Raw genomic sequence first — 68,950 nt, forward strand, 5'->3', positions numbered from 1 at the left:
CTATCACACTGAAAGTTATGAAGTTGCAGGTTTTATAAGATGAGAGGGGTGGAGGGGTGATTGTTCAAAATCTGTGATTGTATTACTGGTTGGAATTTTTAGTAACCACTAAAGATACATTGTTTCCCAGGAATTAAAAGTAATGGCATATTGATATAAAGACACAAAAAAATAAAGATTTTTATGATTATTTTTGTCATGTATTGTTAAATAGGTGTTACGATATGTAGAATTAGCTAGCAAGGTGAAGAAGTACTTTTTCATTTCATTGTGTCTTTAAATACTACAATACACATTTGCAACTTGTGATAATCATTATCCCTAACACAATGAAACAGGATGAAAGATGCCCAGTCGATAACCCCAGTGACACGCCCCCACACACACACACTGAACCCTGCAGCATCTACATTAGGTGGTTAATAAATTCTGCTATTTATGTGATGATCCTGTAGATCTATGATGATTTAGCCTGATGTCCTCTACAGTAACCGTCCGTGGGTTGGTACATCATTCTTTTTAACATCTGAATTGGGCGTCTGTATTGATGCTCGCTCTGGATTAATGCACAAAGTATTGCTACATCACATCCTCTGCTTCATCTTTCAGATAGGCGCCTTTGGTTGGATTTCCGCCCCATAGCTTTTCCCCGCTTGTTGAATAAAATAAGTGGCCTCACGGAAGAGCGAACTCTCTGAATGGAGCTAACTATATTAGACTGCTTTCATCTGAGCATTACTTGTTTGTGAACATTACTCCTTTATTGCAGAGTCTATCTTAGTCTAACCACTGATGGATTGTTACGGTCTTTCAATCCTGTCTGGCTGCCGCTGTTCAGCCAACACAGCCAATGTCCCAGCCTCCTTGCATCCTCCCACCTCTCCTCCCCCCTTCTCTCGCTCTCTCCCGTTCCCTTCCTCTTTCTGTACTCTCTCTCGTTGTGAAAGCATCTGCTGCATCCACCAACCTAAGCCAGTGGACATAACCCACACTGGCATGGTGACAAGGCATGAATACAAATGAAGAGAAACCTGGGCCTGCTGAAGGAAGACGCATCGTACAAACACAATGCACAGTTGGAAGGGATAGAGATGTATTACATTATGTGTCCCTAGTGATGTCTGTGCTATTCTAGCCACGCCTTCAGGCATGCACACTTCAAAATATCAAACTGGCAATATGTTAAACTCCAGGGCAACGTATGGTGCTGGGCCTACGGCCCAGGCAAAAAAAGAGAGAATTTACTGTAGGATGATAGGAAGGAAGGGAGGGAGTTTCTGTCTTCATCATAACACAGATGATATTATCACAATCACAATCTGTACAATAAACGTACAGGAATTTGACATGTAGTAACGTAAGAACATGCAGGTACACAGACAACAGGACCTCACAGTAAGGGACATTGCATGATGTATTAGACAATAAACTATTGCATAAACTACCATTCATCAGAGAAGGCAGGAATAAAGTGGAGACAGAAAAAGCAAGATTGAGGTACAGTTTACAGTTAGAAAGTTTACCCTGAATGTTACTCTCATTACCTAATTACAAATCCTAAACCATAATCTATCTATGAGCCACCTGATACTGTTGTTTACACTGTCTCCAAGTAGCTTCTTATACAAAAAGAGAAACAGATACTCCCTACACACACACACAAAAATAACAAAAATTGGGTAAGCGTTTACATGTCGGGTCTGTTCTGCATTACAGAGTGGGGGACAAACTGAGACAAAATCTTTCGATCCAATACAACTAGCTATGTTTTACGTTAAAATGTCCTCTGTGATTTGTCTACTGACTGTATGACATTTCTCCACATCAGTATCAAATAAATTCCAATTAATACTTTCCTTTACAGATGTATCTAACCCTAAACCTAACCCTAACTGTAATCTACAAGAGACAATACTGCATGTGGATTGAAGCAGAGAAACAAATATCAGCACCCTGGCAGAACTGTCCGGCCCTACCAAAGAAAAAGAATGAGTAACAACACTTTATGTGCATCTAAACTACTTTAAATAAATATTTGTTGAACATTCATACAGAGAGCTGAGCCATGACCCAGCACTGACCCCTGATGTAAAAAACTGCAGACAAAACCTCCAAGAGCCCTTTATTGGTAAACCAAATGGCAGCCACAGATTGTGGACAAACTGTGTAGGGAAGCCCAGGCCAGGGCTGCGGCAGATGGTCAGAGTGAATAGGTGACTGTTGTCAGTGTGCGCTCCGTTCAGGAAAGCACATTCAGCGCAATGACACAGAGAGAGAAAGAGAGAGTCAGAAAAGAACCCGAAGCTTCTGTTGTACCACAATAGACACATATAAACCCACACGCACAATGGATGGAGACACTTAACGCGCTCCGACACACACACACACGCGACGAGCCAGCAACATATCTGCAGCAGGACAGGGAAGCACAGTGCCAGCAGGAAAAGACAAGGAGGGAGAGAGGAGGCTGAATGTGCTGTTAACAGACAACAATGCCCTTGGACCTGCGCACACTTAAGTTTCTCAACTGACAGTAGTTTTCTTTTTTTTCTTTTTTCCAGCCCTCCCTCTCACCTGCTCTCTCCCTTACCCTGCTAACACAAACATCCCCCCCCCATCTAGTGCCCCTTTTGCCTTTCTCTCAGTCCTGCTAGCTCTCTGCAATTAAGCAAATGGGTCATTAATTAATCGCCACAGGCAACAGGACACACGAGGAGTTAACCAGACTGGATGGATGGACTGCTGGGATAAAGCACTACACACACACACACACACACACACACACACACACACACACACACACACACACACACAGACATGTAAATACAGTACACCACACCGCAAATCAACACAAATGCATGCGCATACATGCACCCATACAAACGCACACTATTGACTGATTATTCTGAAAAGCGAGCCTCCATAAAGATCTGTATGAATAAATTCAATGGCGTGAGTTGATGAAAAGCAGTTTGATCATTGATTCCTGTCGTCAGACTGTGCTGAGTGGCAGTTTCTTCCAGGAGGAAACTTTGGTTGAAACCTTGCCTCGGGCCATCAACATTCAGCGTGAGACGAGAGGATAGTTTTACCGTCTGATGGTGTACAGCTCAATCCTTGAGACAGAGGAATGCTGACAAATCATTTCCATGAAGTAAATACAAATAGGCCTATTGACGGGAGAACCACACAGGACTCTAATATTCTGGATTATACTGAGCAAATTGGTTTGATAAGTACAGGGCCGGTCCCAGACAGGTGCAGACGCAGTGCTGAGGCATCATTTTGGCAGACGGGGGGCTGTTGAGACAGAGGCTGATTGTGAATGCAGACATGTTTCTCAGACCTTTTCTGCTTTAAAGGTGTGTTTCTCTTGAAGCCAATATCTATTTCTTTCCGTCTGTCTCCCCCATTCTCTCTCCGACTCTTCCTCCCTGTCTCTCCGTGTGTGTGTGTGTGTGTGTGTGTGTGTGTGTGTGTGTGCGTGCAATAGATGTGTTTGGGTGGGCATGGGGGTATTACATGCATGAATGTTTGATCTAACATGACTACTGTCAAGTGGGAATCTGAAAGGGCAGAAGGGAATGACAAGTCTCTCTAGCACCACAAAGCATGAAATGCCACAAAGAGAGAGGTGTCAATGATCAGAAACAAATCTAAGACACACTCTGACCTACTAATATCCCCCCACCCCACCCGACCCCACCCCACACACACACACACACACACACACACACTTACATAAAGACATACACGGCAGACACAGCGTCACTTTGTTTAGTAGGGCTGTTTATAGCAGCTTGTGTGAAACAGTGTTAGGTATCAAAGAGGATCTAACCCATATATCACTGTGGGTGACAGACTGATGACGAACCTGTAGAACATCACAAGTGGCCCGTCCATAAAATCATGAATGAACTGGCTTCCGATGATCCCTCATCTAGTCAAAATAATGCAATATTAATATCTCTCCAGTAGATGGCAGACTTTAAATCATTAAGACACGGCGCACAGTAGCAGCTACAACACACTGAACCAGACTCAGCACTTTGTACAAACGATGAGTTTAAAATTGGAAAGAGTGACACAAAGAAAAACATGAAAGGCCCATTTCCTTTCTGTGGCGTGGACGGCTGAACCATCGCCTGGGACAGAGATAAGCCCGTGACATCACTTCCTTCCCCTGCTATTAAGCTGTGGATGAGTTGCAGAGGGGGGGAGGAGGAGATGTTTCTGCCTCTGACATCCTCTCTATCCCTTCCTCTCTGTTCCTGCCCCCCCCCCCCCCCCCCCCCCCACACACACACACACACACACACACACACACACACACACACACACACACCCCTCCATCCTCCCTCCTTTGCTGTCTGTCAGCAGGAAAAGGGGGCAGCGGGGGGTGAGCTGGCCAGGGAATCGACGGACAGGACAAGACAGCGCGGTAGCGACAATGACACAGGATGAGAGATGTTTTGTCCCTCCTTAGTGGCCGGTGTATTTAGGTGCACTCAGCACTATCTGATCTGCCAACAACAGGAAGCAAGGGCCTGAGGTAGACAACAGAGGGGCTCAAGAGGATTGGGCTGACAACAGCTAGCAGCCTGACTGTCACACACCTGGATGTGTTAAAGACCTAAACATACACACAGCACCTAAGTGGACTTTATCCCTTTAGGTAAGACTAGCAGCGCAACATTCAATGGCATTCACGGAAACTACAATTGTGAACAAAGAGAAGTGAGAGCCTCGCTAGAAATTTGTCATTGTTGCTCAGCTCTAATTAGATACGACTACAAACGAAACTCTGCTATTTGTCCAATAGACTTGTGACTAGTTTGCACAACATTTCCACTTCATCGCAGAGCCTCCGAAGCGATCAAGATGTGGGGCGGGGGATAATATATTTACCAAGGCATCTGATCTAATATTCTGTGTAGGCAGCAACAGAAGAAAGAAATGTTTTATGAGCTACTTATTGACCAAATGGATTCATTTGTTTCTCCCGCTGCACTTTGTAATCAAATCCCCCCCCCTTCATTAGGATAATTACTCAGAGAGTCTGGGACAAGAGAGCCTGAGACAAGACCGACTATTGTAATTTAATTAGAAAGGCTTTCTCTGAGCTGAAACTGCACACACAAGCACAGAGTATACACACACATGCACACACACACATATATATACATGTATATATATATATATATATATATATATATACATGTATATATATGCACACCACACAAGCACAGCCTAAGTGATGCTGAGGTCTCCATAAAGATTTACAGGGGGCCGAAGATGAAGAAGACCAGTAGAACTCTTCAACTGGCCTATTAAAGTAAACGGCCGGAGAAGTGCTCAGTTTCATTATGGTACAATTTATTACTCTGTACTTTCCACTCAAGCAATAAATTGACCCAGTACATGAAGGCCAGAAAGAGAGGAAGGGACTGGCTTGTAAGCAATTTTACCCTTTCTGGGATTCAGAATGCAAATTCACTGCGGTTAGTAATTTTCTCCAGCAGGTGGTGTTGCAGTGCTATCACATAACATTCACTGGGACAAAGTGAGAAGTGGCATTGAGCGCCATCATAAAGCATGGATCATGAAGCAAGGCCCTCCTGCTTTATAACCACAAACTTACTTCTTCTGTTTTCTATTCAGTCTCCAGCCAAGGTTTTCCCTGCGCCGTAGAAACCATGCGGTACTACAATGTGACCGGACTGTATAAGAGCAGCCAAGCTCACAGGCCACTAGTTATTTCCACTGAGTTTGATTCCTATCTGGAACTGAAGGTCAAGCCTGGTATTAGAGTACAGCCACCGACTAGTATGCCATTAAATGAAAACCTTCTGACTCAATTTTGTCTTTAACAACTGCAATAAATCAGAGGAGCGCCACCACTGAGGCTGCCTCTAACCCAGGCCTTGCCAGTTGTTCCCAGGCTGGCCAGTTAGTTCCGTATTGATTCTCTGTCTCGCTGTGATACCACTATAACCATCTGACCTCTGAATACTGAGCTCACAACGCTGGCCTCAAATCCAGTACACATCGCCCTAGGAGGGGAGAGGGAACACCATGGGAGAAAATAGGCAGCTTAATTGGAACACGCCTGGCCCTCGTCTCAGATAGCCTTTCAATCTTTAATATTTTTTTTTTCTTTTTAGCACCCTGCCATAAAGAGGAATTTTAATGTGGGTCACAAGTCTCACTACCTCGGCCGGTAGCCCGAGGACTGATAGGTTTATCACAGCACCTTGAAACCGAGGAAAAGTCAAGCCTGTGTATGTGTGAGTGTGTGTGGGCCAGGTAGAGGTGCAGGGGCAAATGTAAAAAAGTGAAAAAAATATACTAGGGATATTCCTTACCAGTTGCGTAAGGTACGAGGAAGTAAAGGAACTAATTCATGCCATGTACCTTACCTGACTGACATGGAATATCCCTAGCATATTTTTTAGGTCTTGTATCCACCAACCACAGAGCAGCTGTTTCACCTCCATTACCTCAGATCCAAGAAGCGCTCCTTTCTTGTTCTTTTTTCAAGATAAAAAAGTTCAAGCAGGGTGGCAGGAGAAAGGTGTAGAGGCCAAATCAGGTAGATTGACAGAGCCTGAGCTATAGGTGGAGACAAGGGTGGAAGTAACTAATTATTACATTTACTCGTGTTACTGTAATTGAGTAATTTTACTTTTACTACTACTAGTACACTTTTGCTGAAGTATTGTACTTTTGTAGCTACATTTTAAATCACATCCATTACATATCCATTATTACGAGTACAGATTTTGTGGCTCTCCATAAGCATCAGAAACTGGACTAACATAAACTGGCCAGTTATGGAGCCATTCACAGTGAGAAGGGTAACCTGGCTTTACTTTTTTTTGTGATCGAATTTTTATTTTGTTTCTTTATGGTGTGACGATAATAAATCATATACACATACATGCATGTGTCACATTCATATGTGTCCACACATCTCCATAACACATTGTTGCGGGCAGTGTAATTCAAGAGAAAAAAAAGAAAGAAACCTAACATTTTATCCCACCCTCCCCTCCCCTCCCCACCCCTCCCCACCCTAGCTTACGCCCTTCCCCTTCCCTGGCTGGCTTCGGATAACTTCCTATGCATGCCCATGTAATACCTAGGCATATAGCATAGGAGAAAATAATAAAAAATAAATAAATAAAAATAAAAAATGAAAAAATAAATAAATACCTAAATAAATAATCTAATCAAATAATAATGATAATTATAATACTAATAATAGGACTACTTCTAATAAATAAAAACCTGGCTTTACTTTGTGCACTTTCAAATTTTCGAATTAAAAGAACCTAGTTTGAACTCTGTCCTCTCGTCCTTTCAGAACTGCATGGGAAAAATCACATCTTCAAAAAAGTAGCTCAGTATTTTTTTCTCCGAGTACATTATAAAAGAGCCGCTTCTTACTTTTACTTAAGTAGATTTTTACACCAGTACTTTTACTCCTACTGAAGTAAAATCTCAGCAAAGTAACAATACTTCTGCTTGAGTATGACACTCTAGAACTCTTTCCACCAGTGAATAGAGGCTTGGGAGGGGGGAGCTCTACGGTCCAGGGCTCAGAAAGCGAACCGAGTCAGTCTGCTGTGCTGCTTCCTGCTAATAAGTTGCCTGGTTTTTATTAGCTCCATCCTGGGGGAGTGGGGGTCATCTGTCCTCTCCATTGCCGCACAGCTGCATATCCCTTCCCCGGCTTGGGCCTGGCCCTACTACAGCATGCGAATGCTGGTGATTATCCAGCTCAGGCTCAAGGTGTGAGAGGATCGGCTCCCTCCTGTGCAGAGGTAATTACAGTCTCACTCATCTCCGGCAGTCACTGGGAACTTTAGGCACCATTACTCTTACTGTGAGACCCTACTTAGCCATGCACTTAGGCTTACTCGATGTACAAATGTATACTCATGATCACACACACACACAAATATACGCAAACACCATTCATACGAGTACGCATGCACGTTTGGTCGTCCTCATTTTGAGGGATTTATTGTATTCTAATAAGCATCAATGTGATTTAATACAGCAAGTGATATTCATTTTTATGGAGCAATTCAAGACTCCTGGAATCTGTAAATACAGTGGAGAAAATGATTCAGTATAGAAAAATATATTAAGTACCATAATCGACACATTGCCACCAGCAAACAAAGAACTGAAACAATTCTTTAGCTTCATCATTTACCAAGAGAGACAAGTTAAACTGCAAAAAATGTTTTACTAAGTTTGTACATGTGAGAGTTCAGAGGTAGACCTTATAAATTTAACATTTCAAATAATTCAAGGGAAAAGACTGGAAGACTTGTTCAAGAATAACAATTTGTGGAAGGAATCAATCCATTACCTTTTCATAACCAGATAGAATTTCAGGATTGATAAATCAATCTCAATATCATATTGATATTCAAAAACCAAAACACATAAAGATAATTTGCCCCCTATATAACAGCCAAGGTATCTTTTTGTAGATATATCAGGCACAGTATGGAATTTATTGCACTATTACTAGGATTTTCCATTGCTCATAGCTGTAGGCCTACCAATGGACCACGAATGACACTGACCAATCACTCTTCATATTTAGGGAAAACATGTTTCTATGGATCATGTTTATAAAGAAGCTCAGCCCTTAGATGATGTAATTCAGTCCTCCCATTGCAATGTGTGCTATGCCACATTTCCAGTTGAGCGTGTGTTCATATGGGTGTGTTCATAAGTCCAACCTGACACAAAAAAATTCCACTGGAACAGGCAGAAATTCAAACTGTTAAATTATTGTCAGTCACAAACTTACAGTAATAAATTCTGCTCAGAATTTAAAAGGCTGTGGCAAATTGTGAGGGAGAGTGATTTTCCCTGTGAAGAATGGAAGCTAGCTTGCTAACAAGCTTAGATGTTTAGTTTGGTAACATTTGGCTACAAATTCAAACATTCAAATGCTCTGCTGCTCTCCTTTCCTAACTCCCTGCTCCGTGTGCACTCAGACTCATCTGACAGGGTGGCATCCTGAAAGCATGCAAATGAGAATTATGGCAGTGACACCAATTCACCACTATTCCATTTTAGTGCCAGAATGTATTCTGGCCCTCTGAGGTCCAATTTATGAACACACCCAATAATAGGACACTTGCACCACGAGACAGAATGAAAATGTAATGAAATCCAAGCAAGAAACTATATACACAAGGTGCATTAGCAATTTAAATCCTTGGAATGCTTTTTAAATTATATTTTAACATGCCTGCATTGCAAGGTGGACATGGTTTCTCCTTTTGGGACAGTGTAATTTGACTCCATTGTGCCAGGCAGCTTAAATCTATCACAGAAAAATAAGTGAATCTATTTAAAACAGGGAATTCGACTCTGCTCTGGCTGATCGTCGTCGTTGCCGCTGCTCTTGTTCATCCTCTAGCAACCTGTGAGTCTTCCTCAAAGGCCCTGTTGTCATAGCGATGCTGGTGTGTCTCTGGGTCAGGGGTTGGTGGGTCAGTCAGTGGAACCTCATACAGGGGCTCGCCTCCAGACACTGTGATCACAGTGACCTCTGTTGGTGACAACGACAAATTGCTCTCTTTCTCCTCCCCCTCAACCCCCAAGGCCTTCAGGATGTCACATTTACACATGGGGCAGGTCCTCTTCTCCAGCAGCCAGGGCTCGATGCAGACCTTGTGGAAGATGTGTCCGCATGTCAGCACTGTCACCGCCTCGCCTGCCTTGTAGCCGTCGATACACACAGCGCAAGTGTAAGAGTCAGACCCCGTTTCCTCATCCTCTTTCTTCATCGTGCGCACTTGTAGCCGACCGATCGCCTTCTTAGCCTCAGACTTCAGCTTTCTCTCGTCGCGCCTCTGCATTCGCAGGTTGTGGAGACGATGGGCAGAGATAAACACGAAGTAGGCAATGGATGCTGCCGTCACAATGAAGAAGGCGATGGACAGGAAGTAGAGCCAGTAGGTGTCCATCCAGGGCCCGTGGGGGCTACCTACCTCAATAACCATCTTAACCTCTATTCCACTCTTTACCAAGTTGACGATTTCCATGCCTTGGATGTTGCCAATCATGATAGCCACGATACCAGTGGCATCAGAGTGTGCCATGTGAGTGGTGACGTTCCCGCTGCCATCCCCATTATATATCACCACACCAGCTGCGCCTTGCCGCTTGGCAGCATTGATCTTCTCGCTGAAGGTACAGTTGCCCCTTTTGATCAGTGCGATCCAGGGTGGGGTGCTGGAGCTGCGGTTGTAGACAGGGTCCTGGACGCAGCCCTTAGGGTCCAAGCTGGGCAGCGCAACAACGCCTGAGGCTCCCTCCAGGGGAGAGTTGCGGCCATACAATCCGCACTCACAATATCGGTTCACAGTCTCATTCTGGCTGTTTAAGTAACTTATATCCACCAAGGCCGTCCAGAATACAATCGCTGTCGAACGGGGAACAAGTCCTGACAAATACACCAGGAACAACAGATAGTGCTCTGTCTTCTTACCCATGGTAACGCTCTTCTCTTCAAAACAACAACATGAAGCGGTCTATTACAGCTTCTTTAGTCTGTGGGAGTAGTCCTTTGTTAGTTCCAGTTCCTGGTTGTTCGACTCACAGTGATCTGAATGCAGGTAGAGTTTCACCTAACCTGCTGTCAACGTAATCTGATATGAGCTTTCGGTAACCTAACACGGGCTCTGCGTCAGCCACTCACCTCTCGTTATCTTCCTGAACCTTGAACACTGAGCACTCCTCTCAGAGGGCAGGGTGCTGGCATGTAACAAGTTGAAGTACACAAAACACACAGACATGTGCTGATGTCGAGAGCCAAGGAACAGCATACAATAAGAAAAAGCCGATAAGCAGATGATAAGGTAAATTTCATGGGCATAGGTCAAAAAGACAAAGAGCAGTTCTTGTGGAACTAATAAAAGCTGTTGACTTTTCCATGTGTCATGATGAGAAGAGAAACTCAACCAGTTTTTCTAGTTGGACTTGTTTCTCCTTCCTCCTGTGACCGAGATCAGTGTTGTGAAAACCAGTATGTCATTCAAGAACTGTGTTAGTAGTCTACCTTGTTGACTATTCATTCGCTCTACAAAACCCAAAACTTAATACTTGGTGTGCAGAATGCATTCTGCTTCTACCACACACACACATACAAACACACACACACACACACACAGACACATTTTAAATGCTTTCCTTGAATCCACCAATCAGAGTAAATCACATAGGATTCAAATCGTTTTAAAGAACTGTTTCTTCCACACAGCTGACAACTTCTTGCACACAAGTGAAAGTGCACACACACACACACTTACACACACACGAGAGAGAGAGAGAGAGAGAGAGAGAGAGAGAGAATGACAACTGAGATCGATAAGTTTCTTGCCAAGTTCCCATTGTACCTTGCTGGACAAGTCTCCAAGACACACACGCACACACACACACACACACACACACACACACACACACACACACACACACACACACACACACACACACACACACAAACAAACACACTATGCACGCCTCTTTATGAATATGGTGTTATATAATTAATCTTGATGGTGCATGATTCTGTAAATAGCTAGAGGGTGTGATATTTACTCTCGGTCTACAGTTACTGATAATAGGGAACATGGTGGAGCCACAGTCCTTAAATTCCATTGAAATAGCCTACAATATAATTTATTAACCAACGCATCCAAGTAAATCCAAAGTAAACCACAATGTGAAACCTATTAATAACATCAACTTCAAGGTTTCCTCGTCATCCTAAGTCACTAGTTTTGAAATTAGGGCGCACAGTTCCATCATAAAGATATCATGTAAGCCTTCCTGTTTTGATCCATGCGCAAACACTGGCATCTACTGGTTGGTTAAGGCTCTGGTCAAAACACTGTGTCGCTTTGCTGCACTAAAACTAACATATAACAGGGTTATGAACATTCTATATCCATCTTGAAAATGAGTGCTACCTGAAATTCATTGCTAAATATTACATGAATGGATGATTTCATCCTCAACAAATGTGCAAATGCAAAGATCTGAAGTAGGTGAAGAATTTCAGTAGCATTTCATAATGAGTTGTAGCATACTTACCAGGAATCAGTTACTGTAAGACAGGGTGTCATATAGCTCAAAATTACATGTCTTACATGTAATTTTATAATGCAAACACCGTCCTTACTGTGCACAAGTCAAGTAACTACAAACCATATCTAATGATGATTTAACTCCCACACATAAAAACACAATGAAATAAAAAAAAACAACAACTACAACGTCCAGGTACAGCTACACACAGCCAAGTCAAACTACAAACTTCACAATTTCAGCCAAAATGGCGTTTAACTATATTACACTATAGTAAATAGGCTTAATGTAAAAAGACCATACAATTTCACCACATAGGGGCGCCATATGCCCAAGTCTGTCTCTTGGTTGGCAATAAAACTATACAGTATGTAGCCTATTGATTCCCAACGCCAACACTTGCAAAGTATGTGCAGCCTACTTTTTGTTTCATCTTGCCGACTATAATGCAAAACTTGCCAAGTGGACTTTTTGTAAGTCCACTAGCAGTTTGTAAGCAATGACAGTTGGATCATTTAGCAAACTTCTGTAAATCTAATTCAATAGGTTGCATTCATATTACCTGTTCTAGGGTCAGCCGTGACGAAAAAGATCTTTAGTAATCCTTTAATAGCCTACATTTTACAGGTAGGCCTACAGTATATATCACAGCAAAATTTTAACACAGGAATATTAGTGGAATAGTATACCATACGCAATAAAAAATACCATGAAGGCCTACGATATAAGGTCATAATGAGTCTACTATTGAGTACACAATCGTCCCTGTACGATATTTTAGTGATTTTTTTGTTAGTGAAGAAAGCCAACTAAGTTGCTGGAGCGAAGAGCAAGGCCTATGAAGGAATACGATATAAAAACAATCTTACCATTTTCCTCCAGGTCTGTTTTGCTGTCAGAACGGACAGGTTTATTTCTCTTGAGCGCATGTTTTGATGATGTGCAGAGAGCGCACACGCTTTTCTCCCTGGTCCGTTGCAAGGAAGATGGGGAACAACTTTTGGGGCATGTCCCAACTAGTCCCATACCCCCCTCCACCCCTCCTTCTGCTGTAATACCTGTAGCCTGTAGTATCCTTCCAAACGTTATTATAGGATTGCTATAGGCCTTTTTGTATCTCTCACACTATCCATAGTATTCCCATGATGTCACACGCATTTCCTACCTATATGGCGCTTTACAATACACACAGCTCATGTTTGTCATTTGATTCTAATCACCTGTTAATTTATTACAATCACCTGTTATTTTCCTACCAAGATGGCCTGTGGTGATGTAACAGAATCCTATGAATAGGCATATGTCATTTCGCAGGTTGCACTTCACCTACATGGAAGGCAGGGCTACAGGTTTTATGTGAAAAATATATTTCTACATAATGTAGGCTATCTATAAGCCTGTGACCATCCTCTTTACCCCTCTAACACATATTTTTTCCCATACAGGGAAAGGCTTTTCCAAAAGCATTTGAGTACGCCAAATGCTAAAAATATGTTTGGCTTAGTTAAAACTGACGGGGACCCATTTACCTCAGGGCTGTACTGCTCCATTTTTAACAATCCCCCCATCCTCTTTTTTTTATGAGTCCGTGTGTTTGAAGCCATTATAATGCACCCAGTGGCATAGTGGTAAATAAAGCGGTAGGTGAACTGTATGACCTCTACCAGTTGGTGAAGGTATCACAGCCACAGTAGTATAAAAAAACATCAATTAGCCTATATTTCAGAAAAGCAGTAATTTAAGCTCGTAAAAGACCCCATCCATTGGGGGTCTATAGTTTGATAGCATATGCTTACTAAGATACATACAGATTTATGTCATAAATATATGTGTCACTAGAAAAAGGTGTGTAAACTGTGGGTGAAAAACCTTCAGGTGGGCCAGGTGTCTTCAGGTCCTCATCCACACGTTTCAAATACCGTTTATCACATAATTCAAACAAGTGCAGTAGAGTTCAATATGACAAAGGTTTACTTGAAAAATCAAAGCAGATACAAGTAAGCCGAGCTGGATCATGGTGCAACTGACTTGGTTTCTTCAATGCATCATTTTTATACTCTTTTTCACGCTCCACCTTTTGTGGGTCTTAGCGGCAGGTTACCTCCTATCATCCTTCTCCTAAACGTTTCCTTCATCTCAATACACCATTGTTTTCACCTGTCCACTACTTCCCCCTTTTCCATAATTAATGGTGTCAACGCATCCTCCCTATATATGCTTTACTAATTGGGGATACGCACACAGTCATTTCAATGAGTCAATATAAGTTTCACTATGAACACTAACATCCTCATATGCTTGTTTCACTATGAACACTAACATCCTCATATACTGGGTATCATACATTCATGCAGTTCTTCAGGTGAGTCAAAATCTCCCACAAAACTCTATTCCACAAATAAAAAGGTGGTTGAACTGTGTTTCTGAGGGTTTATCCTGCACTACATCCCTGAACGCACCTCAGGCTGGAGTCTGTTCAAGCCGACTGGAATGATTGCAACTCGTGATCCCCCATTCTTGGTGGCGCAGACCTTAAAAGATGCCTTCTCCCCCCAATAAGCTCCCTTTTGCAGCTTGTAGTCGTAGTGTAGTGGTAGATGCAGCATTTACTAGGAGCGTAAAACCCACACTCAATGCTTGGCAGGCTTGTTACAGTATAGAAACAGTCTCATGACTCCTTGGAACAACTCCTAATTTCAACATTTTAACTCAAATGGCCATGAATGAGGTTGCAGTTCTGCGCACAAAGAAGAGAAAAGATTTTATACCTTATTTTCTAGGGTTGGTATTAACTTTGTATTGTACAGTTCATCTTGTATCATTCACTGCAAAGGCAACACAGGAAACCCACTCTGCCAGGGTGCGTCGGGCTCTTGGTAAGATAACATTAATGTCTGTGTGGTGCTCAACAGTGAGTTTCTAGTGACTTTATCTTACTTACTATGGTATTTTTTGATCCCATACAATATTGCTGCAGGATTTTCGTAGTATATTTTTTTTACCTATAATATCTTATTTTAATGCCTTGCTTTGATATTGTATATAGCATCCTTGTGTGTAAATCATTCTAAAAATATAGGATTGCTAACTGTGTGTGTGATAGTCTCCTCAACAGTGAGTTTCTAGTGAATTTATCTTACTTTATGGTATTTTTTAATCCCATACAATATTACTACAGGGCTTTTGTAGTATATTTTTTACCTAGGCAGTATCTTATTTTAATGCATCGCTTTGATATTGTATATAGCATCCTTGTTTGTATTATCATTCTAAAAAATAGGAATGCTATAGCTCATTTTTCTGTGGATGTTATTCTGTTACAAAGTGTGAGTAATCAATTGTGCCTCAGCAACTGTGACAGTGTTTGCTCTGCTAATCCTCATGTCTTATTGGCGTGAAACACCGTGTAATTACCATAAAGAGTTCAAACAATATTGATGTTGTACTTCAGCAACAGGCCGCTTATTTGGGCTGACAGACTTCGCCACTTATCAGCTGTGCTCCTGCTGTTTCAGAGAATGAGACGGAGTGCATCTCACCGCAGTCCTCCGAGTTTCCTGAAGGCTTCTTCACCGTGCAGGAGAGGAAGGATGGAGGGCTGGTCATCTATTTCATGATCATTTTCTACATGCTTTTGGCTGTTTCAATAGTTTGTGATGATTACTTTCTGCCGTCCCTGGAAGTTATCAGTGAGCGTAAGTAGCCTAAAATATGAAACAGCTATCGGCATTGTGTGTGTGGGTTTGGGTGTGGGTGTATGTGTATGTGTATGTGTTGTGGCATCATTGTGCAAACCTATGTATCCTTGCATACCCCTAATGAAAAATCACAGCTTAGCATAGCATTTCTATAATATTCCTATGGAGATTTATATTGTGTGTGTGGTTCTCCCTAGTGAGTTTATAGTGACCTTATTGTGCTTTATGATGTTTTTATTTCTTATGGCACCACTATAATATTCCTATAATATTATACCAGGAACTTATAGTTTCGATGTGATATTTGTATAGTTTGTATAGTATCCTTCTAACAAATACTATAGGATTACTATAGCTTTTTTCACAAGGGACGTTATATTGAGATGTGGAAAGGTTATGCTACTCAATTACAGTTTTGAATCAATGATACTTTATGTTGAGTATTTTTATTTGAGGTTACTCAATATTTTAAAAGAATTTCCTACTTTTTATTCAGCTACATTTATCAAAGATTTACCACCAACCCCTTTGGCTTAACCCCTTAACCCATAAGGGTTATGCTTTGTAGACAGAACTCCAGAATACTTAAATATGAGGACATTATATTGATTGTGTACTGTTGAATTTCCATGCATAAGCACATTTAGTTGTAAATAATTAATAGTTTTAATATGATAGCATTTTTAATTTCAGGGTAACTTTCTCTCATGTGTTTCTGCTTTTATTTAAGGAGAGGATGTGTGTAATGTCACTGGTTATACTTATGTCATACTCAACTAATATACTTCTGTAGTGACTTTTTGTTGGTTCTTGTGTTTCTTGTGCCCCCCCCCCCCCCCCCCCCCCCCCCCCCAGGTCTGGGACTCTCTCAGGATGTAGCCGGAGCTACGTTTATGGCGGCCGGGAGCTCTGCACCTGAACTGGTCACAGCCTTTCTGGGTAATCATGCATTAGTATATTCATTACAATGAGCAATGATGATGAACTATGATGGTGGCAGCATCATCATCATCATCTCTGTCACTGCCTCCATCCTTCAACCAGAAGAGACTGACACCTTTAATTTCATGAAGTTTTTCCTCTCAGCACCTTGTTAGTGTTTGCTTGTGTGTTTTTTCCTCATCATCCTCATCATCCTCCTCACATTGTCACTGTTGCTGCCATCAGAGCTCAGATGCGTTGTGTGTGTGTGTTAGGTGTGTTTGTGACAAAGGGAGACATTGGGGTCAGCACCATAGTGGGATCAGCAGTCTACAACCTCCTAGGAATCTGTGCTGCATGTGGACTCCTGACCTCCGCGGTACGTACTGACACACACACACACACTATTCTGAGAAAGATTACCCAACTAACAACTGCCCACACATAACAACGGCCACTTTAGTAGGTCAAAGCGGAAGGCTCATTGTGTACATTGCACTCTTTGAGCTGTAAGCCATAAAACTGTTTTTTTTTCTGTGTTTCCTCTATCAGGCGACCCGCCTCACCTGCTGGCCTCTGTTCAGGGACTGCCTGGCATATGGCATCAGTGTTGCCGCTGTTATTGCCATTATCGCTGATAACAGAGTGTACTGGTGAGTGTGTGTGTGTGTGTGTATTTGTGGGCACTGACCGCACATGGGGATATGCTTACATGACCTCTTTCCTCAACACTACTTCTGAGCCAGCTGTAAAAGACCAAGTCAGATGCAGCTGTGTATTGTGTGTCTTGACTGTGGGAACGGAACAAAAACTAGAACACTGTAAACAAAACACATACTGTACCTACAGTGTGACTCAGCGCAATATTTGGCTCATAAATCATATCTTAATTGCACAGACTAAATGCTTCCGCACCCACAGTGTTTATGGAATATTTCTGTATCCTCCTGATTCCTTTGGTCATAGCGCAATAACACACTCTATTATCTTCAACTAGAGTAAACCTCTTTATCTGTATTATGATAAAGATAAAAATATGTATGATAAAAATATATATGATAAAGAAAAATAATCAAAAGCAACTTGATATGTTATTTTTTGTCATTTTGAATTTAAAAGAATAACAAAAAATCAGACCAAATCACTTGTTGGGAACATTTACACAGGATGTGTGGTTCGCAGGTATGACGCTGCCTGCCTGCTGCTGGTGTACGGCGTCTACATCGTGGTTCTGTGTTTTGATCTCCGCATCAGTGAGTTTGTCCTGAGGAAGCTGAGCCCCTGCTGCACCTGTCTGGGTAAAGGCTCTGGGGAGCGGGCCGAGACGCAGCCTCTGATGGGCTGGAACGACGACACCAGTCTGAGGGTCCACAGCCGCTCCAGGACAGACAGCGGCATCTTCCAGGACGACTCGGGTTACTCCCACCTCTCTCTTAGCCTGCATGGCCTCAATGAGATTCCTGAAGGTAGACGGCAGCTCTCATACCTTAGTGGGTATGCAGCACTAGCAAGGGTGGAATGTAACTAATTACATTTACTCATGTTACTGTAATTGAGTAGCTTTTTTGTGTACTTTTCTGAGTATTTTTCTAAAGACAGTAGTTTTACTTTTACTTAAGTACAAGTACTGTAATTTTGTGGCTCTCCATAAGCAACAGAAACTGGACCATCGTAAATTGGTCCAGATTGTGGAGCCATTCACAGTGAAGGTCAGTCAGCAAAGAAGAGAAATCTGGCTTTACTGTGTTAGTGCACTTTATTTTGTAATTTCCATTTTTTCCAATTGATTGTTTGAACTCTGTCCTCTTGTCCTTTTAGAATTGCATGGGAAAGATCACATCTAACAATGTTCTCTTTTCTAAAAAGTAACTTTTACTCTGAGTCCATTTTACATTTGCTGCCAGTACTTTTACTTGTACTTAAGTAAAATGTCAGCAAAGTAACTACTTCTATTTGAGTAGGACATTCTAGTACTCTTTCCCCCACTGGACACTGCAGCTCTCCAGCATTTAGGACATGATGTAGTGTAATGTGTCCAGCTGGGGATTCTCTGCTTGCTTGTTTGGCCTTCATGACCCCTGATGATGTGATATGCCCCCACACATAACCTGCTTGTCTTGTCTGCCTGTCTGTGTCCTAGAGCATAAAAGTGTGTTTGCCGTGCCGGAGAGCGACCTGAAGCGGATCTTCTGGGTCCTCTCTCTGCCAGTCATCCTCCTGCTTTTCCTGACCATCCCTGACTGCAGGAGAAGGTTCTGGAAGCGGTGGTTCATGATAACCTTCCTCATGTCCGCTGTCTGGATCTCAGCGTTCACATACATTCTGGTGTGGATGGTCACCGTTGTTGGTAAAATCCTCATTTTAACTAAGCATCCTGATGTGTATTATTTTGATGAATTAATTTACATTAAGAAAATCAGAAAATGTGTACTTTATTTTTAGCACTGTTTCAACATTTAACTCAAAAACTGTATTATTACTGTTTTATCCCTAATTTAATTGTCTTTATGTGTAATTCAGCCTGTCACTCACCAGGTTATGGAACGTTTGTGTCTTATGAGTGTTTCAAACTTGTGAGAAAAATGAGCAGAATCACATGTTGGTCTGCTGGCTAATTCCTGAGATGCCATTGTCCTGGAGAGTTAGGCGTGTGTGTGTGTGTGTGTGTGTGTGTGTGTGGGGGGGGGGGGGGGTAGTGTAGCTCCAGTGGGCCATGTGCAGATATTAGCCTATCCAGCCAGTGCAGGATTAGGGCCCGCTTCACCCCCGAGGCAACACAGTCATGTGAGCTGTGAGTGTACATACAGAACAGCCCACAGGCACAGGTCCAAAGACAGATTTCCTCCCCATCCGCATCAGAGAAGGAAACTACAAAACTGACCTAAGATCAGACTGAAAGGGCAGCTTTATCATGTGACGGGTGGTAGACCTACTGCAGTATAATGAGATTATTATCCCGTAGTCGTCAGATAGGCTCACATGGAAAAACAAGGAGGGAGTTGGGAGTCTTATGAAAGGGCAGGCACGGGACAGAGCAGGTACAGCTAAGTCCCAGAGGCCTTTGGGAGAAAATGGTCAACAGCATCATTTGTGTTTGAGCATGTGTTCCCCTGCAGTCTTGGTCTGTAGTAACATCAGCAATGTCAGATTGAATCTTAAGAGAATTATTGGATAGGTGCAGCACAGAGAGGAGGGGAGGGCTTCATTTAAAGTCGTGGGTCAGTAGTTGAGTCCCAATGGTAGATAACTTACACGAAGGGTTTTTTTTCCCAACGGTAATTTGTTCATGACCCTATAACTATAGTCACGATCAGTTGCTCCCTGACTCTGGTGTTTCTGGATGAATCTGATTCTGTACTATATGTGTATACAGGAGAGACCCTTGGCATCCCTGATACAGTGATGGGACTGACTCTGCTGGCTGCTGGAACCAGTATACCTGACACCATAGCCAGTGTGATGGTGGCCAGAGAAGGTAACATCAATTTCATCATTTAATCAGCGGCAGTACAAAACAGCAAATCCTGGCTAGGGCAGTTGGTGACCAGCCAAACTGTAAACGATTGCCAAAATCAAATCAATCAAATTGATATTTTTTTACTGTTTGATCTGGTCTTTCATCTGACTGCAGTTTCATGAATGCTCAGTAAAGTGCCAACCAGAGATATCAACAAACGTTATTTGGGGATTTTTCGAACCGTTACCTATGTAGATTGGCTGAGCAACCTTCATCTTTATAAGCAACACTCTGATTCATCCTCACAACTACATTCACATCTGGTAGCTGCCCAGTACATTAGTCTTCTACCAGTGGGCACTGAGCCATTGGGGCCCCATCTGTCTTGTTCAAAGGCACCAATGCAATATCTATTGATTACTTATTCGCTTCCCCTTCTCAGATTTGGGATTTGAATTTAAATACGCAAAAACTTGACCAAGAGTTTGTAAACTTACTGTTGTCTGTTCATCAGGTAAAGCTGACATGGCCATGTCCAACATTGTGGGCTCCAATGTGTTTGACATGCTGTGTCTGGGCCTGCCTTGGTTCATTAAGACTGCCTTTGTGGACACCGACAACCCCGTCGAGGTCAACAGCACTGGACTGGTCTTCATCTCCTCCACCCTCCTCCTTTCCATCGTCTTCCTTTTCGTAGCTGTTCATGTGAATGGATGGAAGCTGGACTGGAAGTTGGGAATTGTTTCGCTCATCTGCTACATCCTCTTTGCCACTCTGTCCATCCTATATGAGCTGGGGGTTATTGGGAATAACCCCATTAGACTGTGCAGTGACTGAGATCTGAGCCTCCCGGGACCTGAGCCATATTTACTGAAAAGGACTAGAACAATAGTCCGTCCAAAAAAACGGTCAAACCAAAAGAATCTTCAAATGTCATTATATGGAAGCACGTTCAGCCACTCACATATTTAAAAGATACAGGAAGTGTGCTGGTCACATCTCTTAAAGAAGATGGTCTTTATTAGTAATATAATTTACTGTAAGTGGAAAAAAGTGCCAAAGATCATTCTCTTGTGTGAGACTGTCAAGATCCAGACCAGGACGTTTATCACAAAATGAAGACTCTCATCCAGTTTTGAAATGTCTTCTGTCTCACTCAAGGCCCCCTATATAATTCAGTGCTTTGAAATAAAAGAAAATGGCAGCATGTACATTTGAAGGAGCTGCGTAAGAAAATAGAAAACGGGCTTTGGCTGCTGAGTGTGAATGAACCCAGAACAACTGACCAATCAAACTCAGGAAATAAAGGTGCCAACTGAACTCACGTGGCCTTGTCTTTTATTCCAAGTGGGTGGGTGAGTGAAAACAAAAAAGGAGGCATCATCCAAGTAATTCTGATAAGCTTTTATGAGCAGGCCCTTATTGCCTGCAAGGAAGAAGGTGGAAGGAGCCATAAATAGCAACAAAAAAAAAAACACTAAAACTTTCCACTTGTCTTCTATTGCCTAACTGGTAAAAATAGAATTACTCAAGTTTTTATCAGTGTTGTTTACACCTGACCCTGCAAAGTTTAACTGGACATCATAGGTATTTTATCACTCAACAGCACTGAGATCTGTATCGATGCCAGTTGAATCAAATATGGCAACCCTTGACTTAAAATTACAATTGATCATGGAGGTAGGGAAATTCATATAGCTTTATGTGAAAAGGGTTAGAGACCATTACTTGATAATTCCCTGCTGCCTTCATGAGCAATAAGGAGTTTCACACTTCAAGAGGTCATTTTATGTAGTGCAATGAGAAGCTATCATGTTTAACAGAACTGCACCTCAGGTTCAGCTAAACACACACTGGGATGATGAGCAACTTGAAGACTTTGATCTCAGTAGAATTTACAACCACCAGGTTTAAAAATTAAAAAAGTTTATTTGTTCAATTAACTGCCCCACAAATTAAAAAGGGTTTACAAAACAAAGATGGAAAAAAAATCTTAATATATAAACAAAAGTTTGTGAAACAGTGGACATAATGGAGATATGGAATAACTGTGTTTTTAAAACAAAACAAAAGCTCATTGGCAAGAGGGTTGAATGTGGACGTGTGTTAGTGTGACTTCTACGAAAGCTCTAGGCGTTACGATCTATACGGACGTCCACCTCTCGGCCGTTGATCTTGGTTCCATTCATCATCCTACAGGCCTGCTCAGCACTCTCTGGAGAGTCGAACCTCACCGTCCCACAGCCCTTTGACTTCCCATTCTCCATCTTGATCTCTGCAAACATTACCTGGCCTGCAGTACACAGACAGGAATGAGTTAAGTGTTTGAAATGCTGACACCACAATGTTTCACAGTGCAGATAAATCCAAAACCTGATATTATATTGGGATTCTTGTTCGTATATGATCCATGTGTCAATGTCAGAGGGAAGTCTAAGTTAATGTTTGAGTTGTGCAAATGCATCAGCAATAAAGATTAGATTCATATTTAAGGACGTACCGCAGTGACTGAACTTCTCTTTCAGCTTTTGCCAAGTAAGATCATATGACAGCTGCAACACAAACAAAGAAACTGCATCAACATATTAAAATCTGAGGCTGGGAGGGATGAACACAGCATAGGATAAATAAGAGATGAGCACATCAATAAAGCATATACAAATTGATCATTAAAGCAGAAGGACTAGGAGGAGGAATGGGAAAATAATCTCACAACTTTCAAATCCTACTGTTAAGTACAGCACCAGGTAATTAATCTAAACAAACCAATCCTAGAATTAATTAGACATTTACAGTATCATTACCATTTACATTTAAATGTAATGCATTGCAAGAGCATGAGTTCTTGCCTATCAGGACCTCAATTAATGTGAGTCGAGAGCATCAACACAAAGAGAAAATATATGAATCAACTGAAATATATATTAAATCAGTTGGGGAAGTCTCAGAAGTGGCTCTGTAACTGATCCTACTTGACAGCCTCCTTTTCACTATACTAGCAGAACCATCTGCAATGTTCAGTTCTAGCCTAAACCACATATCTAACTACCTGCACTTACATTTCGCACAAAGATCTGACAGCCCCCCTTGGACCCAGAGCCTCTGTCGGACATGCCTCCACCCATGTGGGAACCTCCCCCTCCTCCATAGCCTCCAAAGCCACGGTTCATCTCCATTCCTGCCATGCCCATACGGTCAAAGCTGGAGCCCATACGGTCCATCGACATATTGCCCATTCCGCCACCTGCAATGGACACACACAAACAAACACACACTTATTAAGTGAGCATCTGAGACGAGGAACCCCTCTGCTGTGTTCTTAGACGGTGCAGTATATGGAGGATACAGCACTGTCCTAGCCCTGCATAGGCTGGCTACACAGCTATAAGGACAGGGATTTCAAGATCATACCAGCCTTTCAATTTCTCCTAATACCATCATAATTGCCTTGCATAATAAATTGATACGTTTTACCATTTCAGCACATTTACACATTGATACCTTAACATCAAGTTTCACAGTCTTGCGCTTAACCCCGCAACTCCCATTTCCTCCAATTAAGTTGAAAAGTGTCATTAAAGTGCATCTAAGCACTGTCAAAAGTCTCCGATTTGTCCCTGCCTTGGTATTCCATCAATGCAAAGCTTTAGTTGTCACGAAAGTCCAACATGGTCGGCTACACTGTTTGTACAGGGAGTGCAGACTTGGAACCACCTTCTACCCTCGAGCATCAAACAAGGTCCACAAGGAGTCAACAGGAATTTTGAGTCTTGTGAGTGTATTTTGCATGTGCACAACTGTACGTGTCCAAGTTCATTCAATGCAAGCTACGATTTTCTCAACCCTCAATGCATATTTATGTTCAGGCTTTTTGACTTAACAGAACAAAGCGCAGCACATTAACTTGTACGCCTGCCTCCCAGTCATGAATATTTACAATACAATTAGACTAAGGAAAGTCATTCTTATAGGCGCTATAATATTATGTAGACCAACCAGACCTAGGTCACGTATCCACCTACAACGCTCAACTCGGTAATCTAGCCTCTCACATTCTAATCATGCCTTCGGAAATAATAAAAAATGACTATCAGCATTATGGTCCATTTTCTCTATCGTCCAAATTTAGTTTTCTGAAAGTGTCCATGCAAATTTTCTACACAATAGTGCTCACATTACTGTCACAATGACAGATAACTTACTTTGGAGACACTGGGAGCTATGAGAAGTCTATTTCAATTAAAAGTTTCTGACAAAGCAAAGGATGGAACTAATCATTGCTAGTCACTGAAAATGGGCAAAATCTCAATGTTTTTCTTTAATAGAGCAAGGAGAACTGAGGGCAAGAACTCCAGCCTCCAGCATTATGCAAGACCAGCCTAAATAAGGACTATTTTAGTTATTCATACTATAGCTGTGGAATGACACTTATTTTGTTAAATTACACGTGTTATGAGATGAATGATTTAGGTGTGGCATGAGTACGGTTTGACGTGGTAGAGATTACACATGGAGAGGTAAACTGAAGCAGCAGGAGCAAAAAAAAAAAAATCATTTAAAAAGAGACAAAACACTACTTGGATACACATTTGTCCCATGCTTGTTGATTCATATAAGCAATACAAATATTTTTTAGATATTTTTAAATAATAGTAAATAATTGTGATGTGATACTTTGATAAATTCCTTGTTTGCCACCCCCCTCCACAGGGAAGTCCGAACATTCAGTGTTTTCGCTCAGCGACACCTCAGCAGGGCCAGTGCTTGCACACACAGGGGCCTGAACCCAGCTCCTCTAGCTGAAGGGCCGTCTCTCTAACTACGAGGCCACCCCGTCACCCAGCATCCATTTTATATTTCATTTAACCTGTCATGATAGTAGTCATTTCTTCTTTTACATGTCTGGCTGTATTAGCTGTCAGCAGAATGTAATATTGTAAGGATTATTAACTTTTGAATGCCAACTGCCATAGACTAGTAGCATTAGTGGTGTAACGGACTGTAGTTGATCCGTGATCCGTACGGATCCGCCCCCACGGTTCGGAACGCATATGAATCGCGGATTAATTGCAAAGTTTAACCATCATAGTGTGAAATAGTTTTACTGCCGCTGTTACTTTTTAAAGTAACAATTCCCTAAGTCTCGATGCAGAGTTGCAGTGAAAAGATACAGACAAGACAGATGCGTTCTGTTTTACTCTGAAGCCCAATGACTGAGTTAGGGAAGAAGAAAAAAGGAAGAGCGACTGATTTAAAAGCCGTCGCTTTCGCCTCCGTTGAGTGAAATCCCGTAGGCTGTGACTTGACTTCGGGCATTTTCAGTGGTGGAACTGGGAAACTGGGCATGCTTGTCATCATTGAAATAGATCGCAAGATTGTGATGTTTATTTCAACTTCGGCAACATGTTGCCTTCCCTTCACACACAGCTCCACTCGGAGAAGCTCCAGTCTCTTTGCCTGTCTGTGGCAGAGCCTTCAGTGTTGATAGGCTATTACTCGTGACGTGTAACCAATCAGAGAGTGCTGTGGGCGGGACATTGAGCGAGACTACAGAGTGGAGACTACAGACAGAGACAGGCGGCTGCATCAGAGCCAAAGTAGCACATTTTTAAATTAATTCAATTCTTCAGTACTACAATGTGTCTTCAATACGTCAATACTAAAAACACATACATAAGTAAATAAAATATATAAAATAAGAACAGCAAAAACAGTTATCACATTTATACATTCAAACATACATAATATAATAAAGTCCTGAAGTGCTACATTCGTTTTAAAGTGCTTGTTGGTTTGTGCTGCTACCTATCTACTTTTAAAGTGCATTTAACCCTAACCCTTTTTTTTTTTTTTTGCTGATCCGAAAAATGATCCGATCCGTGACTCAAAACCGTGATACGATCCGAACCGTGAGTTTTGTGATCCGTTGCACCCCTAAGTAGCATAGTTGGCTGTAGTTCACAAGTTCCCCCTTCTGTATCTATAAGTGAGGGGAATTGATGAGCTGAGATAGAGGATCCATGGAGAAAAGAAAATTAAGGATGGAATATCTGACGTACCTAATCCAGTCCCCATGTGTCCCGTGCGAGCACTGCCCATGCCTCCTCCAAAACTTCCACCTCCTCATAAGGGAGAGAATGCAAGCCGGCGCACATTAGATTATACCATAATATTATATTATTATTACAGTATCACAACAGCACGCAAACACAACAGTCAGCCCACAAACAGAACAGCACAAAGCTCAAAGCCAAACTAGAGAGAAGAGAGAGAAGAGAAGAGCTTGCATAGCCTCTGCTGTCTGGTGGTTCAGTATGGATGGAGTTCAGGGTTGCTTGAAGTCAGAATGTCACTGTACTTACCCATTCCTCCAAATGAGTCCCCAAATCCTCGATTCATCGGCATGTCACTGCGGCCAAAGTCCCGATCCATTCCGCCCATCCCTGACCGGTACATATCTAAACACACAGGAAAAAATGCAAGTAAACTTTACAAAACTCTGAAGTTTCTAAAGACACACAGAGGTGCATGTTTAGATTTATAATGTTAGAGGAAGTCACTAAATCACATCTCTGCACACTTGGAGCGAGCATACCCCCGTACCTCCCATCCTGCCAATGGGCGCCATGTCTCTCCCTCCGTAGCCACCCATGTTGCCCATGCTGTCCATGCCCCCGAAGCTCCCTCCACCGCTCATACCTATCAAAGGCAGCACAAAGTTTCACCAGCGCTCTCCCCTTCCCTCTACAGAAAGGAGAGGATAGTCCCACCAGTCCAATGATTCACACAGAGACAGCAATAAAAGGTGGTGAAGACCTTACCTCCTCCAAGTCTGTTCATTCCACCGTAACCTGGAACATCCATACCTAAGGCAAAGAACCAGCAAGTCAGTCAAACCGTGTCAATGGGTACGTATCTATGGATAGCTAACTTTTGGGAGCAGTGTCAGCCAGTTCCTAAAACCTAGCAGTTTGGTAAAGCCCAGAATTTTTGTTTTTAGCAACTCTACTTTTCTTATCTCTATAACCCACATTCAGACTGCTGCAGGGTCACTGGATGAGCCAAGTAAGTATGGCTGCCAAGAGCTGATGGTTTAATGGTTTACACATTAACTGAGTATGTTTGTTTGCTGGTGTATTAAGTATTAAGAGAATGCTGCTCAAAGTTGTTGATGTTGTTGATGAATGCTGTGTTGTGGTGTGAATGTGTTGACCATCTAGTTCTGTCTGATTCAATGATTGTTGTTTAGACTTCATCAAATGAAGAATGCAAAACTTTACAAAATTATACTAAACCTTCAATTAGCATTTACACATCTTGTCCTGTTCACAATGTCACTATCGAGGGCCGTCACAAACACTGGCATAGCCTATGTATGTTGTATGTGTAGTGTAGTGTGTGGGAGCGTTTCCCGCCTAAAGACAACTGAGAGTTGACTGACCTCCAGGCCCCATAGAGCCCATGCCTCCTCCTCCACTCAGACGGTTGGCATTAATAGGCTGCCCTCCTGGTCCTAGTCCCATCCCAATACCTCCTAGACCCCCTACACACAAAACAAACAATAAAAAAAAGGACAGTTTAATTGTAGCACTTATGCGTAAATGTATGAATACATTATGCATCAAGGAGAATATAGATAGCAACAGAGTTACAGATCCTCCATAGGAATCCACTAGAAAAAAAATTTTGTACTCTCTCAATAAATGTTTGTAACTTTTATGGTTACAAACATTTATAGTTTGTAAAGTTCTTAAGCAGGCTACTCTACTTCCTATTCCACTGCCATGGCAATAACCATTTATTTTCTCAGGCCTGTTCTGGAGGAAGACATTGTGTTTCAACAAGCCTGTGTGGAATCCTGTCCAAGTGGTGACCTGACATGCCATGATTTATTACAGTAAGAGCAAAAAGGTAATTGTGGGTATAGAATACAGCTTCATCGGTCAGCATTTAGAGGTATAACTATAACTAGTCATTTGGTATGAGCACGGCATCTTTACTGTTTGTCAGCATGATGTGGCAAGTTCTCCTAACCTGTAAACCTGTCAAACCTGATAGACATGAATTTGGTTTTAACAACTGACAGGGGGGACTACAGTTTACTTACTCGGTAACTGAGGTGCTTTTTCTGCTTGACGGAAATCATCAGGTGGAAGAGATTTCTCATCCTATAAAACAACACAACATAAATATAAAAACACATTTTAACATGCTCTGTACAACTTCAGTAGAGTGATAAGATAACCAACATACCATTTTAACATGCATTTGTCTGTCAAACAGCATCTGTCCATTGAACATGGCTGAGTCCAGAGTCAAGGAGAAGGTTGCTATAAAACTGGAAAGGATTGCTGTGTGCATGTGTGTGTTTCTGTTTTTGTACTGGATTCTGTAGGATACATATGGCCTGTACAGCCTCCAGTGGCTGCTCAAAAGTGACTGTTCCCATTCCTCTACTCTTGCCGTCCTTATCCTCCTTTACATCGGCCCGTTTCACCACACCTGCCATGCTAAACACCTCCTTTAACTTCTTCCAGCCCACCTTGAAATCCAGCTGCAAAACAACAATAGAACAACACAGCGATTTGTAATGATCATGTACAATCATTTTTAGCTAGATTTGGAGACTGTATTACTGTGTCCTCACATTGGCCACAAACACAGTGGTGCCCAGTCGTCCACCCTGCAGCGAGTTGATGACCTCAGGTGGGATGTTGGGGTTGTTGGCAATGGAGGGTGGCAGGTTCATCCCGCCTGGCCCTCCTTCCTGTCCTCGACCTCCCTGGTGTATTCCTCCCATGCGCTGCAGCACGCGCCGCGCGTGCTCCCCATCAGGGTCCTTGTGTAAGAAAAAAAGATTACAATTTATCTCTAATCCAAGATAATATAGCAAGAACATTTTCATTTCCATCTTGTCACTATGATACTACCAATATGATGCAGTCAAATATTTATCCAATTGCTCTAGGGCTGCACAAGTAATCCTAGATAATTGTATATTGCAATTTTCTGTTTCCACGATTAATAATTGAGTTATTCTGCAATATTAAATGTTTATTATATTATCAAGTTCTGGTATGGTACATTAAGCGCTTCCATAATGCGTGACCAGTCACAACCTTTGAATGCGCGTGCACCCAAATGTGACCAAAACGAAATTTTAGGTGGAGAAGCATGCAGCACCGGTGGGAAAGAAAGAGAGAAACCATCAGAGACCATCTTTGGAAAAACGCAGCAGCAAGAAACGTGGAAAAGAATGGATCGGCCCAGTGTCAGAGAGGAAAATTCTTCTCCCGAGTCTGAATGCGAAAACGTTATTTTAGTTCCTAAAAGGATCTTTGTCTGTTATTTGGAGATACTTTGGTTTTAAACAAGATGGCGACAAACAAGGCAAAGTTTGCTTTATATAATAAGCGTAAGACAGTAAGAGTGAAAATTTTACTTTCTAGCTGCTGCTATTTTGAGAAATACTACACTGAAAAAAGTTAAAAAGTGAAAATACAGTACTGTGCAAAAGTCTTAGGCATATGTTTAAGAAATCCATAAAGTGAAGATGCTAAAACTAATGAAATGAAAAGTTTCTGAATATCAAAAATTTACAATAAACAGCAGTCTACTGACACACTACTGCAGAAAACAAATAAACATCTAAGACTTCTAAGAAATTTATATAAAAAAATCTAGGGTGCCTAAGACTTTTGCACAGTACTGTATATGTTGGAAAAGTGCAATATAATAATTGTGTTTCCTGAAACCGAAACAAATAATCCTGATTGATAATCATGAAGCAAAAAATAATTGGGATTATTATTTTTTCCATAATTGCCCTAAATCGTTCCTACCTCCTTGATGTTGAGTGGCCTTCCGCTCAGGTCATGCTTGTTCATAGTTTCTATTGCCTTCTTCACAAACTCTTCATCTTTGAACTCCACCACACTGGAGAGGCAGAGACAACAGAGACATCACACAAGGCCATGCAAATTTGAGATAAAAAAAAAAAAAATCTAAATTAGAGAATATGATGCAGTTTCTTACCCACAACCCTAACCAAGGAGAATTATGGAGTTCAGGTAGCACATATATCCAGAGTGGAGGGAGTAAACAAAACACCGTTACAATCAAAACAAAGCACATGAACATTATAAACTTCATTTATCAACATGCTTCTAGTATTTTCTATACTGCATGTTGGCCAAATATTTGGTTGCCAGCTTGAGCCAGCAGGCTTTTGTTAGTGATCAAGTGTGTTTTAAACTTATGATTTAAAGCCCAATAAGTGCATATTCTTGTCATTATCCAAAGCACAACAGTGTTGCTAGTTTACAATTTTGGTCTTTAAAAAATAATAGTAGGGCTAGAAAAAGGTTTGGGATAACCCGTGTCATACAAACACACCTATGCACTGTGATTTAACTTAAACTTGGTTAAAACATTTGAATGGTGTGCACTGAAATGAAATATGAAGGTAGAAAATTAGAAATGCATTAGTAGATCCATATAATACCTAGTTTGGAATGTATCAGTTTTACCATGACAATAAAGCAAAACAGTGTATAATATGCCTATATGGCATGTTTTCTTTAAGTTAAATATTGAAAAATCTACAATATCTTACAGAAGTGTTTTGTTCCTTTGAAGAGAGAGTTGTGCCATATAAAAGAATTGTAATGTAAGATTTTGAGACAGTCAGGGTCAATAAATAAGACAAATCACGCAATCCACATTTCCCTTTAGAAAATGGCCAAACAGACAAACTTTGACACCAATTGAAATGACAACAACAAAAACAAAGGTGTACTCTTAGATGAGTTCGTTAGGCTACTTTTCCAGAATCAACGAGACATCTCCCTTTCAAATGAAAATCAATCATTAGCCATCTATCAGGCTCTAAACACAACCTATCTCCAGTTCAGTAACATATCGTAGACAGACCCAAAGGATCAGTACCTAAAAGAGCACTTGATGATAAAGAGACTGCTGAGGGCATTTAAAACCTCGTGCAGCAAGTTGACCACATCACTTACCCTTGACTTTCCTTCAGCATCCTTAAAGAGCTCCACGTATGTAACCTCACCAACTACATGAGACATACAAAGGAAAAATACCAAGAGAACAAAGGGATTTAAGTCACCAAGTCTTCACGTCGCCGTTGGCCTTGGCAATGCCGCTACAGATGGAGATGTCCAATTAATGATCAACAGTCAGCCCAGACCAACATCCCACCAGACAACACCATGCCTTTCTGGGCAGTGACTGAGACACCCACAGGCCAAGGCCAGAGAGAAACACAGCTACATTCAACCTGGGAAATTCAAAAGACTTCAATATTGATCAGTTGGTCAACAAGATTCCATTGATGTCAGTTGAGAGTTTTTAAACTGTCCTCTCACCTTTCGAAAGGCTTATTAAAAACCCATAGTTCAGAAGGTAGAGCATAACAATAGTTTCATTTATAGAATTAAGGTTCACCTTACAACAGATGCAACAAAATCATACAACAGTCAATACTACTACTGGTTTGAGGTTACATTTAGGAGCTGACAATACCATAAAACAAGTAACAAAATAACTAAGCTCATCTTCCTTTTCTCACAGACATATCAGTCCAAACTAAATTGGTGTCCAACCAAAAGAGTTAAGTAAAACTCCACTAAGCTAATATCGCACTATGCTGGTTCCCTACCATCTGCGCTAAGGGCATCCAGAGAAAGGTAAGAACATCTAATTGACTACTACTATAAGCAGGGTGATCCATCTGGTAACAAAGGAAGAGAGGTCAAGAACTTCTGATCAGCTGAAGAGACAGAGAGGGGGAAAGCATCGCCCTAACATCCTGAGAAATTACCTTTCTCGCGCATTAGATCTTTAATAGCCTGCCACTTCATATCATAGGGGATGTTGCTGATGAACACCCGGTTCCTGTGAGCACCCTTCTTGTCTCCCGCACCACCATGTTTGTCTTTGTAGGGATGGTAGCGGTTTCCTCTTCTGCTCCCAGAGGACTTCTCTTTAGGTTCAGGCTTTTCTTTGGGTGCCTGGGTTTCTTCAGCTTCTCTACAAAACGTATTAAGCAATAAGTCAGAGTAAAGCCTAACTCAAAACCACAACAACCGCAGTTATATTAACGGGCATTTCAAACTGTGATGGGGCAAAGACAATAGTCATTCATTCATTGGTTGATAGTGTAGCATAACGTAGCCATATGCAGTTAACGTTACCTCAGCACAACTCACGAATGTAAACATTACTGCAGACTGATGAGCTGAGCGGGCTTTAGCGGGGACGCTAATATTGACTGATTGTAGCGGTATCACCATGTGAGCTGAATCCGGCATATTTGACTAGCTACATGTTTAACTCGCTGGCTTTGGACTCGGTAATGTTAGCTAACGTTAGCTACCAAGCTAGCAAAACAAACTGAGATTCACACCCACTACAGGTGCGCTATTGCACTGTACCACCTAGCCTAAATGTGACATCATTTTTAGACTCTACACATAAAATAGCCTACGGGCGCCATGTTAACTAGGTAACATCTATTACACAAGGCACTGTAGGCCTAACCTTAACGTTACAATGCTTCTTCGCTAATATTAGCTAGCTTAGCTACACAGGACTCCATCTTAGCTAACGTTAGCTAACCGCTGCACAGACGGGATGGATCAATAAAACATTTTCAGTTACGTTTTCACGCCATTGGCGGTGTCTTGAGATGATTCCTCGCTTTCAACCGGGATGGGCACAGCGGTTTCCTCTTGCTTTGGGTCATCATCAAGAGTTATAACATCTGCCATGTTGAGGTTTGTTTGCCTCACACAACGCAAGATGCCCCTGTCGCTACGCAGGTCAAAATGCAGCGGCGATTTTTGCCTCCAACGCGAGACTTGGGATGTGTTGCTAGGCAGCCTATGCACAAAATACAGAGGGGGCCTTGGTCAATAGAATAGAATAGAGTATGGGAGGGAGGGGCGAAGAGGAGAGGAATGCAGAGATAAAGTGTGAATATTTTATGCCCACAAATCAAGAGATTGCACAGATTTCTCCGTGGTTGGCAAACATGGATTGAGGAGTCAGCAATTAAATTCCCTGCTGAGTATGCAGACCATGTGGGTGGGATGAGGTGTGCGTGTGCGTGTGCGTGCGTGAGCGGGAGGGGGGGGGGTGGACAGATAAAATGCAAAACTACAGCCATGGGAAGAAACAAAGGCCTTCTAATAGATATGGCACATACACCTGTGCTACATCACTCCAGTCCAGACCGAAACAAGGCCAAGCCCTGTGCAAGACCTAAAGCAGTTCTGATGCAAGTACAAGACCAAGGCCAGATCATGTCAATTACTTTCCAAGATCCATGAATGCTGTCTTTTAGAACTCCTATTTTAATGATATAGTTATACATTTGTTTTCTAATTGGAATGAGTGTAATTCAGTAATAATACCTATAGTATAGCACTGTATATATTCAAAGCAGCACACCAGCAGTGTCAGAAGAAAAATGTTTGCTGTATTGATTATCGTATAAAGCCAAGCCAATTCATCATTCCTGAAACTATTGATTGGTACACTATTACTCTAATGGGAGAGTAATTTCATTTTCTTGATACAATATATTCTGTAACATTTGTACAGAATCTGCACAGTAGGTCTAGTACTGTGGGACAGCAAGCAGCAAAAACATAGGCAATCTGAATTGGACTTCCACAGATAGTTGACAACCTAGATTAGCCTAGTGTGTACTCCTACAGAGATCTTTGTCCATCTCCTACACGTTCAAATTTTTGAGGTATGAGGCCAAGACCGTGATTTTTTTGTCCTGAGGCCAAGACTGGACAGAAGTGCAGCACTGACATTTAGACACCTACACACATTACATCTTGGAGCAGCCAAGAAAAACAATACAGTCTTGTAGTCTGCTATTGGGAAGCAAGCAGCTCCACCGGGGCAGTTGCTGAAGTGCCTTGCTTAAGGGCACATAAATGGTATTTGTTTGGAGAGGAGAGAGCGCCTCCCCTGTGTGACTTCCCCTCTGTAAACAGACTCTATAGCCTGTTTCAAAATTGTGCTTTTTTCATACGTCATCTTTCTATATATTTTGAGGAAAAATGCACAGTCATCACTGTCAGCCAAGCCAGTTTCTATCTCACTAATCCCTTTCACAACCAGTTCACACTACAGACACATGATGCAGACAGTGGTTTTATCTGTGTGTCAGTAATTAAGGCCTATCTACCAGGGCGCTTCTTTGATCCAGATGCTTGCTATATTATCTAAAAACATTTTGAATTTTGGTTGGTTAGGTCTCTGCATTCATTGAAAATAAGGAGAAATGTTAGCCATAAGCATACTAGAACGCAACAATTACAACAATTAGTGCAACATATGTGCAATCTGCATGTGTGTGTTTAATTTTGACCTCATTCAGAAACTGGCCTCACTGCTGAGTCAGGTGTGAAGGGGTGGATTGCAAACACACTGGATTGCTAACCATCAGATTGACCCACAATATAGCAGCAGAATTAACCTTGAACATACATGTATTACTCTATAAATGAAACACCAAGTCAGTAAACTGATAATACATTTCCTTTGCAAGTTAATTGTTTTAAGTAGTGTACATCCCACCTGCACAATCTATATAGTGTTGGATACCAAGAGTGCTGAAAAATGATAATGGCTTCACTAAAGAAGAATAAGTGCAAATGTTCTGCATTTTTGTCATTTTGGATCATATAGTGCATTTAGGAGCTGCAGGTAGAAATGTAAACTGGAAGGTGACTCCTAATGTCACAATATTTGAGTAGCAGAGAGAAAAAATTAAGGAATCCCGCCGCATTTGCAGATAAAACTGTAATAATGATGTCTCAGCACAGTCCGGGTAGAAACTGCAGGCTAGGTCTCTGTGGACCTGATTCCTCCTGGAGTCAATAGTTATTACAACAGACTTCTCTGTAATGGCTCCCTTGGAAACAGTCCAGGCTAAAATGTTATCCAATTTATCATGAGAAACATTAGGGTGTCTTTGCAAAAACTTAATGAAGACATTGCCATCCTCCTGTGGCTCAGACTGACAGAGGTTTAACAGAGGTTTTACTGGGTTGCTTTGTAGTCAACCCATAACTTATCATAATTTTCACCTAAAAAGTTGATTATATACCTCCTCTTAAACTTAACGGTATCCTGAACCTCCCTGGAGTCCTTATGCGTAACTCCAACCGCAATTAGAGATGCAAAAACAGAGGTTTTGTGGTCATCTTTGAAGAAATAGCAATTTTTGACTGGAGGCTTTACCAGACAGCTAGAAACCCTGTTACTGGACGGCCCCATTACTAGAATAAGACTCACATGTACTGTATGATGTGATGTGCCTGTTCACAAGCCAGTCTGTCCCATCACCATCACCATGGCACCATTATAGCATATTGTTAATTAAAGTGTTTATTATAGATAATAAAATCCTCTCAATGGGATTGAAATGTGCTATGCTTGTCTTTTAACAGTGGAAATTAAACTTACAATGGATCCTGTAAATTTAATTAACTTGTGGACCCCAGGAGGATTAGCAATTGCTGCAGTCAGTCTAATGGGGGAATCCTAATAGGTGGAATCCTAAGTATTTTAAATCCTTGGTATTTCACTGCATCTTTCTTTGTACTTTCTCCTACAGATTGTATTATCACACCATAAAACACGGTGTGGTGTTGAGTCCATTAGCATTAAAGGGGATACTGTAAGAACAGTCAGTTAATAGAGTCATCGTTTTACAGTTCTTAGTATCAGTATCAGTACTTCTGACCGGTTGTCTGACTGAGATAAAGTCTGGTAATCTTTACCCTAATGTCCTATGGACAGTATTTTAATGTCCTTTATGCAACAGGTTCAGAGCTTCTCAGCCGTTCCTGTGCCAGAGCCAAAAGAGCCGAAAGCACATCAGCATACTAACGGCTGCATAAAAGCTTGTTCTGAGTAGCGACAAATATCATGGAGGCAATCAAAAAAACGTAATTGCTGTAATTTAAGTCAATCAAGTTGTGTTCATTTTCATCAATATTCATAAGAAAAGACTGAAAAATCCTCAAGGACACTTGAGAGGGTTTACTCTGCAACAGCAAATTCACTCTTATGGATACATTATGCATCATACTATTCATACTAACTGGACACATCACTGATGACCATAGACTTTATTGTACTGTGAGCCCATAGTTTCACATTTTAATCTTGTCTGTTTGATTGAATTGAATGCAATTACAATTGTTATCTCCTAATCTATTTTGCCAGGATCGTCATTGAAATAAAATGTGTTTTTCTGTGCTTAAGAGTAGGAGCTACCTCCAATTTAAACTCCAATGCTTTGACAAATAGAGTGGGGGAGGTGCTATCCTACCTGACTCCAGCTAAACCTGCCCAACGATAACACCACATCTAAACTAGAAAATCCTACTGACCCAAGCAAAAACGCCAAAAAGGCAATGCAGTGGTTTAAAACTTTGACAGTAAATGCGAGGAATGTTATCAATCACCTCCTGTTGTTTTTTTAGACTGATCTTGTACTAGTTATGTAGCCAAAAAAGAAAAACAAAGCTTCCTTTACTTCCTAAACCATGAGTTATTGCTCTCATAAAGAGCGTTTCACCCGCTGAGTGCCGTCTTACCAAGAATGGCCATCTCCCTCATGGAATGATGGCCCACTTAGCATATCCTAAGATCCAAGTCACTGCACCAAATGTGACAAAAACTACATTTCTGATATGAATTTGCACTGCATAACTGACGTAACAGATGGCTAGAGGCTACACTGCTGCATTCTGGTATCAGTTGACCTGCTGTTTGTTTTCCTATATAATACTGTGTTTCATTCACTGAGGTCTGTTTAAGTGCCAGTCTCTTCTCCCTCATCATGTCCAGGGGGCTTGCAATCATAAGCCTTTGAGCAGAGGGGCTAATTCAATTTGACCAGAGCAAGCTGCACCAATTAAAAACACATCATCAAACCAAGCTTTGAGAATATTGCTTTGCTGTACCAAAAATACCTTTGCGGCAGCATTTACTGGTCAGGATCAGCGAGAGGCAGCATTTCTCCTGCTGGCTAAGCCATGGTATTCCTGTCACATTTTAGGGGAGTCATTTTGAGAAAAGCCAAATAAACCAGGGGAGGGGAGGAGAAGGAGAAGAAAAAGAAGAGGCAGATTGCTTGTTTATACTGCTGCATCCATCCTGGTGTTGCTGAGCGGGAATGTTGTGAATGACTGAGGCAGCAGACCAGCTGAGTGAGACTAACAAGTGGTTGCCATGCAGCAGGAGCAAGCGTGCGTGCTTCTGGAGGGAGAGATAGAGAAACAGAATGATAATGAGTAGGAGGCAGCAAGTAAGGGAGCATGAGGAGAGGAGCTGATTCTCTGAGAAGAGACACATATCACAGCCTGATCCCACCTCTATCTGTGCCGCTTCTCTTTCTCTCTGTTTCCCTCTGTGTCTCTAGGTTTTTGCTTTGATGAGAGGTTAGCCTCGTATATCCACTATGAGAACAATGGATGGATCGATGGATATGTGTTTGTGGGCTCAAATGAAGAGGAGTTGTTCACGAGAAACTGCAGCAACAGGTCTGTGAGGATGGAACGATAATGACGGTGAGACGCCTGCTTTTCTTTTCTTCCTTACACAGCCACACCACAGAACCTCTCAATGCAGTCTCTCTCTTTCAGCCTACCTCCCTCCCTCCCTCTCTCTCTCTCTCTCTCTCTCACACACACACACACACACACACACACACGCATGCTTGTGCAGAGTGTCTTTCTCTCTTACTCATCATTCTACTTCCTTCTCCTTTCTCTGTCTTTCCCCATTCTCTCGTTTTCAATCCCCTGTCCCTATATATACCCTCCCTCTCCCATCTAGCCCCCTCCCCTCCCTTGACTTGAGCCACCTGCTGCTTATGCTCATATGAAAGATTTGGGAGAAAGAAATAAGGAAGCTTTCTGGTTGTGTGACCACATCATTTCTGTCATTATGTTTTCTCAATCTCCACCGTTTTCTTGTCTAATGGAATTACACTGTCTGGCAGGCATCAGCTCACACGCAACAGGTAGAGAGCCTTTTCTTCTTAACCAAACATGCATAACGTCATAGCTTCTTGAGATGTGGTGTTTTGACATTGTGCCTTAAAACCTTTTCTCATGTTTAACTGTGGGCTATGCAGCGCAACTCACTGTAATTCTGATTCGATTAACAGGAATGTAGCCATGGTTTTGTGTAGTATTGTTGCACTGATGTCCTTTTGATGTTGTGACTGAGCCCGTTTTTATGCAGCCTTTCTCACTCTTCTGTTCATGTTTGCTTTTTGAAAATTTCTGTGGAATTCCCAGAGGGGACGAGTGAGAGAGAGAGAGAGAGAGAGAGAGAGAGAGAGAGAGATCGAAGTCTCGGGACATCTGTTTGATACCACATTCAAGAGCTATTTATAGATACCTGTAACCATTTATGTTTCATGGTCAGCTCATTTCACATCGTCTGTAATTCCTATATTTACACTATCATATTGGCACCCTTATTTCTTACAGCATACGCAGTGTACGAGCATTTAGGCTGAATATTGAAATTGGATGATTAAATGGAAGTGATTTCTTCTCTGCACAAAAACAAAGCACTAATCTCAAGCCATTATATAATCTCTTACCAGGTAGCATGCAGGCTTATAAGCGCCTGACCCTATCAGAGGAGAGATGAGGCGTCTAGATGTTGGTTTGCCATCATGTGTAGCGTCCACTACAACCACTCCCTTGCTGCCATGAGCGGGAACGACATGATGGCGCACTCTCTGACTCTGGAGCAGAAGACGGCGTTTGCCTTCGTGGGGATGCTGCTGGTGTTCCTGGGGCTGCTGATTGTCAGGTGTTTCAGGATCCTGCTGGACCCCTACAGCAGTATGCCTTCCTCCAACTGGGCTGATGGCATTGAGGGGCTGGAGAAAGGGACGTTTGAGTACGCCCTCACTTAACACAGGGGGAACACACACGCATAGATGTTCTTATATACATATACAGAAATCCATAAACACACACTCACACGCATGCACATGCAAACACACACAAGCCACAGCCCTGCACAGCTACTGCACCTGACACCCAGACATCATTAAAACCTCTCTCTGTGATGGACCGAACTAAGAGACTGAAGCTGTGTATGTTGTTCAATGTGTGTGCACTGTTAGCTCAGAGCCAGTGTAGAGTCTATCTACATACTGTATGTGGCTGGTGTTGTGTGTGTCTGACCGAGTGTGAGACAGATGCTGTGTCCTATTCTCTGCCCTTCTGCCAGTGGGTGTGCATTTCTACTCATCCATTTACATGGAAATGGCTGAAGCTCCCTTTAACCCATACCTAAAAGTTGAATGTCTCTAGATGATAAAGTAGGAAGAAGTGAACGCTTGGGGGATAGGGTGGGGAACTAGGGTGCAAGGGGATTATTCAGACATAGTTTGAAGTCTCAGGGACAAGATTCATTATGTGAACTCAGAACGGGAAACAGATTGGTTTCACCTCTGCACAGCGGAGCTGTTCTGCACAAGAATGTACATGGATGGAAACAGGGTATTATGTCAAACTAGTGCTTTGTGAACTAATCAAATCCAATCTGTTGGTGATCCAAAGGGATACTGCTGCTGTGTGTACAGATTGGTCCTTTCCACGGTGTCTTGTTTTTGTAGTCATGCAGTGAGAGCCAATTGAACAAACTGTGATTTACATATGGTGTTACTGTTTCCAAATGATGCAAAAACAACTCTCAGAGTTTGTACCGCTGCTGTCTGTGAATGATGGTATACTGTATGTTGCCAAAATTACACATTTGAGTTAAAAATTCCCATAAAACTTTTTACAGTATCTGTCTCAGAAGGCGTATGATAATATTGATTGATGGGCTGTCTAGTGTTCTGTCTGTGTCAAGATCGGCTGATGCGATCAAGCCGAAGAACTCTTTAAGAGAATATTGAAGGATTAGAAACCAGGAAGGACTGTCGTCTCAGCACTGCTAGTTTTCTAATGACAAGGAGAAACTGTCACTACCTGCCTGCAGAGGAAAAGGTCACACAGAAAATGAGGGTGGGATGTCTGTCAGCACCGCACGTGAACATCTCCCTCCTCCTATCCTCAGCCATCCTCACTCGTCCTCACCTGCTCCCTTCCCTCCAGACAGAGGAAGACAAGACCGTCCTAAACAGAGACTCTGTAACATTTCAGACTGGTCAAAGTCTTTAGCGTTCCTCTGCTAATTTCTACGGTCTATGGTTCCTCCTTAGTGCTGTGAATCTGCCTTACTGTGACCTTCTATGGGTTTATGTGCCTTCATCTAGAAACATTAGAGCACCTGTGTGTGAGTGTATGCGTGAGTGTGTGTGTGTGTGTGTGTGTGTGTGTGTGTGGCATATCATGATGACAGATTAGTGTGTATGTCTCCTGACCTGTTGCTTTCTCAGCTGGTGGTAGAAATTTCTCATTGATATAGATTTGATTCAATCATGTGAAATAAATAGATTTTCTTCACTTTAATCATTGCTGGTCAAATCTGTGCTTTCTGTGTCACTCGATTATTGCAATCTAAAGAGCATGCTGAATGATAAATGACTTAATGTGAAATCATTTGTAAGAAATGAGGAATGACCGAGCAGACGCTGCAGGGATGGTCTAGGGATGCCAATTTCAGCCAAAGCAAATAGCAGAGGCTCAAAATCATTCCTCTCAAGATGGAAATATCAAGCCATTTTTTTTTCTTCTCTGCTTCTAAACTCTGCCAGTCCTATCTATTTGTCCAACATCCCTGCGGCAACAGAGAGAGAGAGAGAGAGAGAGAGAGAAAGAGAGAGGGAGAGAAAGTGTGCTAGAGAGATACTTGAAGAAAGGGAGGTAAAGAAAAAGTGGGAAGAGTAAAACTGGGAGGGGTAGATTCTTACAGAGGGTTTGTAATGTGTGTGTGTGTGTGTGTGTGTGTGTGCGTGTGATTGAGTGAGAGAGAGAGAGAGAGAGAGAGAGAGCAGCTAGTGCAGTAGCAGACAGGGAGACAGCCGGTCAGAGAAAGACAGGCATACATTGACAGGCTGGTGATAAGACAGGTCTTTGTAGTAGCTCTGCATAGCCTGCCACTCACTGGCCACACTGCCTCTTCACCACCTACACCTCCCTCAACACACATAATTCCTCAGGAATGCAATTATTGCACCATTTCCCCCTCTTTATCTCCTTCTATGTCCGTCACCTATGTTGCATCCTTATCTCAGACCTATTTTCAGAGGGCAGCACACTCTGCTGGTCTCTGCTCTTCAACCTACAACCCCACTAACCTTAAAGGAAAAAACAACCCGACTTGTAAAAAGAGGTTGTCAATAAATCTAGCAAATTTTAACAGATGTATCTGGTTTCCATTGCGTTTTTATATTTCAGGATGCCAAGTCAGGTGGTGTGTCGGCTCATTCAAAGTTCAGTCCAATCCCATAAATCACTCTTCCCCTCTCTGACAATGCAGAGAAGATGTGGGAAGGAATCCGGGGGAAGCAGCTTTGCATCTAGTCTGAATTGGAGCTACAAATAAAACTGAGGGAATTCTCAGTGATCTCCTTCAATCTTTTTCATTCAATTTGGGCAACTGTTCATGTCTCCTTTCTTGCCTCATACATGAGTCATTTTTCTTATTTTAACATCTCAGAGGAAATAGCTACAGCACTCATAGACACACAATAGGCCTAAGCTCTGATTCGAACAAGAAAATGACCAGATATGTTATGAAGCCACTGTAATCTAATCACATCATATCATTGGCAAGAGGATTTATAGAGTAGGGTACCTCGGTGATACCTTAGGACCCTCATTATACAGTAAAGGGCCAATGCATCTTCTGTACTTTCTGTACTATGAACCTTAGCTATTACTGATTATCAATCATTCATTTTATTACCTGTGGTCTTCGGACTTCACAAGCTACGTCCTTGATTTGTTGTGATAAGACCAAAAGATACAATAGCCCTTCTATCAGCGAAGCTATCCAAACAGTCCTAGAAAATACTGTAATAATCATTCAGGAGCTGCTTTTTGTACAGTACTTTTCCAACAATAGCCTGGTACAGTTAGGTGGTTGAGGTGGTGGGTATACTAGCCTATATGTTGTGTTAGTTACTAAAGTGGGATGCCCTGTTTCCTGACTAAGCACCTTATCTCTTTTCTTTTTATCCTTATCTTTTTTCTTTTCATCTTTTTAATAATTATTTTGGACCCTTGTGTTTTTATTTATTCATCTTTCTTTTGCTCCATTGCTTGTGTCTATTACTGTTTTATGTAAAGCACTTTGTAAACTCTTTTGTTTGTAGATAAGTGCTATACAAATAAAGTTGATTTATTATTATTGTTATTGAGTAGACAGTATGCAGAATTCTGCTGTTAAGATAATGGCAAAGGTGACAGAACCATATTACCATATTGATTTCAAGGCTCTGCTATGCTTGGCTCCTAGCTATATTTGTTTTACTCCTTAGGAGCTGGAACACAACCTGCGATCTTCAGCCATCTGAAGTCCAGGCTAAAGACCAAAGGTGATCGGACCTTGGCTGTTCAGGCTCTTAGGCTTGGCCTCAACCATGATGAACACCTCTAAAAGCCAGTTAGGAAGGATTAGTCAATCATTAATGTTTTATAACAGTCACTAATGATTATAAAACACTTATGATTAATAATTTATTTGTAATTGATTTTAAATGAGGCCTTGCAATTAAACAAGCTCCTTGTTATCCCTGGATATCCTTTTGTTGACTATTCATAGATCCATATTTCCTTAAAACATAATAATAAAAATGAAAACATAACATATTGCATATTGTTACTAATAATTGTGGTATTAATAGGCATAAGAATGAATCAAAACAAAGTCATGCCTGCTAGGCAATGTTTTTTATTTAGTATGCATACAAGAGAAGATCTCACAGAAAGCATGATGATAAAGATCTCATGGTAAACATAAAGAAGAGACAACTACAGAAGGAAACAACACAAGATTTAAAAGTGGGTGAAATTTAGTGTGTTTTAAGAAGTCTTTTAAAAGATGACAGTACATTTGCATACTATGAATTTGCCATGCTTCATGCAGTGTGGTCCACAGTCTAGAGGCCTTGATGACAAAAGAGCGATCACCTTCAGTCTTGAGTCCAGACTGTGGGACAGTCAGCAGGTCCTGCCTGAGGATCTCTAGCTGCACTGTGGTTCACAGGAGATTAAGTGGTCTGCAGTGTAGCCAGGGAGCAGACCTAGCTGTGCTTTAAACTTAAAATCCTAAAATAATCTCTACAACTGACAGATAATGTGTGTTTGCTAAAACCGGGGATATATAGTATCACCAGTACCAGTTAAAATGTTGTCTGCTGCATTCTGATCGTGCTGGAGAGGTGAGACCGAGGCACGAGGAGAAAGAGTTGCAGTGCAGGAGCAATTACATCCCATGTGGAAAATTTTCCATATTCTCCATGACTGTCATTGTCATTCCTGAACAACATTGTAGCAACTTTGAACCACTCTCATTCAATGGGATAGAACCTGATCGGCATCGTGCCATCAATTACCTCAATTTAATCTGCAGTTAGAGACACGTGCAGAACTATTTCGCTCCGTCTGTAATATAACCAAGGTCAGATACAAAGTCATTAGGCTGCCTTTCACTCTGAGTGCATAAATCACTGCGGTATATCAGTAATAAGGAAGTTTACCTGTTAAGAGGTCTTTTAAAGGCACTTCAGAAGTCATGTGGCTGGAGAGAAGTGCCTCCAGCGTGTTCCCGTAAACCATGGTCTCATATTAACTCTCATTTTCTCCCTGAATATGTCCATGCCTACTGTACCACTCACTCCAACAACTCCCCCTCTCAGTACATTGTGGCCAAGAATATTACAAGAGATAACATTTGTTGAATCACTTGTGTAACTTTTATGGGGCCCAGTATTTGGTTAGTATACTATTGTGACACTACGATTTCCGTCATGGTGGCTTAGTGTTCTATTGATGATATGTCTGTTATGAAATTAGTTTTTACTGTCCTCCATAAGGATCGTCCCTTATTAACATATCTTTTTTCTGCCGCAGTCATAGCATATCATTAAGAGTCTGTAACCTTGAAACTTTTCCTGCATGGTCATTGTGAGTTTTCCACACTTCCATGTGGCTTTTTCCTGATGATTCATCCCAAGGGCCCGCAGCTCTGAGGAAATACTAACCGTAGCCCCATAAACTGCCACCACAGAACAACATGTGCTGTTGCCCTGCACTTCAGACAACAATATTAGTAATCAATTCTCCAGAGCTAAAGCAATGAACGCCTTTATCTCTCCTTTGGCGTTTATGACTTGGTTAATCGTTAAGCAATGCCTTTGTGTCCCCTAGGATGGAGCAAGGACATATCTGACACCCCTCGTTCAGGTTTCTGAGGGTTGATCCAGAGAGTTAGCCAATAGCTGCCTGCCAATATACAACCATGGGATGCAGGGTATAAAGGTAGGCCATCAGAGGCAAACTGAGCCTACACACAACAGGCTTAGAGTAGTAGAAGCGATTTCAACTATTGAGCTGCTGCATAGTAGATACACTAGTCTATATAGATATCAATAAATAAGGATAACCATACCACACAGAGTTCTGGTCTTTTAAAACATTGTTGGATGACTGAAGGTTAAAGACCCACAGTGCTGCTTTACCCTGTACTGACCGGATCTGAGAACCGCCTGCAGCTTTCCTGATGGAGAGATACAAGTCTAACGGAGGGGAGAATGTCAACGCAGCCTATGACAGGACCGGGGACGATCCCCCTTGCTATGACGAGACCTCCTTCTCTGGGACCAACAGCAACGGCCTGTCTAACGGGGAACACCGGGCGGTCCGGCCCTCAGTGGTCAGCGCCTTTGGTCATGACACTTTGGACCGAGTGCCCAACATTGACTTCTACCGCAACGCAGGCAGCGTGAGTGGTCACCGGGCCGTCCGACCGTCTCTCCAGGAGCTCCACGATGTGTTTCAGAAGGTGAGTGAGTGTGTGTGTGTGTGTGTGTGTGTGTGTGTGAGAGAGAGAGAGAGAGAGAGAGAGAGAGAGAGAGAGGGAGAACTGATGTTGAATGTGAGTAGACCAGAATGCTTCACTTCTGCAGGGTTGATAAATTTCCTGGTTGATGCAGATCCTTGTCACTCATGGCCACGTTCCCACATTTCTTGCTCTGCTCTCCCTGTAACACGCTGTCTGCATCCCTGTTCCTCTACTCTCACACCTGTGTGTCCTTCGCCTCACCTCCTGCAGAAAGCGGTTCACACCTGTTTTTCTCCCCGACTCTCAGATTCAGCTCATTGATTCTATAACAGCCGTCTTTGTTCTAACAGACTCGGCTGGCCTTGAGCTGTACAGTCACTTCACTGAGGTTAAAGACGAGATAGTCAAAAGTGTGTGAAATGAGGTGTTTTATAGCCGTCTAATCATTCATACATCCTTCACATGTTGTCATCACTTTCATCGACCGCAATTCAACCGTAATCACTTCACCTAAATACTTGTAAAACTAGAAAAGACACCGAAAAGAATTGCTAAAAATAAACAGTAATCAACGCACTTGACACACTTGAGAGTTTTAGTGCTTTTTTATTAGGCCTTTATATTGCTGTGTGTTGCAAAAGAGATGAGGTTATAGGTCATTTGTGTTTTATAGGTTGAACTAGACTAGACCCGACTGAACTAAAAACATATTATAGCGCTTCTGAACTGCAGTAGAAAATGAAGGAAACATTTTATCTCGCCACTTTAAGACACATAGCAACACATAGCAAACATATTTTTTAAGAAAGCATAAATGTATGGGGGCATCTACCACCCACTCATCAACATCTAAACAAAAACATCCCTAACAGCAGCAGTTTTTAAACTCTTGGCCAGGAACCAGTGACAGGTCATGGGCTGATTTAAATGGATCCCCAAATTATTCTGGGAAAATTGGTATCCAAAGCAAGTGGCTGTACATAGCCAAAGCCAAGCCTATATTGTCTAATTCCTGTAAAGTAAGCTAAATAAAATATGGTTTACTCATAGTTTAGTTGCCTAAAAACAGACTCAATTTTGTTTTAGCCTGTGTAATTTAAACTACTGAAAATGGCTATGGTACATTTAATGCATTAACATTTGGCTATCCACATTTGCAATGAATGAATGATCCTGACACCTTTATGAAACTAGTCTAAGATGTGCATGACTCAGTAGAATGATCTGCTCTAATCACAAACTCCAAGCAAGTGCCACTAAAAGGCCTTGGTTTATGGTAACTACAGTTTGTTGCCAAATCATTGATCGCTCTCTCTCTTTCAGTAAATGGAAACGAGATGCAACTGAGAGGTTGCACTAAATCAGACTAGAAGCACAGGCGTCAGCTGAGACTCATTTAACGGTCAATATTCATCTTCGTAAAAGTTAAAATTAGGTTTGTCTTGTTCTCTCCATTTTTCTCTTTCATCTCTCATAGAAAGTGTCGTCTTCAAGGACAGGCACACAGTAATGTCTCTGCAAACATTTTATCAATCTTCATCAGAATCAGACCACATGGGCTCCTCTCCATTCCCAAGTTCTCTCCTGTGCATTGCAGAGGAGGCGGGAGAAACACACACACACACCCCACATGCAAGGACACTCTGTATCTCCTCTTGTCAATTTGAGGACAGAAATCACTGACTTTGCTCTGACCCAAAAAACTCATCTCCATATAATAGCCATGCTCTGTTAACATTCTTTTCATACTTTCATGAAATGTATGTTAATGTATGCTAAATGGCAAATGGATACATCCTAATCAGTGTTTCCTCTATCAAGCCACATTTACATATTTTTGTTGCTTGTATTTGCCTCTCCTTCTTTCCAGCAGAATGGAGGAATTTCGGTGCCAGACACCGTGGAGGATGACGGGGAGGGGAGTGAAGGGACCCCCTCTGACGATCTGGAGTCTGCCGTCCCCATCGACACCAACAAAGGAGCAGTAAAGTTTGGCTGGATAAAGGGTGTCCTGGTGAGTTGGGTTAGGTCATGGTGGACTCCCCCTGCTTTATAGGAGCAGGGTCTCTCTGGGTAACTGTGGCCCGGCCAGAGGAGGCTCTGTATGGCCTGCATAACACAGCATGACCCAGTGGGACTTACAAGACCAGAGCCTGGGAGTACTTTCCATTTGCTTGACACAGTAACCCTGCTGGCTAATCATTTCTGCTGACACCTAGAAATGCTGTTTGGTCACTCTAAGTGCCCCTATTTGTCCCTTATTTGTCCCTTATGACAAACTATTCAGATAAGCTGGGTTGCCACTGTAGTCCAGAGTTACATCGCCATCTGGTATACAAAGATATGCATTTTATCAACATAACCCCTTTTTCTACCCCTCATTTGAAACAATGAGTCATGACCCTAACTAAAGACTTTAGACTTAAGACCGAGCTCTGTGTCTGTTGTTGTCTTCCACAGGTGAGATGCATGCTGAACATCTGGGGTGTCATGTTGTTCATCCGTCTGTCCTGGGTGTTCGGACAGGCTGGCTGGGGTGAGTGAGACAGGTGTTGGGTGGGTTGGGTGAGACAGGGACCTAACCCTAACCCTAAGGACATTTAATCTCCCCTCTCCATCAGCAAACCCATTGTGATTTCCCTAGCCAGACCACCTGGTCCAACGTGTTTGTTTTTATTATTTGGATCTCTTTTAGTTTAATGAAACCATACCCTCTGCACATCACACACATTAATGACATACAACACATCTGATAAATCCACTTATGTATACTCAAAGATCCAATATACAGTCACTATACATCACACCCACATACTATATGCCTAACAATATATTGTAAGCTTCCTCTAATTCATGTTTGGCTTGTGACACATCCGAGCTGCTGGGGACTAGAGACAAGGATTATAATCCTCCACTAATCAGCAGAGAGTGATTGACTTGGGGCAGATTCAACTGAACTAACCTTACTAAGCACTCATAATGAATTCACCGTGCTGATAGTCTACTCAGAGAGCCAAGCCTCTATGAACAGTGTGTGTGTATAAGAGAGAGAGAGAAAGTTGTGTGTGTGTGTGTGGCTTTATGAATGTGTTCATTGCTTAAGAACCTATCGATCGGCACCAGCTTTTGCTCACGGAGCGTAACTAAATGGTTTTGAGAAGCAGAGAAAGCTGCAGGCAGCAGGTAGAGCCCCGGTACAGCAGACTGCTCTGACTTATAGCCTCCAGCCTCCCGGCACAATTAGTCCTGAGAACGGCTCCTCTGGGACACTTCACAGCGGCGCTTTTATTCTCAAGGTGTTTGAGGTGACTCTGGGGAGGAGGGCTTTATTTCACAACAAGAATGTTTTAGTGCGCGGCCAATGACTGACCACCCAAATATAACACCTGGCTAGGTTGCAGTACAGATACTTAACTTGCAATGAAAAAAACAAATGTTTTGAGCTGTTCATTGTGTGCATTGCAGGTCTGGGAATTGTGGTCATTCTTCTCAGCTGTGTGGTAACCACTATCACAGGCCTATCCATGTCAGCCATTTGCACTAATGGAGTTGTCAGAGGAGGTAAGACAATGTCAACCTACACCACAGCATGGTTAACTTCACACACTTTTCTTTATTTCTACTATTTTATTTTACATTTTAGAATAATAGTGAAGACATCAAAACTATAAAACAACACAAATGGAATTATGCAGTGACCAAAAAAGTGTTAAACAAATCAAAACTATCTTATATTTTAGATTCTTTAAAGTAGCCGCCCTTTGCCTTGATGGAGAGGCAAAGGCTTTGGAAAGAAATGCATACATAGGCATCAACTTCACTATTTATATTTGTCTAAAACACTAATTTCAAACATTTAAGCATAAGCCTTTAGATCAAATGGCTTTAAGATAATGAAAAACATAGTACATTCAATCAGGTGTGTCCAAACTTTTGACTGGTAGTGTAGAAAAGCAGAGAAAAAACTGAATTCAACTCATGAAAGAGAACCTTTTGTACAGGTATTTTGTAATCTTATTAGATAATCCACTGGCAGCTAATACCTACTCATATAACAATGACAGTCACTCTAGTTGACACCAACAGTTTGAACGTTTATTATAAATGAATATACCTTGAGATAACATCAACTCATTCTGACATAAAATCTTTTAGTGAGACAATGGAATGACCAGGAGGACAGTTTGTGCAGATAAAGACACAAGGTTCCCAACTGCACCGAGATGTCACCACCCAAAGCCTTCTCTGTTTTACAGCACACTTAACTTGTCCTGACATTAAGTCAATGAACCAGTGACGTGGTGATTAATCATCCACCATCGCGTGTGTATGTGTGTGTGTGTGTGTGTGTGTGCACGCGCTTGTGTCATTTCAGGAGGGGCTTACTACTTGATATCTCGCAGTCTGGGCCCAGAGTTTGGCGGTTCCATCGGTCTGATCTTTGCCTTTGCCAACGCGGTTGCTGTAGCCATGTATGTGGTGGGATTTGCAGAGACCGTGGTGGACTTACTCAAAGTACGTGAGGTTTTACTGATCATTTGTCTGTAGAACGCAGGAACCCTCAAGACATCCCATTCCCAAATTTCTGACTGTACCAGAGGTAGAAAGTACATTTACTCAAGTACTGTACTTAAGCACAAGTTTGAGGTACTGGTACTTTACTTCAAAATTTCCACTTGAGATTGTGAGACATTTACTCATACTACATTTCAGTAGTTCTGTAGTTACTAGATACCTTGCAGAATGAGGTTTCGTATTCAAAACATACAATAAGCTCATAAAATATGTTGCATTGTTAGAGTTTAAACTCCCCAACAGTATATGGACTAGCGCCACCTGGACCACCTACAACATTAAAATACTTCTTTCAGGTTAATGCATCAATAATTTACTCTCACTCTGAAAGGGACCGTTCTTCAGAATGAGTACTTTTACTTTTGATACTTAAGTAGATTCTACTTCTAATACTAAAACTTTTACTTTTAATTAAGTATTTTACTCCCACTAACCCTGTCACTGTCCCTCCCAGGAGAATTCTGCCCTCATGGTGGATGAATTAAATGACATCAGGATCGTTGGATGCATCACAGTGGTGTTGCTGTTGGCCATATCAGTTGCTGGAATGGAATGGGAGGCCAAGGTGAGAGATGTGCATGATGCTGCATGTTCACTAATCAGAGAGCCTGCTGAGGTAAAACCTCTGACTGTAACTTTAATCCACTGTGAGACAATATTTTCATCTGTCCCCACAGGCGCAGATTATTCTGCTCATCGTCTTGCTCGTGGCCATAGTGAACGTGTTTGTGGGAACATTCATTCCTGCAACCAAGGACAAGAAATCCAAAGGCTTCTTCAATTACAACTGTAAGGACACAACAGAGACAATCTTCATAAAGAAAAACATTCAACTTAACTCAAAAGGATTAATATTTGACATATTCACCTACATCCTACTCTCTCTCCCTCTGTCTCATGTTTCTCTCTTGCACAGCGGAAATATTTTTAGAGAACTTTCCACCAAACTTTCAAGACAAAGAGTCATTTTTTTCCGTGTTTTCCATCTTCTTCCCTGCTGCCACGGGTATTCTGGCTGGAGCCAACATCTCTGGTGACTTGAAGGTAACTTTCAAACTTAAGAAAATAGAGGTTGCAGCAGAAGAAGCATGAATAGGAATCAATAGCTCCTGTAGGTTACTAAACCATAGGCTGAGAGCAAAAGAGGAAACCTGCACAGCAATAAATCAAATTGTTTAAAAAACACAGTAATGCATTTTTGTTTTTGCACTTTGAGTGGATTATGTATATGAAACAGACCTTTTTCACATTAGTTGACATTTTGTTATTTAATTTTTAGAAGAACATATTTTTTTCTCCTTACTACTCTGCCATAAAGGTTTCCTGTTTTCCTCATCTTCACTGTGATAACTGGAATATGACCTGTTCTAACGCAGATGTATGTTGTTTTGCAGGATGCCCAAGCAGCCATTCCTAAAGGCACCTTGCTGGCCATCTTGATCACCGGTGTGACCTACCTGGCTGTGGCCCTCTGTGTCTGTAAGTACAATATTCAATTAAATTCAACCTTAGGGACCTTATTCTGAAGCACTTAGCACTTCGCAGTCACTTTTTACAGTCGTGCTTTCTCTATAAATCACAGTACCTCACTAGAGGACTGCCCCGCCTCCCTTAGTTATTAGCAGATGCAGCAATACCCAACTTAGACACATGTGCATAGTCTATGTGCACCTGAAGGGATCATTTATCACAGTTAGCATTAGCAAGCTCACATTTGTCTTGATAACACATGCAAGTAGGAGAAAATACAGTATATCTGTAAATTTGGTTCTTCAACATTCAAGAAATCATTCCTAAGCACTGTCTGTTCTCCTCTCGTATTGGTCAGCTGCCAGCGTTGTCCGTGACGCCACAGGAAACATCAATGACACCATCACCATGGGACCAGTGTGTGAAGGCCCAGCAGTAGCTGCTTGTAACCTGGGCTATAACTTCTCTTCCTGCGCAGTAACAGACTGCAAGTTTGGCTCGATGAACAACTTCCAGGTACGCAGCATCCAAGCCTGAAATGTTGTTATAACTGCTTTCCTCCCTCGCATATAAAGGGGACAGTTTCACCCACTGTGTTCTCTTCTCCTCACCTCTGGTCCAGGTGATGACGATGGTATCAGGGTTTGGCCCCCTCATCACTGCTGGAACGTTCTCCGCCACCCTCTCCTCAGCGCTGGCCTCCCTCGTCAGCGCTCCCAAAGTCTTCCAGGTCAGTCGAACTCACCGCTTTTTATGGATTGCAAAGAAAAAGTCTAGAGGAGATCTGCACTGACGGAAGACCAGCTAAGGAAGGCTAGCAATAATCCTTCTCTAACTTAGGCTCTGTGTTTCCTCAGGCTCTGTGCAAAGACAACATCTACAAGGTCCTGCACTTCTTTGCCAAGGGTCATGGCAAGAACAACGAGCCAATCCGTGGCTATGTCCTCACCTTCGTCATTTCTGTGGCCTTCATTCTCATTGGTCAGTTCAATTGCTGTCTGCCTGTCCATAGTTTCTTTGCATTGCAAAAAAGATATCCATCTTAAAAAGCTGTATAGTCTTGTATTAAGTCTTCAAATCTTTAACATAAATAGTGGGAAAAAAAATCTGCCAATGGGGTGATATAATTTTACTGTTTGCTGTTGTCCAATTGGCAGATATTCCACTTGATTTAAGAAACATAAGGTAAACTAAATGACTTGTTAAGGTGGATATTTGTGTCGCAGTGTAGGAGAATCTCAACTAAATCTTCGAATCTGATCCTGGTTTGCTTCCCTGTAGGTGATCTGAACGTCATCGCTCCAATCATCTCCAACTTCTTCCTGGCATCGTACGCTCTCATCAACTTCTCCTGCTTCCATGCTTCCTACGCCAAGTCTCCAGGTAGGTCTCCACAGCTGCACTGCAGAAACATCCATCTTACAAAGTCTTACAAGTGACAAATTGTCAGTGGGGTGAAATAATTCCTCATGTTTCCAATGAAGTTTCACTTCTCTCAGGAATTGTGTAGAAACAAGTGTGAATATTTTGAAACAAGGCAGAATGGCAAATCACTCCACTAGTATCAATTAAATGGCACCTGAAGAGAATTCCTGAAAAATACTGATTTGCATGGGAAAAATACAAGTTACTTGTCGTTTCTCTGTGATGCTTTTCCCAGGATGGAGACCAGCCTATAAATTCTACAACATGTGGCTTTCCCTGTTGGGGGCTTTGCTCTGCTGTGCCGTTATGTTTGTTATCAACTGGTGGGCTGCTCTCCTCACGTACGGCATCGAAATCCTCCTCTACCTCTATGTCACAGTCAAGAAGCCAGGTGAGCTGTGTGTGCGTGTGTGTGCATGTGTACGCACAAACACATATAAGCATGAACGGTAGCACTCACCTGTTTCACTTGTTCTCTCTAGATGTGAACTGGGGTTCATCCACACAGGCGGTGACATTTGTGAGCGCAGTCAACAATACTCTGTCTCTGTCTAGGATAGAGGACCATGTCAAGAACTTCAGGTAAGCGTGTGTGCACTGCAAAAAATCCCCATCTTTGTCATTTAGTCAACTACCAAGTCCTAAAATTTCAATTTTCTTGTAAGTTAAATTATTTCACTTGTTTGTAGTGCACTAATCTGCCTTATTCTGACTTTTTTCTAGGAAATTTCTGAAATGAGTGAAACTGCATTAAAACAAGTGAAATTATCTCACCTCATTGGCAGAATTTTTCTTTTGGTTTAACAAAAATAAGATTTGATGGCTGAATATGAGACTAAATAACTTGTTAAGATGGACGTTTTTTTGCGGTGTATCGCCTAACTATGGGTAGCATATTACGCAAAATATGTATATTCTAAGATACTATGTGGCATTGTAACATACTATTCCTTTGTCCAGGCCTCAGATGCTGGTACTGACTGGTTCAGCAAGGACCAGACCAGCTCTCCTCGACCTGGCCAACTCCTTCTCTAAGAACTATGGCCTCTGTCTTACCTGTGAGGTGTTTGTGGTAAGGTTTTATTGACGTTCATGATTTGTAAATGCAAAACCATGGATAAATGGCTATTACAAAAGCAGCGCGTAGTCATGCTCAAATCCCAAATCTTTATTCAAATTTCAACCTTCAACTCAAATTGAGATTTCCACATCAAGTGACTTAAAATTGTGCAGAGTGCAGAGTTTCACATGCAGAAGTTATTCAAGCTAATATCAAGTGGGGATGAGAGAAATGCCAACTGTCTGGATACCCTAGACTAAAGTTTAGGGTCAATTATGTCTTCTGAATATGAAAGAGGTGGTGGTGGGTGGTCTCTCTCTCTCTCCCTCTCTCTCTCTCTCTCTCTCACACACACACACACACACACACACACACACCACACACACACACACACACACAGCTGTTATGACATACGGTGACCCAAACATGTTGTGACCTCTCCAGGGCCCGAGATCAGAGGTCCTTCAAGAGATGAACGCTGGCATGGAGAAGAACCAGCTGTGGCTTAACAAGAAGAAACGCAAGGCATTTTACGCCGCTGTGGCCTGTGACAGCTTCAGGGAAGGAGCAGAGAGCCTGCTGCAGGTTAGCATGGTCATGAATTAGCAAACATTTCTTACACTGAAAAAAAAAAAAAGAAAAAGAAAAACAACAGAAAAATCAACTGTTACAAATCATTTTTATTTTACAAGATTAAAGACACTGCTATTTGGAAATGATTTGATTTTATTCCAGAGAGACACTAAGTGGAAGCAAAATTCCACTTAGTTTTAACATGGGGGTTATTCAGCACTTGACCGCCATGAAAACCAGAATATAAACTACTCACCAAGATTGGCTGCAGCTGGGACGAGATTGGTTGATTTTTACTTCCCATTCATTTGATTGAGGCCATAAATAGCCTGAAAACTTGCATTTTACACGTTGGTGAACAGATTCAACAACAGATCCCGCTACTGTGATTTTCAGTTGACTTATGGTCCAACGTTTTAGAACATAATTTCACCAAATAGCATTTTTATTGATAGAAGAGAACATAGTGGAGGGATACCATTTAGAAGAGATAGTTCCTGTTTGGGAGACTTTTTTGGGGGGGAGGGGGGAGATTTTATTTTTAAATACAAATTTTAGTGTAAACCAAGAATAGAAATGCAAAATGACAACGGACCAAAAACTGCTTTGTAGTCTTAAAAGGGGGATATGTTATTGAATCTGTTCACAAATGTGTTAAATGTAAATTTTCAGGATATTTTCGTGGCTCATTCAAACACTACAAACAGGAATTGTTTATATTCTGGTGTTCATTGCGGTCAAGTGCGGTCAATAACCCCTATGTTAAAACTAAGTGTAATATTGCTTTAAATACTGCAGGAACAATATTTATTGACCCTATTCTTCCTCCCAACACTGAGTATCTATTGCTCTGTTTTGACTCTGGCCTGGACCAGTCTGGGAGATCTGGCCAGGCCATTAGAAGAGGAGAGAGTTAATGAGGAGCAGGAGAAGAACGGTCTTATGGCTCTGGCTATCGCACTCTTGAGATAAGGCCCCGGTTCATTGTCAGGATTGCTTACTTCAAACAGCACGGCAGATTAAAAGCTATAATTGATTAACACTGCATTGGATGAGGCCCTGCAGACAGAGGGAGATCTGCTGAGTGATCTGGCCATAACTTGTGGCAGTAAAACAGCTTCACAGCCGTCTCGTCTGGGGCATTCTGAAGCTTTTTGGAGATTCTTTTCCTTCTCCTGTTAATTAGGACACCAGGTTTTACAGCCCCAGTGATGCATGGTGTCTGTGCTGCCCTGGTTTAGAGCTCAGTCCGGTTTAATGTTGCATCTTTATGTTATGAGTGTTGTGCGTTTCCTTATAGGCCGCTGGTCTGGGTCGTTTGAAGCCCAACACCTTAATGATCGGCTTCAAAAGAGACTGGAGGACGACTGACGCAGAGGCAGTGCAGAGCTACGTGGGAGTGCTGCAGTAAGTCACACACACACAAAACTAATAACAATCACTTATCAAATAATTAAAAATATATAGAAGTGCTTCATGTTATGTTGATCTGTGGTTCTAATTCACTTTTTCTTGTTTGTCAGTGATGCATTTGACTTTGAATATGGGACGGTGGTGCTGAGGATGGGCCAGGGGCTGGACATGACTCACATTGTGGAGGCTGAAGGTCAGTATGAAAATCTCTCTCTCCATCCATGTGAACACAGCTAACACAAATTAGCTTTTATTAAATATTCTACAAACACAGTCTTGGTGTTTATACTTTGCTATTGTTCATGGCAACAGCAGTAACAAACAGCAAAACAATAAGCTACTTAACTCAATTTTGGTGTCGCTTGAGTACATCATGCAAGACGCTGATTTGGTCTTGACAAGAGAGCATAAATTATTTCAACCAAGTTCACTGGTATTCATAAAATCGCTAAAGACCACTTGTGAACACATAAAAAAGATCTGTGATATGACATTATGCAAATGATTTCTAGTAGCACATCTGCAGGATGTCTCTTTTAAAATAAATGTCTGGTGTATATAAATGATTGATTCTAGTGTCAATAGCATCAGACTGCCAGTCTCTACATACTGCTCCAACAAATTTGATTTATCTAAACTTGCATTGCAATAAATATATTGATTTATTAGTCTGCTTCAATTTCTGTAAATGTTGTCTGTTATTTATTTTCTCTCATTAGTAATCACCTCATCCTTCTTCAATAACCAAAGTGTGCAGTTCACAACCATTGCTCCTAGAATTTCACTTCATTAACACTTCATGGCGCATTGTAAAAATGTTATTACAGTAGATTCCTCTAATATAAACAGAGGGCAGCCGTGTCTGGCCTTAATGGGGTGGATGCTGGAGTGTGCTGCTTAATACTGTGAGTGGGTGTCCATTAAAAATAATGTTACAAATATAAAGTGAGTGGTGGATAGTCTTTACTGGATTCACATTCATTGCTCACACAAAATGATGGCCATAGGGGCAATATTTGGGTATTTTATTGTCAAAATGTCACCTTCAAAGGACCTAATCAACCATTTTCCTAGAATGTCAAGTTTGCAGATATACAGTAGATTTTCCACCTTTTTAATTCCATCCTTACAAAAATACAGTCACATTCTCCAATGTTTTCTATCTATTTAATTCCATTGTTGTTTTTACAGCCTCTTTTTATAGCCTCAAGGCATTTTAACTCATGATTCACACTTTGTTGTCACACAGTACTGTCAGGCCTAGCAATAATAGCACCACCAAAATATTTGACAGTTTATGAGTGAACATTTTTATTAGTTGTAGAACTGATTTTGTTCCTAGTTCAGGCCCCTATAGCGTCACTGCAGACCTTTTAGTCCCTATGAGCTGCAGCATGGCCTTTCAGACTGATCTGCAGTTTAGATAATGTAATACTTCCTTGGTTTAGAAATAGGAGGCAGGACTATGAAGATAAGGTGGAAGGCTAACTCATTTCTCACTTCTGGTATAATTGAATTGGCCATGCTATAGTGTAGATCCCTATTGATTACTTTACATTATATTATATTACATTACATTGAGGGTCTTGATGTAAGCAGATGGGTTAATCCAATAAATAATTTTCGGGTTGGGCAGTGTTTCATCTGTAAGCTGTTTGTTGCAGTTTAGAATAGGCGTCTAAGAGAACTACACCAGGCCAGACTGTTGTGAAAGCAAACAACTTCATCAAAATTACAAAGCAAGCAGTAAACTTTCCTTCTACAGAAACACCACATTAATCACATATGGACAGCTATGCTGAGATTCTGAGCAGAGCTGATGTCTTTCACCATAGAAACAAAATGCATCAATTCTCAGCAAAAAAAACCCAAGACAAAACAAAAAACAATTGGCTTTACTATGTGGGAATTCATGAAACAGAATTCTGATAGTTTTTACTAAATAACTTCTAAGAAAAACAGAAGTACTCTTAACAAACTGAAGTGTGTAGTGTGTCAGCTTTCATGACAGCCCAGACCAAGTGACTATGATAACACTGATAAGGCAGGGCACTTTGGCCTGTAGATTACATACAAAGTATCTTATGAAGGTCAGGTAGCAATCAGATAAGATGATAAAATAACTACCAAATTACTGCTGTTTGAAATGATTGATAGAGAAAGCTTCTGCAGAAATCTCCAATAACACAAAGAATCACGAATAAAGTAACACAACACAATCATGATTACATACATTTATTACACTGTATAATGGAGTTAGAAAAGACGAGTAAAAGGCTGGTTCGAAGTTTAACTCTTAGCCTGATCTAACATGCTGTTTTTCCCCTCTAGTGGAGATGTTGAAGGCGGCACAGGAGCAAGAGACGCTGGAGAAAGAGATGACACCGAATGGAGGAAAAGGAAAAGGCTTGTTCAGGAAGTCCAGGAAGTCGTCCAAACAAGTGCTCACCACCAGAGGTATCAGCAGCTGTTCATTAAAGTCTTACTTGAAATTTCACATAGGCTGCAGTGATTCAAAGTACATTGAGTCCACAGTGTTCCATCAGTACATCAATATAATCTGTAAATATGTGGAGGAGGAGAAATGTTCTCACACACACCAGATCTCTGACTTTCTTTCTCTCTCTCTCTCCCACTCACACACACATTCCCACTGACTCCTAGAATAGAAGAGCACATTTAACAAATGAAACCAACGACACACAGCTTTTTTGGAAACTTCTCTACCCTCCCATCGAGGCGTAATCTAATCAAGTGCTCCCTCTAAAGATGTAATCCAATAATATGGTCCCTCTCGTTCCAGTACGAAGAGCATCTCTAAGAGCAGCCCTTTAACCCAGACAGCAACCTCTCACACACTCTGTCTCAGTCTCTCTGTCACACACACACACACACACTCCACTGAACTGCATCTTGGCGAGACTGTGATGGACATTAGTATGCATTCTGCATCCCACTCATTGGAACATTAGACCTGGGAGCTGGCTGTTCCTGCTGATGTAGCGTCAGCTCTTAATGTTGTTTTGTGCTTGTTTTCCCATCCAACTCAACTCTCCACCCTCTTTCGATGCATTAAACTCCCTCCTACTGTTCCTCCCTCTATATCACCTCTCATTCCTTCTATCTTTCTCTCTCTCTCACTTGCAGTGTCTGTGTGCGCCCCCCCATCCCCGCAGGTTGCCGTGATGAATGAGAGGCTGGTGGAGGCCAGCACTCGGTTCCAGAAGAAACAGCCTAAAGGCACCATTGATGTGTGGTGGTTGTTTGACGATGGAGGTAGGTTTTGATCACCCTAGGCACACTTCTATCATGTATCACGCATATACTGTACTTGAGACAAATACAGAGACACATCACATCCTCTCTGATACTAACACAGACAACCAACAGATTAAATAAAACATTCATTATGATAGAAAAAATCTGAATAAGAAGACAGCAGGCACTCGCAGAGCGAAACGCCAATGCTGAACAATTCTCCTACTTGCTGTGACACCCAAAGACATCCTTCCTATCGCTTAATTTTTAAATTAAATTGATTTCTTGACCCTTAAAACATAATCTGAGGATTTGGAATTAAGTCTGTATCTCTGTTAGTTATGGCTAAAAAAACACTAATCGTCTAATGGTGGGAATCCTAGATCCAGGTCGCCACCAAAATCGAATCAATTGTTCCTTGGCCCAAGGCCAACCTGTCCACCAAATTTCATTGAAATCCATTTTTGAGATATCAAAGTTTTTGAGATATCCTGCTGACAGACAGGCAGGCAAACAAACTAACAGGGGCAAAAACAAAACCTCCTTGGCAGAGGTAACAAATAAAGACAAAAACCTTTATAATGAAACCAACATGTTTCATCTGTTTCATGATAAAAAACAAACAGCTTCTCTCTCTCAGGTCTGACCCTGCTGCTGCCCTACATCCTCACCACCAGGAAGAAGTGGAAGGACTGTAAATTGAGGATCTTCATTGCAGGGCAGCCTGGGCGCAGTGAGCTGGACAAACAGGAGTGAGTACAAAAACAAATTAATGTTTCATGATCGACTGTACTTTAATAGATGGAAGTTAAAGTGGGCAAATATATTGCCATGGTAAAATCTAAAGACCAGATATCAAAATTCATGATCCACTAAAATCACTTGAGCTGTTCTTTAACATTTAACTGAAAATAATTTGCAACATTCAACTAAAAATGTATCACGATCATCTGAGTGTGATTCTCTTTCCTGCAGGATGAAGTCTCTATTGGACAAATTCAGAATTAACTGCAGTGACATCAATGTTATTGATGACATCCATGTCAAACCCAGCTCTGACAGGTAACTACGCTAATTTTGCTCAGGTGTGATATTGACAGGGGGCCAGAGGGGGCAACAGTAATAACACAATTTCATCACGACAAGATCAGCATGTAACATGATAACAAATGAGCATTTTCCAAAATCAGCTCATGTTCTTATCTGCTTTCCTCCAGCTGGAAGACATTTGAGGACATGATTGAGCCCTTCCGTCTGCATGAGGACAGTAAAGAAACCGCTTGGGCTGAGGCCATGAAGAAGGAGTATCCCTGGAAAATCACTGACGAAGAGCTGGACACCTTCGAAGAGAAGGTAAAACCACCAACGCTCAGTTAAGACTTTAGGTCATTTAGGTCAAGTACTTTATTTGGATAGTCCAATGTTGATACTCAGCTTCCTATCAAGGGACTATAATGTGTCACTAAAGAATTACTGAGTTTCAAGTGATAATCACAATTGTGTGAAAAGTAGTCTATAGATATTGAGTATCTGGGCTAGGTTTAATCTTAGGGCTGGGGTTAATGTTAGAGATAGGCTCAGGTTAGGGTTAGGGTTAGTTTTAAAAATGGGGTTAGGTTTAGGGTTAGGCTAAGGTCAGGGTTACAGTTACATAGTCTGTAGAAAGATGCACCAGATAGGATAGTGACACTTTAATCTACTTTTTGTCACCTGATAGTTAAGTATCAACATTGTACTATCCACGTAAAGGGTTACCAGATGTTACATATTGCCAACATATAAGATTACATATTAGTTTGGTTTGAGGGTTTCACACCATAATCAGGGTGGGATTCATTGATTGTGAAGCATACAGTTGAGAAAATGACTTCTCCTGCTTTACAGACCAACCTGCAGGTGCGACTGAATGAGCTGCTTCAGGAAAACTCTAGATCTGCCAATCTAATCATTGTGTAAGTAGAGATCTTTGTATTATCAATGAATTATCAGGTCCTGTATTATTATTATTCTACATTGATAGAACTGGGCTGACTTTATTCTCTGTATACAACTGAAGTATGACCTTAGAGGGTTTTTCTCTGCTTTGCTAATATTTTACTTAGGTAGAAGTAAAAGTACTGGTGTAAAAATCCACCTAAGTAAAACTAAAAAGTAGCTAATTTAAATTGAACTCAGAGTAAAACTTACAATTTGTCAATTTAAGTGCCTGGTGCCTAATATTCTCTCTATACCGTCACCCTCTGCAGGAGCATGCCCATCGCCCGTAAGGAGTCCGTCTCTGATTACCTCTACATGGCCTGGCTGGACGTCCTGACCAGGAGCCTTCCACCCACCCTGCTCATCAGAGGAAACCACAAGAGTGTGCTCACCTTCTACTCCTGAGCGCCTCACCGGCTGCACGGCAGAGCACACACGTCTGACCTTGCTAGAAAGGGCATAAATGGTTGTATCGTAACGATGGACCGTGTTCATAACGCATACCAGAACCTTGGAGAACACCATTCAGTCTCCCAGGCACAGTACAGTCTTGTTGAGGGTATTCATACACCTAATTTGAAGTTCCTTTGAAAAGAAAATTCTCCAGTTTCACTGGAACATATAGAATATATCCTTTTGCGTCCCTCTTTTTTAACTATTCGATAAGAGCATACACATAAGCGCATAAGTGACCAAAAAAACAGCATTAGAAATTTGCAGGCTTACTTGACAAAGGGAAAATAAATAAAATACCAAATTTCCAGTCACAGCTTAATGTTAACTCTTGTTACACCTTGTTAACCCTCTGCCTGGTGTACACTATATTTTAAAAGGTTGTGGTCCAGTAAAGAATTAGCCTACTTTTACTATGTGGAGAGGTTGCCAGCTTGCTAATAAGTTAACCTTTTTAGTGCGAAACCATATGGCTACCCCGATGTAAATATTCAACTACTCTACTCTACACTATGAACTATGAACACTCTGAGTGAGAAATAAGCCTAAAGTTTAGGCTCTTTGCAACAATGGACACGTATGAAAAAATGGTGTAATGTCTGCTATATGCACAGGGTCCATTGAGGCACTCATAACTTAAGTCACTTACGTCTTTCCTAGCATGGCCAGAGTGTGATAACTCAGTCCAATGAACAAAGCACAGACACAGGCAGAGATACAAGACTGCCTCCAATGGGTCACAGTTACACTGCAATGCCCACTGCTGGAACTGTAAAATAAGTGAATACAGTAGATGAAGTTTGAATTCACCAGTGGATATTTTTACAATGAAAACCCCTTGCATCACCCAGTTTGTTGGTGGTATTGAAAGCTTGATTTTTTTTTTTTTAAATGCTTTAATATTCATTGAGTGTAAAATATATTGCTGTATTATAAAGCTGTTTATCTATTCCACACCATACTGTTTAAATATTTTAAAGCTTATTTTACTTTCACAACACGCTCGTATTTGTTTAGAGAAAATTGAAACAAGAGACTGTAAACCCGATTCTTCTGTATATTTTGGTGCAGTTGTTTTAGCTTGTTGTCCTTCTTCCTAATTAAATGTATTATTGTGATTCCCTGATATGAAGAATGAATAAAGTTTTGAGTTGTTCTTACTTTTGTTGTCATCATTCATTAGATGATTAGAGGAGCTAAAGCCAGACATAACTATTTTTTGGCCTGTACTGGAGGACCGACCTCAATCAATATTGTGAGGTTCGGGAAATTGCAAGTGTTTCTGGAAGTAGAAGATTTCTACATAAACATTAGGGTAAGAAAAAATGGGAGATGTCATTATCTTGATGTAGATTTACCAGAGAGGATTATCTGATCATTTTAGGGTAAGGCCATACGCACATATTCAACTGACAACCTATATGTGTAGACGCATGCTATGGTAGTGTGTAAGAGACCTGGTGAAATATGGGAAATGTGGAACGTCCCATGCCTTGCATCAAAAGATTCCAATATTTTGTTATCAATAAAGCGGAGCAAGAAGTAAAAAACAATCTGATCTGGGTAAATGAAGATGCTTTCCTGCAACAGTAAAAAAAATCGAAGTAGAAAGTAAGTCAGTGAGAATAGGGGTGTGGATTTTAACAGAAATACAAGATATTTATAAAAATAACATTTTATCTAATAGGCCTACAAAATATTTATTCAGGGTGTAATACTGTCACTGAATATGAAAAATACTGATTAATTTCAGTGGAGGGCAGCAATACACTTGAGATTTAACTTGTCTGCCTCAAATCTCACCAGAGATTTAAAGTGAGAAAGATTTCATGAAAAGGACGTCATCGATAATGAACTGTGGTTGCCAGTTTGAGGGGATTTATGTGTGCAATTATTGTACAATTACACACAAATTAGAGAGTGAATTATTGTTTTGATTACTGATTCAGTCTAAATTGCAGATAATGGCTATCACTAAGCAGCTCACACATGGGGAAACGAGCTTTGGAAATGCATTTTTTTATAACACAAATGTTGTCCTGGGAAGATGCTTGTTACTAATCAGAGTAAAAACTATGACCTGCCAACAAGAAAACACACCGATGTACATAGGCATACATTAAATGGGCTGCAAAGGGGGGTTGGAGTGGATATAGAACTAATTCTACGAGCTAATCCGGACACAAGGAGGGTAAAACACAAAATGCTGTTATTTTTCAGCTGGACTGAACCTGCTGGGCTGGCGGACGGTGATGCTGTTCATTAGCATAGACGTGCCTGGGAGGAGGGAGAGGAAGTGTCGTACTGTCGTCCTGAATGGCATCAGCAGTGTTTATACCTGTTAGCAAGCAATATGACACGAATGTTACCTAGGCTACGGGATCTACATTTACCGTGCTCTTCGGTTTTTGTTGCTGCTCAACGTTTCTTAGGAAGGGAATTTCACATGCAGATGATCACCCAAGGCAAAGGCAAGCAAGAGACGAGGATGGATAGCATTATGTCAATGGGTTGTTAGCTTTGCTAGCCAGCCTAGCATTACGTAGATACGTGGTTATAACACTGATTTATCTGTCATGTATTGAACGCATAACCAGCACAAATATGACTGTGTACCACTCGGATTTAATGCCAGTGTGTCGTGAGACTTACAGTATTCTCAAGAGTATTTTCTCGTGTTCTCTGTAAAGCTTAGCAAGTTTAGACTTGTTTGTAAATGAGTCTTTCTCGCGAGAGCTGGCAGTGCATACAAAAAGCAGCGTGGTGACGACGATGGAAGTGTTGCCATAGTTACAGAGCATATTTCCTTTGCGACTTATTCAATTCACTGCTCTTGAAAAAAGTAAAAGTCCCATTCTATTTTCATATACACACCTATAGTAAACTTTAGGATTAATTTGATCAAACTTCCAAGTCCATAGCTCATTTTAGATGAAAACAAAGTGTTTTTGGGGGCGGAGCAACTTCCAGCGCGGGAAATTCACTTCCGCGAAGTCAAATAAGTAACAGTACCGCCAACAAAGAGAGCGCAATTCTTGTTTCGTTAACCTCAAATTATCTGGAGAAAGGCCTTTCTTGTAACTACATAGGTAGTATTAGCCTATTCGTTTAGATTATTTATTGCAGTACTGGTTTTTAACTGTCCACACTTTGCCAACATGCCTGCCCTAGAGGTTACAGATGCTTCTACTGTTTCTCCACCGAAGAGGGCAAGGACTGAAAAGTTGCCTGAAGATTTCAAACCTGTCCTGAAATTCGCTAAACTTTCTGAGCACGCCACAACACCTACCAGAGGGTCAGCTAAAGCTGCAGGCTACGACCTGTACAGGTTGGTTATACTTGACATTTGTTGCTAATTTCTGCATGCATGCAAGAATGAGGTAATTTTATCTGATGCAATGAGTGTTAAATATCATGTTCACAAAAGTTGTAACGTTGGTGTGATTCCCAGCCATAATGTAATAGATAGTACTGCTAATTTCATCCAGTGCTGAGTTTTCTAAAGGATATTATAATTTTCTGAATTCAAACAGCGCCTATGATTACTCCATTGGTCCCATGGACAAGGCCATTGTGAAGACAGACATCCAGATAGCAGTTCCATCTGGCTACTATGGCAGAGTGGGTGAGTGAACAAGGTGGCATTTTTCATGCAGTTTGTCCTGTATGTGGGCTGTGGGAGTTGTGTTCAGTACAGACAGATCCAAGTTTTATTTATTTTTTAAAATTTTATTTCATTCTCCTATATTTCCCTCTCAGCACCGAGATCTGGACTGGCAGTAAAACACTTCATTGATGTTGGTGGTGAGTTTGTTACATATTATGTACTCAACTTTAATAAGAGTTAATGTGAAGACTTTAATGTTTTATCTTATGTTTATTCACTTATCCTGATTTGAATGTTTCCCCTCAGCTGGAGTTGTAGATGAAGACTACAGAGGGAATGTGGGAGTTGTGCTCTTCAACTTCAACAAGGAGGCCTTTGAAGGTGAGCTTTAGCATCAGTGACAGAAGCTTTTCCTCACATGTACATGTAATATTTTCCCCATAGTTTATTAGTTGGGAGAAACAACTTTTAGTTGTAATGATTTAGCCAACAATGTTCTCCATACTGCCTCAGAATAAAAGATAAATTCTTGTAGAAATACGCTGAATCTCTCCTGTGACTCTCCACTGTCAACTATCAAATAAAGCAAAAATGCCAAAAAATAATCTTTTAAAAAAGTTAAGTGTGTATAGATTGCAGACTTATTGAAGTCACTGCACTTTAGGATTTATTGACTACATATTAAAATTGTCCACATCGTTGACTTATTCTGTCCAAATACCACTGACTTCCTGAAAGGGGAGCACACATGACTGAAAGTATTCTTAAAATAAAAGATGACTATCTGCATTTGAACTTCATAGTTAAGGTGCCAGTTATTGTTTCATTTCACATTCAAAGTAAACAGTAAGAATTAAAAACGCTAAAAATATTTTGCTGTCCAAAGGTCCAAGATCTCATTTTATGTTGTACAAATGTCTAGAAAACAATTTGTACAGTATGTTATTAACAAAGCGTTGTCTTCTCTCCACCTGTTCCTCCTTGTCTGCCAGTGAAAAAGGGCGACCGAGTGGCTCAGCTGGTGTGTGAGAGGATCTGCTACCCAGATTTGGTGGAGCTAGAGGTAATGTGATCACTGTTACACACACACACACACACACAAATACAGCATAATATTTTGCAGTCATTGTTAGAAACATTTCACTGGATGCAACTCAACACTGCAGTTGGTTTCTTATTTTTCTGTCTCATCATTATAGTAGTTTCAATCATTTAATCAAGAAATCCTTGGGCTATTTCTTTCAGACGCTGGATGAGACGGAGCGTGGCGCTGGGGGTTTTGGCTCGACTGGATGCAACTGAACACTGCAAATATTTTTGCTACATAGGAACATAACATTGTGAAATAATAAAAAATTGATTGTTATATAAATAAAGCTCTTTTTTTCTAATATGTAAAGTCCTGTGTTTATACTGCAGTTGTCACACACATGTTCTTCGTAAAGGATTGACTACTGTCTGGTTGGCTTCCTCCTTGTCTGAATCTCCATAAACTAAAAACACACATTTTATCTTCTGCATGTCCACATGGGGGCAGTGTAGGGCAAGGATTGCATCTCCTCACTCTGCGGTGTAATCTTTCAGCCAGTTTTTATGGCTCCATAATTGCTTTCTTTGTGGTATTGTTAGTAATACTAGCTAAAACATTGAGACATTATGTTGCACTTGGCCTGGTTTCATCTTGAATGGGACAAAACACTGAAGAGGGATATACAACATGAGGCCAGCAGCCCACTGTCGAACTTTTGTTGCAAGACTGATCCAACGTGGATAAAGAGAAAGCACAGCAGTGAGTACATATACACCAAAAATATGTTTTTTTATTGTGAATTTACAACTAAACCCTCACTGATGTGAACAGAGAACACAGACAGGTGTCTAAGGCTGGTCCGTGGCGATGCAGCACTGATTGTACTTGTGAGAGAATGTGTGGCCATGAAGACCTCAGTGCATAATCATGAAGGCCCAGGTTTGGCATCATCACAATGTGTGTTGTGTGTGCAGGTGTGTATGTATACACAGTTTACAAAGGAAGTAGTTGGTCATTATAAGCACCATTATAAACCCCTCCATTCCAGGGGCTTCCTCTAGTTTACAAATGCTTCATAGATTAAAAGTGGCATTGATTATTACAGTATAAACACACTTAATTTACATGTAGTATAGAGGAGAGCAGACAGGCTATGAAGCTAACTTTGTTTTGGTTGCAAAGACACATGAAATCTTAAGAACGGCCGACGGGATTGCATTTTGTTGACTACTGAGTTTTGTAGAGTAGTACAGTGCATTCAGAAGTCTATGTGGACGTGTTGCTAGCACCAGTAAATATGAATTATTCTAGTCAGTAGGAAAGATGGAAAAGCATAGTTTAAATATGCAGAAGGAGTCATTCAAGCTCAGACATGGCTACACCTCAACAGTCCATAGTGTGTTCCTTTCCTCTCCTAAACATTTCCTATTCCTGTGCTTCATCTTCGCTCCAATAAACTAATATCTGGGGGAAGGAGAAACTTGATAATTGCTTTCACGCATCCAGGTTTGTTCAGTCATTTACCTGAGGGGAGGAAATGAAGTCAGTTCAGACTATTGGGACTCACCCTTTTCTTCCACCTAAGCTGAGTTTACTGAAAACTCAGCCATCAGAGCCTTCTGCAGTCCACATGCCCTTCAAAGTGGTGCCTGATTCCACATATCATTATACAAAATTAAACCCTACACTTAAAAAGCCTTATTCACACTCTCCAGAGCGCTCTACACACAGCTGAAGTTGTTTGTCAGGGCAATGTGTTCTTCATTTGACCTTCAAATCTTTCATACAGCCAGATTCAGCTGGCGTTTTACACAAAACCCATGAGATTGTATCTATGATATGTAGAATCACCTTTGGGAATCAAATGATGCAGTCCCCCATTCCCCCCCTTGTCTCTTTGGTGGCGAGCCCTTCTCTCTATTGGAGCAGGTAGAAGTTGCCCCTAACCGCTGACCCAGAGTCAGAGATTCCCCTCCTGTTGGTTCAGGCTTGGCCTTTTCGGGGAGTTTGAGCCTGACCCTGGATTAGCAGCTGCTAGCAACGTCTGCCTGTCTCAGTCTTATGGTGGTTAATGCAGGATGATCTGCACCCTCATCTTCAGTATGTCTCCCAGCTGTCCTGTGAGGTAGTCTTTATCATGTCTGTCCTCCAGCTCAGCCAGCTCCTTCTTCCTGTAGAGGGGAACGCTGCTGATCTGAAGGTCGTAGGCCCCGGGGGGAAGGGCCTTCTTCTTGGTCAGATGCAGGTAGCTCACGCCCTCCCTCTGGTTGATCTTGAAGTAGCCTTCTTCATTTCCGTAGTCGATGGTGTAGCGCACGTGGTCGTTGAGCGTGGATAAGGCCGGGGTGAACTCCAGGATGCGGTCACGGCTGCTCAGGTCACTGATGTTCAGGTGGAACAGCAGGGTGTCCTCGACGTCCACACTGGCCAGGCTGACCATGTCCTCCTCATCCGGCTGCAGAAAGACAAACCAGGTGTAGTGAAAATTAAAACGTGACAATCATGCTTGCTGAATATCTAGAGAGAATGGCATACATACAGGCAGGCAGGTAAGAAGACGGACAGACAGATTACCTGCATGCCTCCCAGAGGTTCCTCCAGTGTTGAGTTGGTGCTGCGACGTTTGCGTCCCTTCTTGGGATAGCCGTTGATCTTACACTCGTAGCAGGCCTCAGGAGACAGAGAATTATCGTCCGGCTCTCCTCCCTGTCCGATACTGGTGCCACCACTGGTAAAGCCCACACCCGAGACACAGTGCCTGGAAAAACAGACATGGCCATCAATGACTATAAACACATAAAATCACCTCTCACACATGCTCAGTCACTCACGTACCCTTGTCCTGCGCGGAAGTATCCGGGTGGACAGC

The 68,950-nt window shown here is 41.5% G+C and overlaps 7 protein-coding genes across 9 annotated transcripts in view; 4 read left to right on the forward strand and 3 right to left on the reverse strand.

Moving 5' to 3' along the window:
• Positions 1-7,120: 7,120 nt before the first annotated feature.
• Positions 7,121-10,894, reverse strand: LOC139652025 (E3 ubiquitin-protein ligase RNF128-like). The gene has a single exon (XM_071528958.1). The coding sequence runs from the start codon at positions 10,527-10,529 to the stop codon at positions 9,441-9,443; it is 1,089 nt and encodes a 362-aa protein (XP_071385059.1). The 5' UTR covers positions 10,530-10,894; the 3' UTR covers positions 7,121-9,440.
• Positions 10,895-14,836: 3,942 nt separating this feature from the next.
• On the forward strand, positions 14,837-21,375 carry slc24a5 (solute carrier family 24 member 5). Its single transcript, XM_071528966.1, has 9 exons — positions 14,837-14,999; positions 15,639-15,818; positions 16,677-16,760; positions 17,018-17,121; positions 17,295-17,395; positions 17,925-18,208; positions 18,883-19,089; positions 20,116-20,217; positions 20,714-21,375. Exons 1-9 carry the CDS (start codon positions 14,837-14,839, stop codon positions 21,034-21,036), a joined length of 1,548 nt encoding a protein of 515 aa, XP_071385067.1. The 3' UTR covers positions 21,037-21,375.
• A 449-nt stretch (positions 21,376-21,824) lies between these two features.
• On the reverse strand, positions 21,825-33,029 carry myef2 (myelin expression factor 2). The gene is made up of 17 exons (XM_071528739.1): positions 32,884-33,029; positions 32,045-32,253; positions 31,224-31,276; positions 30,235-30,242; positions 30,042-30,135; positions 28,847-29,038; positions 28,600-28,753; positions 28,453-28,502; positions 28,307-28,367; positions 27,641-27,742; positions 27,021-27,065; positions 26,803-26,898; positions 26,562-26,657; positions 26,259-26,318; positions 23,259-23,443; positions 22,700-22,751; positions 21,825-22,492 (listed from the first exon to the last, which is right to left on the reverse strand). The coding sequence occupies exons 1-17, from the start codon at positions 32,991-32,993 to the stop codon at positions 22,329-22,331; spliced, it is 1,731 nt and encodes a 576-aa protein (XP_071384840.1). The 5' UTR covers positions 32,994-33,029; the 3' UTR covers positions 21,825-22,328.
• A 5,918-nt stretch (positions 33,030-38,947) lies between these two features.
• On the forward strand, positions 38,948-39,193 carry ctxn2 (cortexin 2). The gene has a single exon (XM_071528992.1). The coding sequence runs from the start codon at positions 38,948-38,950 to the stop codon at positions 39,191-39,193; it is 246 nt and encodes an 81-aa protein (XP_071385093.1).
• Positions 39,194-44,958: 5,765 nt separating this feature from the next.
• Positions 44,959-61,396, forward strand: slc12a1 (solute carrier family 12 member 1). The gene is made up of 26 exons (XM_071528742.1): positions 44,959-45,240; positions 47,111-47,254; positions 47,701-47,776; positions 48,706-48,801; positions 49,616-49,755; positions 50,270-50,380; positions 50,493-50,604; positions 50,732-50,859; positions 51,210-51,294; positions 51,644-51,801; positions 51,908-52,015; positions 52,143-52,266; positions 52,567-52,668; positions 52,946-53,101; positions 53,193-53,292; positions 53,671-53,782; positions 54,215-54,355; positions 55,644-55,750; positions 55,867-55,949; positions 58,088-58,213; positions 58,904-59,032; positions 59,655-59,766; positions 59,990-60,076; positions 60,232-60,367; positions 60,899-60,966; positions 61,261-61,396. Exons 1-26 carry the CDS (start codon positions 44,959-44,961, stop codon positions 61,394-61,396), a joined length of 3,159 nt encoding a protein of 1,052 aa, XP_071384843.1.
• Positions 61,397-63,756: 2,360 nt separating this feature from the next.
• On the forward strand, positions 63,757-66,492 carry dut (deoxyuridine triphosphatase). Of its 3 annotated transcripts, none has more exons than XM_071528913.1 (7): positions 63,757-63,915; positions 64,625-64,772; positions 64,978-65,069; positions 65,204-65,248; positions 65,358-65,432; positions 66,044-66,114; positions 66,297-66,492. In XM_071528913.1, exons 1-7 carry the CDS (start codon positions 63,798-63,800, stop codon positions 66,351-66,353), a joined length of 606 nt encoding a protein of 201 aa, XP_071385014.1. In that variant the 5' UTR covers positions 63,757-63,797; the 3' UTR covers positions 66,354-66,492. The 3 variants fall into 3 exon arrangements, with proteins under 3 accessions (XP_071385014.1, XP_071385006.1, XP_071385022.1); XM_071528905.1 differs by having other exon boundaries at positions 64,616-64,772; positions 66,297-66,488; XM_071528921.1 differs by lacking the exon at positions 63,757-63,915 and having other exon boundaries at positions 63,938-64,772; positions 66,297-66,483.
• Positions 66,493-66,845: 353 nt separating this feature from the next.
• The window catches only part of fbn1 (fibrillin 1), a 64,434-nt gene continuing 62,329 nt past the window's right edge, over positions 66,846-68,950 (reverse strand). The window contains exons 64-66 of the mRNA XM_071528979.1: positions 68,917-68,950; positions 68,656-68,839; positions 66,846-68,536 (exon numbers count right to left, since the gene is read on the reverse strand). The exon at positions 68,917-68,950 is cut by the window's right edge and continues 198 nt beyond it. Of these exons, the coding sequence (XP_071385080.1) occupies positions 68,150-68,536; positions 68,656-68,839; positions 68,917-68,950 (605 nt within the window). The 3' untranslated portion in view covers positions 66,846-68,149. The remainder of the gene's footprint in view (positions 68,537-68,655; positions 68,840-68,916) is intronic.

Source organism: Centroberyx affinis, unplaced genomic scaffold (assembly GCF_046629955.1).
Source record: "Centroberyx affinis isolate AG114_WGS23_722 - 3 ecotype Tasmania unplaced genomic scaffold, CSIRO-AGI_Caff_v1 ptg000122l_1, whole genome shotgun sequence".
NCBI lineage: Eukaryota > Metazoa > Chordata > Actinopteri > Beryciformes > Berycidae > Centroberyx > Centroberyx affinis.

What these genes read in the sequence shown, in the direction of transcription:
- slc24a5 (XM_071528966.1), top strand. Translation starts at nt 14,837, where the DNA reads ATGGCCATGAATGAGGTTGCAGTTCTGCGCACAAAGAAGAGAAAAGAT. An exon ending in ACTGGTCACAGCCTTTCTGG is followed by an intron (nt 16,761 to 17,017) that starts GTAATCATGCAT and finishes TGTGTGTGTTAG; the next exon opens with GTGTGTTTGTGACAAAGGGA. An exon ending in GTGGATGGTCACCGTTGTTG is followed by an intron (nt 19,090 to 20,115) that starts GTAAAATCCTCA and finishes ATGTGTATACAG; the next exon opens with GAGAGACCCTTGGCATCCCT.
- LOC139652025 (XM_071528958.1), bottom strand. Translation starts at nt 10,529, where the DNA reads ATGGGTAAGAAGACAGAGCACTATCTGTTGTTCCTGGTGTATTTGTCA.
- myef2 (XM_071528739.1), bottom strand. Translation starts at nt 32,993, where the DNA reads ATGGCAGATGTTATAACTCTTGATGATGACCCAAAGCAAGAGGAAACC. An exon ending in AATGAACAGACTTGGAGGAG is followed by an intron (nt 26,899 to 27,020) that starts GTAAGGTCTTCA and finishes TGCCTTTGATAG; the next exon opens with GTATGAGCGGTGGAGGGAGC. An exon ending in GGACTCATTTGGAGGAATGG is followed by an intron (nt 26,319 to 26,561) that starts GTAAGTACAGTG and finishes CCTTATGAGGAG; the next exon opens with GTGGAAGTTTTGGAGGAGGC.
- dut (XM_071528905.1), top strand. Translation starts at nt 63,798, where the DNA reads ATGACACGAATGTTACCTAGGCTACGGGATCTACATTTACCGTGCTCT. An exon ending in CAACAAGGAGGCCTTTGAAG is followed by an intron (nt 65,433 to 66,043) that starts GTGAGCTTTAGC and finishes CTTGTCTGCCAG; the next exon opens with TGAAAAAGGGCGACCGAGTG. An exon ending in CAGATTTGGTGGAGCTAGAG is followed by an intron (nt 66,115 to 66,296) that starts GTAATGTGATCA and finishes TATTTCTTTCAG; the next exon opens with ACGCTGGATGAGACGGAGCG.
- ctxn2 (XM_071528992.1), top strand. Translation starts at nt 38,948, where the DNA reads ATGTGTAGCGTCCACTACAACCACTCCCTTGCTGCCATGAGCGGGAAC.
- slc12a1 (XM_071528742.1), top strand. Translation starts at nt 44,959, where the DNA reads ATGGAGAGATACAAGTCTAACGGAGGGGAGAATGTCAACGCAGCCTAT. An exon ending in AGTGAGCTGGACAAACAGGA is followed by an intron (nt 59,767 to 59,989) that starts GTGAGTACAAAA and finishes TCTTTCCTGCAG; the next exon opens with GATGAAGTCTCTATTGGACA. An exon ending in TCTGCCAATCTAATCATTGT is followed by an intron (nt 60,967 to 61,260) that starts GTAAGTAGAGAT and finishes CACCCTCTGCAG; the next exon opens with GAGCATGCCCATCGCCCGTA.